Below are 72,089 nucleotides of genomic sequence, written 5' to 3' on the forward strand. Positions count from 1 at the left end.
GAGCACTTTCTCCAAGTCGTTTTTACTGGACGGATGCCTTTTTCTGACTTGTGCGTCAAGATGAGCCCACAGATTCTCAATGGGGTTCTGAGGTGGTGTTAGAACCCTTCTGGGGGCATTGTACAGTAACTACTCCCGCGTTTTCGTGGCGCTATGTTTTGGGTCGTTGTCTTACTGGAAATGAAACACCCCAGTAAGGCCGCCAAACTTACTTTCTTGCATCAAATCCGAACACATTGAACTTTGATTTGTTGCTAAATATCACAGTGTTCCAAAACTCCATCGACTTGCTGATGTAGTCCTTGGCAAACTGCAGGCGTGTCTGCCTGTTAATTTCCGATATGTATGTCTTTTTCCTGCGAGAATGTCCGTGCATGTCAGCCTCATTCAACACATTTCGTATGGTTCGAACACAAACCGTCTTGTCAGACGTCATCTGAACAACCTCAGAAATAGTTGCTGCACTTGTAGCAGGTTCCTTCCGAGCAAGTGCGACGATATGGAGACGCTCTCAGGTTGTAAGCACTTTTGCACAAAACTTATTCACTGTTGTTCCAGTCTCTTTATATTTATGTATGATAGCTCGTACCATGGTGTAGCTAGCAGACACCTCTGCTCCGATTTGTCGATAGCTTCTCCCTTGTGAATGGAGCAATACCACTCTCTCACACAACACCACTGAATGTTCCTTCTTCTTCGGCCCCACGCTGACCACTATCGTGAAATACAGCAACATACTACTGACTGGGCTGTCAACAACACGCAGTGTCTATTGTGTCAGCAGATGATGTTGCGGTACCTGAAAACCCAGAGAAGCCATGCTCTGTGCCAATACTTTTTGCGTGCAGAGGGGATACATGTTTGACCTTAACACTGCATTTCTTTGTTAATGGTAGGCACTGTGGGCAGAATTGTAATGTCTGGTATGTGACGTAGCACGTACATGTGCTGTGTACCGGAAGGTGCAGTGTTTGTAACCAGGAACGATAAATATGCGCGTGTGCCAATACTTTTTGGTGCGATTGTATATGATGATATCTTCTTCATCAAGGAGCAGAGTGGTACATTGGAAATCTTGGAATCTACCTTTTAATCTGAAAAGAAGCTATTATTTCATATGATTGGCGTTTCTTGAAGAGAAGCTTCATTTCCTGTAACAATGTTATGTTCAAGTTCAAAACATGCTCCTACATACCATAATATGCAGTCATTGGGAATATCGGTCTGTACATATGTTGATTTACTCTTCTCATAAATGCACCCCGTTTCATTCGTGTAAGGCTGTTCATGGTCTAGGAAAGGAGCTAATCCCACACTGCATCATAAATAGAATCTAACAGAAATTTCATTGGACCACACCACAGTATTTGTTTTGAGTAGTGTGTTATTTTTCAACATCAATCATTTGGGACTTTGTTCAGTGCTCAAACAGTGCTATGTTATTCCAGTACTTATGTATAGATGTATTTTAAATGCAGAATTTAACACGTCTTAAACATTGTTTCGTATCTCATGAGGCACAATAGATGCACATTTCAGTCAATTCAATGAGTGTTAGATAAATGACTTCACCCAACAATACCCTATGACAACATGTTCTACTACTACACTCTATGGCAGTGTTTACTATGAATGTACAGAAATGTCAAGTCGTTTAAAAATTATACATGGGGAAGTATTTAAAAAATTAATTAATTTACAAGGCCTTCAATTCACGAATAACCTATACTCACATTTTAACTGTATTAGAGCTTAAGTTTCCTCCCTTCTGAAGCTAACTTGAAATACTTGATAATTTGCCCATTCACATTATCTCCATCTTTTCAATTTTGCCTCACGTTATAAGAAAATATAATTGTGTGCATAGGGAAAGTGGGAGGGAGAGCGTATCATCAGAAAATTTGATAGGCATTGAATGTCTGCCCAGTTCAAACTGCTACTGAATTGTTATTGTGACAAAATAATTCTTGGTCAGTGGCAAGCACATTTGACACACTCGTGTTCCCCAGTGTACTTCAAGATCATCAAATCTGGAAATCGTAATTAAACTTTATGGTAACATCTATTACCTAAGTAACAAAATTGTAAATAAAACCATCACAATAGCTCATTCAAAGATGAGACTGACATTTGGAAATGTTAGCAATTACAATATATGAGAAATACAACATACAAAAAATAAAAGCTTTAATGAACTCTAAATGGTATAATCAGACTTCATATGACTAAGCTAATACAAAGATGTTTGGTATAAAGAAGTTGCAACAAATGCAGATTAATATAGAGGTGAACTGTCACAGGTCTCATATTATTTGCTCTATTTCTAGTTTTAATAATGAGACATGAGTGTATTACAATATTCATTGCCCTGGTGGCAACATGTTAAAAATTTAAAGCTATCGGAGAAATGAATATCTGAAGATGCTCTCTCCTGATGAGGAAATGTAATAATAAAGCAAAAGTAAAATACAGCCTGTGACAGTTTACCTGCACATTAATTCCTAACGGTCAATGTGACCCCTTTCATGTGATGCCTATGTTTACTAAGCATTCAAATTAACTAAAGTTCATCTTTTTCTGATTTCTCAGTCTCATCTAATTCATTATTTTCTTCTTTCTTTTGTGGTTTCAGTGTTTGATTTAGGCATGAATCATCATTGCCTTTCAAAGCACGTTGTGAGCACAGAAATGTTTTTAGAGAGATATCTCCCTGGCGCCGCCAGTACCAATCTTCAATATCGGACTCATAATCTTCCAATAATGTCTCACACTGAAAGAAAGAATCATAAAATAATCACTGTAATATATTGTTAATTATCTGTATGCAAAATACTTCACATAACAACTGGATCAATGAAATCACTCAAAAGTCATACACTAACCAGAAGTGGCAAATCCAAACCATCTAACTTTATATGTAATTTATGATCAGATTTCAGTTCTCTTAAACAGGAAAGTAATAAGTGTAATGGAAAACCAGCCAAAGTTGCAAATTTTACTGTTTTATTTGCTTGGTGACTAGTGCCAGGCCAGGACCCATTTTCAAATCATCCAGATATATATACTATCTTGACATGGCTTTTATATATTTGGAACTGCCATTTCGACTATCTAGATGATTTGAAAATGGGTCCCAGCCCGAAACTAGTCATCAAATAAACAAAATACGTGAATTTGCAACTTTGCCTGGTTACCATAGTACTGATTAACAGAAGTTGCTGCCCTGCAATTACACACACAAAATATCAGAGTAAAATAGTAATTTAAAATGATACATAAAATTTGTCTCTGCTAGCAGCATTCTTATTGTTTGTTTCTCGACTTTCGTAGCTCTTAATATGCCATCTTTGCTTAATTCAGTTCATAGAAATGATATTTTCCATAAATATGAATGAAAATTCAACATGTGATCACTGAGAGGTATTTACATTTATACTAATGTTCACCCCCCCCCCCCCCCCCATGAACCATGGACCTTGCCATTGGTGGGAAGGCTTGCGTGCATCAACGATACAGATAGCCGTATCGTAGGTGCAACCACAATGGAGGGTTATCTGTTGAGAGGCCAGACAAACATGTGGTTCCTGAAGAGGGGCAGCAGCCTTTTCAGTAGTTGCAGGGGCAACAGTCTGGATGATTGACTGACCTGTCCTTGTAACACTAACCAAAACGGCCTTGCTGTTGTGGTACTGCGAACGGCTGAAAGCAAGGGGAAACTACGGCCGTAATTTTTCACGAGGGCATGCAGCTTTACTGTATGATTAAATGATGATGGTGTCCTCTTGGGTAAAATATTCCGGAGGTAAAATAGTCCCCCATTCAGATCTACGGGTGGGGACTCAAGACGACGACGTTATCAAGAGAAAGAAAACTGGCGTTCTACGGATCGGAGCGTGGAATGTCAGATCCCTTAATTGGGCAGGTAGGTTAGAAAATTTAAAAAGGGAAATGGATAGGTTAAAGTTAGATATAGTGGGAATTAGCGAAGTTCGGTGGCAGGAGGAACAAGACTTTTGGTCAGGCGAATACAGGATCATAAATACAAAATCAAATAGGGGTAATGGAGGAGTAGGTTTAATAATGAATTAAAAAATAGGAGTGCAGGTAAGCTACTACAATCAACATAGTGAACGCATTATTGTGGCCAAGATAGATACGAAGCCCACGCCTACCACAGTAGTACAAGTTTACATGCCAACAAGCTATGCAGATGACAAAGAAATTGAAGAAATGTATGATGAAATAAAAGAAATTATTCAGATAGTGAAGGGAGATGAAAATTTAACAGTCATGGGTGACCGGAATTCGTCAGTAGGAAAAGGAAGAGAAGGAAATGTAGTAGGTGAATATGGATTGGGGGTAAGAAATGAAAGAGGAAGCCACCTGGTAGAATTTTGCACACAGCACAACTTAATCATAGCTAACACTTGGTTCAAGAATCATAAAAGAAGGTTGTATACATGGAAGACGCTTTGAGATACTGACAGGTTTCAGATAGATTATATAATGGTAATACAGAGATTTAGGAACCAGGTTTTAAATTGTAATACATTTCCAGGGGCAGATGTGGACTCTGATCACAATCTATTGGTTATGAACAGTAGATTAAAACTGAAGAAACTGCAAAAAGGTGGGAATTTTAAGGAGATGGTACCTGGATAAACTGAAAGAACCAGAGATTGTACAGATTTTCAGTGAGAACATAAGGGAACAATTGACAGGAATGAGGGAAAGAAATACAGTAGAAGAAGAATGGGTAGCTTTGAGGGATGAAGTAGTGAAGGCAGCAGAGGATCAAGAAGGTAAAGAGACGAGGGCTAGTAGAAATCCTTGGGTAACAGAAGAGATACTGAATTTAATTGATGAAAGCGGAAAATACAAAAATGCAGTAAGTGAAGCAGCCAAAAAGGAATACAAACGTCTCAAAAAATGAGATCAACAGGAAGTGCAAAATTACTAAGCAGGAATGGCTAGAGGACATATGTAAGGATGTAGAGGCTTATATCACTAGGGGTAAGATAGGTACTGCCTATAGGAAAATTAAAAAGACCTTTGGAGAAAAGAGAACCACTTGTATGAATATCAAGAGCTCAGATGGAAACCCAGTTATAAGCAAAGAAGGGAAAGCAGAAAGGAGGAAGGAGTATATAGAGGGTCTATACAGGGGCGATGTACTTGAGGACAATATTATGGAAGTGGAAGAGGATGTAGATGAAGATGAAATGGGAGATATGATACTGCATGAAGAGTTTGACAGAGCACTGAAAGACCTGAGTCGAAACAAGGCCCCGGGAGTAGACAACATTCCATTAGATCTACTGACAGCCTTGGGAGAGCCAGGCCTAACAAAACTCTACCATCTGGTGGGCAAGATGTATGAGACAGGCGAAATACCCTCAGACTTCAAGAAGAATATAATAATTCCAATCCCAAAGAAAGCAGGTGTTGACAGATGTGAAAATTACCGAAATATCAGTTTAATAAGTCACGGCTGCAAAATACTAACGCAAATTCTTTACAGACGAATGGAAATACTAGTAGAAGCCGACCTCGGGGAAGATCAGTTTGGATTCCGTAGAAATATCGGAACACATGAGGCAATACTGACCCTACGACTTATCTTAGAAGAAAGATTAAGGAAAGGCAAACCTACGTTTCTAGCATTTGTAGACGTAGAGAAAGCTTTTGACAATGTTGACTGGAATACTCTCTTTCAAATTCTGAAGGTGGCAGGGGTAAAATACAGGGAGCAAAAAGCTATTTACAATTTGTACAGAAAGCAGACGGCAGTTATAAGAGTCGAGGGACATGAAAGGGAAGCAGTGGTTGGGAAAGGAGTGAGACAGGGTTGTAGCCTCTCCCTGGTGTCATTCAATCTATATTGAGCAAGCAGTGAAGGAAACAAAAGAAAAATTTGGAGTAGGTATTAAAATCCATGGAGAAGAAATAAAAACTTTGAGGTTCACCAATGACATTGTAATTCTGTCAGAGACAGCAAAGGACTTGGAAGAGCAGTTGAACGGAATGGACAGTGTCTTGAGGAGGGTATAAGATGAACAACACCAAAAGCAAAACGAGGATAATGGAATGTAGTCGAATTAAATTGGGTGATGCTGAGGGAATTAGATTAGGAAATGAGACACTTAAAGTAGTAAAGGAGTTTTGCTATTTGGGGAGCAAAATCACTGATGATGGTCGAAGTAGAGAGGATATAAAATGCAGACTGGCAATGGCAAGGAAAGCATTTATGAAGAAGAGAAATTTGTTAACATCGAGTACATATTTAAGTGTCAGGAAATCGTTTCTGAAAGTATTTGTATGGAGTGTAGCCATGTATGGAAGTGAAACGTGGACGATAAATAGTTTGGACAGGAAGAGAATAGAAGCTTTCGAAATGTGGTGCTACAGAAGAATGCTGAAGATTAGATGGGCAGATCAAATAACTAATGAGGAGGTGCTGAATAGAATTGGGGAGAAGAGGAATTTATGGTACAACCTGACTAAAAGAAGGGACCGGTTAGTAGGAAATATTCTGAGGCATCAACGGATCACCAATTTGGTACTGGAGGGCAGCGTGGAGGGTAAAAATCGTAGAGGGAGGCCAAGAGATGAACACACTAAGCAGATTCAGAAGGATGTAGGCTGCAGTAGGTACTGGGAGATGAAGAAGCTTGCACAGGGTAGAGTAGCATGGAGAGCTGCATCAAACCAGTCTCAGGACTGAAGACCACAACAACAACAACTAATGTTCACCAATGCAACCACACAACGTCGAGATCTGTATTAAAATAGGTTTGTTTTCCCTTTGTCTACCAGATAATGCAAGTTGTCCACATATGGTTGCATCTATGGATCATCTCTACCTTACCGTCTGAAATACATTTTCCTGATTATGGAGGTATAATCCCCCAAAACGCATAGTGGAAAGAACAAAATATGTGACATGCAGCAGTAATATTTTTTGTCAATTGATATTCATAATGGTCAAGTATAACCTAAAATATTTATATTTAAGGGGTTTCCACAGTACACTCGCTTTTAAGAGGAGAAAAGGTAGCGAACAGTTTGTATAGGGTGGTCAAAAGTGTCAACTGGGAGTGTGTTCAATTACTGCTTTAAATCATCTCCTAGAGTTAAGAGATCTTTGAGATTTGCAAAAACTCTCTGACACATGGAAATAATGTGGTAGGACAACTCAGAAATACATGGCACACCAGCAAGAAACGCTGTGGGCAGGGGTCTTGAGTAGTTGTTTTGTTTTGGACAAATGCTGTGAGCAAACAAGTCACATGGATGCAAGATGGCATAGTCAATACATTTGGATAACAGTATGCTGTATGGTTCACTGACAGATTACAGTACTGCTACAGTAAGTCTGAAATGGATTGCGAATTGACTGTTGCCTGTAACATTTTATCAAAGGTGCCAAGAAGATTCTGAGAGATATTTATTTATTATTTATGGAACTATGCTAACCAAAGCAACTTGATAATGGAATGAGTAAGTACATAGTTCATAAAATGCCGATAAAGAAATTTTATAAATAAAATCTCTAATTACAAAGGGAAAAAAGCCCTGATGACTCACTGACAGACTGACTCACTCTCCATTGCCAGCCCAAACTGCTAAGGATAGAAACTTGAAAGTTGGGGAGGATGTTCATCTCATACTGTAGGCATCATTTAAGAAGGGATTTCTCAAAATTACACCCCAAGGAGGTGCAAGAGCGGATGAGAGGTTGTTTACAAATATGGTACTATTAAGAAAATTTTGAAGCTAGAACTGTGAAAAATGATATTTGGTTTCTCAGTCAGAATAAAGAAATACATGTTTCAACATTCTTGGAAATTTAACCAACAAAGAGGTGAAATTCGAGATGAACTGTTTTATGAAAATATTTCATTACGAAAGCATTTTTAAGGCTAAATCTATGGTACTTGCCTTCTTGGTTAGAAATAAAAACTACATGTTTCAGTGTTTTTAGAAATTCAAACTAGAAGTGGTTGAAATAAGGCATGAGTTTTTTGAGGAAATATTTCATTATGAAAACATTTTTGAAATTAAATCACTGGAAATTTGTATTTGGATTCTTGGTTAGAAATGAAAAAATAAGTATTTCCTGTAAATTCAACCCCTAAGCGGGTGAAGTAGGGGATGATATTTATGAAAATATATTGTCATATTAAACTGGTATCTGACTTCTAAAGAAATATGTATGAAAATAGTGCCTCAAGAACCCTAAAGGCAGGATTAAGTCCTCTGACTACAGCTGTAAGAATCACTTTTAGGTCGAAAGTACATTCAGAAAAGACCATGCTTCTATGACCTTATTTAGTGTGAAAAGTTTAGATGATGTTGCAATTCGTGAACAACATAAAAATTTGATTGAAGGACCACCAAAAGAATCTGTGCATACCTAACAGTTTACATGAACAAAGCAGTGTATGCTAAGCTAGTAATTAACCAAACAGAAAAAAGAGAGTATACAAATATATGACACACTCTGTGAAAAAAGTTTTTAACTACTGCAAGGACATCTTGCAGAGAATGATTGAGTGCACCTTTCAACTTTGATTTGAATACTTGTGGTTTATCACTCAATTTTTTCAGTTCTGCTGGAATCTATTGACTGAAACCAGCTGAATCTTGTACGCCTTTCTGTACAGTGCTTAAGGAAATGTTATCCAAGTGTGTATCATCATCTGTGTTCAGTTCACTAAATGAATAGTGTAGTTTCCTCTGAATGAGTCAATAATGTTAACAACAAATCTCATAATGGAATGTGTGTGTGAAACGGCACAGCTAGATTCCGAGATGCCTGAACAATAGCCTGCAAGAAATTCACAAAAATTATGAATTAGTATAGACAATGTTCATCACAAGACTACAACCTGGCACCATGTTATTATCTTGCCTTAAATGCCCAAAATTTTAATGGCACCTACCCTCAACTGACATCTAGCAAGAGCCTCTGGATCACACATTTCCCATGAGACATTGTATCACTGACATTGAGAGGTGGTGCTACTACTGCTATGTTGGGGCTCATAGCCTTCCAGTATATAAAAAAAGCTGCACCACAAGTGGCCTATGGCAAAATTCACAGGGGCTCTAATGGTGAACAACACCACTGCAGTTCCCATCGCATGCCTCGCCAGCAGGCGGCATTGCATGCCTCGCCAGCAGGCGGCATTGCTCCATGAAGGTGCAGTCAGCATGGGCCTACCTGCTTCCATAGGATCACGTGCTCAAAAACATGTCTCATGGTATACTGGTGCTTAAAGATGATATTCAGCTATACCTAGCCAGATTTCCACAGATGAGCTCTCTGGGCTTTACACAGCTGCTGCCGGAGTTCCTCAATTAGAATCTCTCCCTGAATCATCCCACAACCTGCCACCTGACACCAGTCTACCAGCCTGGGATATTTGCCTCCGACTCTACATTGAGCCGCCAGCAATCATCTTTGAGCTATACCAAGACCTGACCGCTACAGTGCAGAACTCCGGGATATTCGTAGTTTTGAACGACAAAGTGTTTGTGTGTAATTAGAGACAGACAGTTCCTCTTGAACCAGTACTTTGCCTCTAGTAACTATGGCTCAGTTTTCTGCATCTGACAGTTCACCAAACCTATCACTCACATCAAAGACAGAGACTTAACTGAACTATTTGTGTTGTGTAATTATGCTCCAAAGGAGGAGAGTTGAAGATTTATGTTTGTCTCATTCCTTTACACTGTCTACCTTTGCTTTAGTTTCACTCTGTCAGGCCAGCACAGGCCACTTCAGCTATTAAGCTCAGTGAACCACCAGACATATGCCCTTTACTCGAAACCAACATGGGTCTTGACAAACAATGTCTTACTCAGTGCCTGTGGACTTGGGAACAATGGAGTTGCAGTTTAACTTGTTGAGTTAATCTCATCATCAAATTATTTGCTGTGTCCATAGGAAAGGTTATAACCCATCCAATACTGTAGGAAGAGCAATATGACAGCCCTAGTGTTCTCTGCGGTGGCATAATTTTAGGAGTATGTATGACTTTACAAGCATTTTCTGATACTAGATTCATGTGGTAGATAATAATGCCTGCCTACACAGATCTGGCCTGGTGGATACTTGAACATCGGTATTGTAATTGTAAACTGCAGATTTCTCGACTTGCGCCATAGGGTGGTGGGGTTTCGGGTTCCGCCACATAGGTCAGGAGTCCACTACACCCAGCAGGTGGCTACATGGGTAGCAGGGGTTGTGTGGCGTGGACTGGGCGGTTTTTTAGGTTACATGGCCTCGGGCAAGTACAGTAAGGGCAACAGCCTCAAAGGGTGCGGGGCAAAGTCAGGACATGCCGGGACCAAGCAGCAATCGGTATTGTAATTGTAAACTGTCGAAGCTGCGTTGGTAAAGTACCAGAACTTCAAGCGCTGATAGAAAGCACTGAAGCTGAAATTGTTACAGGTACGGAAAGCTGGCTGAAGCCAGAGATAAATTCTGCCGAAATTTTTACAAAGGCACAGATGGTGTTTAGAAAGGATATATTGCATGCAACCAGTGGTGGCGTGTTTGTCGCTGTTAGTAGAAGTTTATCCTGTAGTGAAATAGAAGTGGATAGTTCCTGTGAATTATTATGGGTGGAGGTTATACTCAACAACCGAGCTAGGTTAATAATTGGCTCCTTTTACCGACCTCCCGACTCAGCAGCATTAGTGGCAGAACAACTGAGAGAAAATCTGGAACACATTTCACATAAATTTCCTCAGCATGTTATAGTCTTAGGTGGAGATTTCAATTTACCAGATATAGACTGGGACACTCAGATGTTTAGGGCAAGTGGTAGGGACAGAGCATCAAGTGACATTATACTGAGTGCACTATCCAAAAATTACCTTGAGCAATTAAAGAGAGAACTGACTCGTGGAGATAACATCTTGGACCTACTGATAACAAACAGACCTGAACTTTTCGACTCTGTAAGCGCAGAACAGGGAATCAGTGATCATAAGGCCGTTGCAACAAACCTGAATATGTAAGTAAATAGGAATATAAAAAAAGGGAGGAAGGTTTAACAAGAGTAATAGGAGGCAGATTTCAGACTACCTAACAGATTAAAACGAAAATTTCTGTTCTGACACTGACAATGTTGAGTGTTTATGGAAAAAGTTCAAGGCAATCGTAAAATGCGTTTTAGACAGGTACGTGCCGAGTAAAACTGTGAGGGACGGGAAAAACCCACTGTGGTTCAACAACAAAGTTAGGGAACTGCTGCGAAAGCAAAGAGAGCTTTACTGCATGTTTAAATGCAGCCAAAATCTCTCAACAAACAGAAGCTAAACAATGTCAAAGTTAGCATAAGGAGGGCTATGCATGAAGTGTTCACTGAATTCGAAAGTAAAATTCTATGTACCGAATTGACAGAAAATCCTAGGAAGTTCTGGTCTTACGTTAAATCAGTAAGTGGATCGAAACAGCATATCCAGACACTCTGGGATGATGATGGAATTAAAACAGAGGATGACACGCGTAAATCTGAAATAACAAACACCTTTTTCCAAAGCTGTTTCACAGAGGAAGACCGCACTGCAGTCCTTCTCTAAATCCTCACATGAACGAAACAATGGCTGACATCGAAATAAGCATCCAAGGAATAGAAAAGCAACTGAAATCACTCAACAGAGGTAAGTCCACTGGACCTGATGGTATACCAATTCGATTCTACACAGAGTACACGAAAGAAATTGCCCCCCCCCCCCCCCCCCTGCCCCGCTTCTAACAGCCATGTACCGCAAGTCTCTAGAGGAAAAGAAGGTTCCAAATGATTGGAAAAGAACACAGGTAGTCCCAGTTTTCAAGAAGGGTCGTTGAGCAGATGTGCAAAACTATAGGCCTATATCTCTGGCATCAATCTGTTGTAGAATTTTAGAACATGTTTTTTGCTCGCGTATCATGTCATTTCTGGAAACCCAGTATCTACTCTATAGGAATCAACATGGATTCCAGAAACAGCGATCGTGTGAGACCCAACTCGCTTTATTTGTTCATGAGACCCAGAAAATATTAGATACAGGCTCCCAGGTAGATGCCATTTTCCTTGACTTCCGGAAGGCGTTCGATACAGTTCCGCACTGTCGCCTGATAAACAAAGTAAGAGCCTACGGAATATCAGACCAGCTGTGTGGCTGGATTAAAGAGTTTTTAGCAAACAGGACACACAGCATGTTGTTCTCAATGGAGAGACGTCTACAGACGTTAAACTAACCTCTGGCGTGCCACCGGGGAGTGTTATGGGACCATTGCTTTTCACAATATATATAAATGACCTAGTAGATAGTGTCGGAAGTTCCATGCGGCTTTTCGCGGATGATGCTGTAGTATACAGAGAAGTTGCAGCATTAGAAAATTGTAGTGAAATGCAGGAAGATCTGCAGCAGATAGGCACTTGGTGCAGGGAGTGGCAACTGACCCTTAACACAGACAAATGTAATGTACTGCGAATACATAGAAGGAACGATCCTTTATTGTATGATTATATGATAGCGGAACAAACACTGGTAGCAGTTACTTCTGTAAAATATCTGAGAGTATGTGTACGGACCGATTTGAAGTGGAACGATCAAATAAAATTAATTGTTGGTAAGGTGGGTGCCAGGTTGAGATTCATTGGGAGAGTCCTTAGAAAATGTAGTCCATCAACAAAGGAGGTGGCTTACAAAACACTCGTTCGACCTATACTTGAGTATTGCTCATCAGTGTGGGATCCGTACCATCCCAGATTGACAGAGGAGATAGAGAAGATCCAAAGAAGAGCGGCGTGTTTCGTCACAGGGTTATTTGGTAAGCGTGATAGCGTTACAGAGATGTTTAGCAAATTCAAGTGGCAGACTCTGCAAGAGAGGCGCTCTGCATTGCGGTGTGGCTTGCTGTGCAGGTTTCGAGAGGGTGCGTTTCTGGATGAGGTTTCGAATATATTGCTTCCCCCTACTTACACCTCCCGAGGAGATCACGAATGTAAAATTAGAGAGATTCGAGCGCGCACGGAGACTTCTGGCAATCTTTCTTCCCACGAACCATACGCGACTGGAACAGGAAAAGGAGGTAATGACAGTGGCACGTAAAGTGCCCTCTGCCACACACTATTGGGTGGCTTGCGGAGTATAAATGTAGATGTAGAATGTAGATGTAAATCATATATTTAGCTTGTTTTCAAAACTTAAATTCAACAGAAATACACTGAATATCTGAGACTGAAAGATTGCAATTTTAACATAACCAACTCAAGACAACTGCTGACGTCCATAGCCTTTTATGCAATAATGCGAGGAATTACAAGCCACACTGAATAGGCCTGATCCACAGCAGGAAGAGATGCGCAACCACTACTGCCCCCATGAGAATGTACCCCGTATTGACTTATGTTGTCAGCAGTGTCACCACACAGCCTTATACATAATTATCTTCTATCAGTGTAGTAAGGAAATTTCTAGCAGAATGTAAATAATTCAGAAGTAAAGAAGCACCCCCCTCCCCACCCCCCAACACACACCTGTACAATCGCGCAATGCCGGCTGGGCACACAATGCCAAGATTGCAAACTGGAAGGTGGACAGGAGTGGTGTGGGGTCTTCATCAGATGTGGTGGGTAGAGGGAGAAAGAGGCAGGAACAGAAGGAGGGTTGGGATCAGGTAGCTGAGGCTCAGAAGGAGACAGGAGCGCAGGATAGGAATTTGAAATAGAGAGGCAGATAGATGCATAGGCTAGGAAATTATGAGACAGCAAAAGTTACTTGTCCCCAACCCTCCTCCTGCTTCCTGCCTATTTCTCTCTCTACCTGCCCCACCCTTTTGACTCCAGCAATAAAGCAAGTAATGTGTACCATAAACTTATGACTAGTGACAGGAAAAAGTCATTTTATTTTATTGCCATTTTTGGTGCTATTTTCTCAATGTGTGTTAATAAATTTGTAATTTTTTTGTCTTACTTAATTGTTTTCAGAGCTATGTAATCAATAAAAATATACCTTTCGAGTAGATCATATTTGTTCGACATTAAATACCAAATTTATTTCAATTTTTGAACAGAAAAAGAAATTTTCCCATGGATATTTACAGTCATTTTTGTGTTATTTCACTGTAACTCAGTACTTTGTTAAGAATGAAGATGTACCTGTCAATTATATTGTTATTTATTACACACTAGACATCAAATTTATTTACATTATTGTACAGGAAGGTACATGCTTATAGTAAACCAATAGAGTTCCTCAAAGAAAAATTAACACTTAACTGTACATCAAGGAAACTTTTTCACATGAAATTATTGTCATTAGTTCTAAGTTCTCTTCTGAGACATTTTACCGCCAGTCTGTTTGTATCTCATTATATTGTGAAAATAACCACTCCGAGTCTGTTTTTGAACACTGAACCCAGTGCACCTGCAGCAAATTTTGGCTGTCAAGTTTAGTCACCTGCAGGCATTTGGCAATGTCCACAGTTCCTGCTGAAAGCTGCTGTTCAACTACATTCTGCACATATTTGTATCCCTTCAGAATATCTAGCTTGCTAAGAGATGCTGTGGCAGGTAGACATGGAAGACTCTTTGCCCTGTCAGCATTAACAAGTTTGTGATTACTGTCCTAGGGTTGAAAAAACAGAATCCTACAACTGAGAACCTAGACTTACATGGATTTGTAGCCAAGAACATCATCAACTTTGTTTGATGATGCAATCAGGAACATTTAAGCGTTTCTCTCATCTCCACCTGAAAGGATATGCCTCTTCACTTTAGTCAGAAGCTTGCCGATTTTCTCACCAAAAATTCCATCTGCCACAATAGCAATGCCATTTTCCAGCTGTTTAACTGAGTATAATTCATTCGAGATAGGATGATTTGAAGACTAAGTGCACCTTGATGTTTATCAAATAATTTGCATGTCCTTAATGAACACAGCCTCCAGAATAATTGAACTTGCATTATCATTATACAATAAATTAACATAATCAATTTTTGCTTATCATCAATGCAGAAGAATTCCACCATGTCTTCAAAATATTCTGCTACATAAGTGGCTGTGGAAAGCCAAGATTTCCAACACCAGAAGAGGAAATGCCTTTGTGTCACTTTTCTTCTCTGTTAAAAACTGTAGATATAAATGTTTTCTATTTCTGGTATGCAGGAAAGCATTCTTTAACTTAGTTATAGTTGAGTTCAATTACAAAAGTTTCTCCAAACATTTGTGACCAGATTCAGCTTGTGCGCCCAACACTGAACATGGCATAAATGGTCTCCTAAAATTGTTTCCAATGAATTAACACATTTATTCATATAACTAGCACTGTCAGTTACAACAGCTTTAACATTCTCATATTGAATATTACATTCTTGCAAAACACTCAATATTGAACAATCACAATGAGTAGATTTTACTGTCAAGAACTTGCACAGTCACAACAAAAAGTTTCTGTTAGTTCCATGCCTCAACAGTCTTTACTATCACAGCAAAAACACAACAAACTCTTGTCAGTAGTCTTGTCTGACAACACTACAACATCCTTCCTAGCTAGCTGCTGCATCATGTTATCCTTTCATTGGTTTTGTGTTGAAGGTACAACAGTTTCCCCTCATCATCTTGATGCATGGAATGTCACCAGCATCTTAAACAAAATTAACCTCACTGTTAGCATTAGATTTAAAAATAATTTAATTTAATTCCTTGCTAACATTTGTTACTTTAATAAATATACAGTGGCAAGCTGAAAACTACAATTTGATCATCATACTGCTTCATATCAGTGGCCACATCTTACCTCCTATGAATTCTTTCATCCACTGCCGAAAATCTTCATCTTCCAATTTGTGAAGTGGAACTTCACTTTGAAAAACTTTTGACAGTTCTTTGAGTCAGATATTAATAGTTGTTTTTCTTTTTCTTAGGTACTTCAAAGCTGCCACTAATCGAAGCTTGCCACTTTATCTGCACACTGGAATTCTTGAATCTATTCCCTTTGTGATTCTCAAGCTGCATATGTTTCAATACAATACCTTTTCTGTACCACGATATCTTGCTGTTGCACAATATTGTAGATTTATCGGAAGCATACAGACCATCAGCTACAAACTCTTTTGTTGGCAGTAACTGCAGGCTTTGGCATTTTTTACAGTTACAAAAACTGCTTCTGTGAATGAGATCAAAGTAAACAGCAAGGAAGCACAAGAAAACGTGGACACTGATGTGATGTCCAGCTAAAGATGTGGAACACAGCAACCACTCTGCAAAACCAAAGATCTTGCAGTAAGATGGAATTTTGACTCACTCAATTCAGTTGTAAATAATTCACTTTCAACACAGAAACTCTTTCAACTATGTCAGATGGCAATGTACACACAGTCCAGTCGTTATTAAGTAACATTTTCGTTGGTTAATATATGCAATACAACCTGAGTTTACAACATGATAGGAATGGAGTATTTCATGCTCCAGGTAATGTCAAAGAGGTATACTCTATCTCTTTGGTCTTGCATCACACACTTTCAGTGCATTGTAGGAATCAATTTTTTCACAAGAAATAATCATTTTGAAGGTGAAATGCAAATGTCTACCTTAAGATCCAATTTTAATGTTAAGTAACTATTAGTTATCAATATTAATAAACTGCTGCCCTAAGATTTATGACATTTTTAATACACGAATTGGAAAAACGCCAAATTTTGCCACAGTTTGTTAAAAATAGCCAATTTCATGATATGTTGCTAAGAACTGCCAATTTTGCATTAATGTAACCCAAAATTTTTCTATCCTTACTTATGTCAATATTAACAGTTTACAAGTGTAACATATGTGCATTAACACTTGTGACACAAAGAACATGTATTTTTACTCACCTGAATTTTCAAGTTCGTAATTTCAACAGAAGGCTTATCCCACAACTCATATGGTATACCTAATTCCACTTTCACTCCTTTGTTTCTGAAATGAAGATGAGAAGCATCTCAATATGATTCCACAAGACTACATAGGACATATATAAATACTATACTATAAATAGTGATGAAAATCAATTTTACATGGTGTCTGTAGTCTCTCCAGAACTGCTGCCTGCACCATTAACCAAATGATTATATTCTGCCCAAATATGTAAAAAGGGGCATTATGTCCAAAAATGATAACAACACATACTAACCACACAATATACCTGTTAACACACACACACACACACACACTGCGAGAGCGAGAGAGAGAGAGGGGGGGGGGGGGGTTAGAAGGGTTTCTTACTGTACAATATCAAGCATGTCTTACACTATCTGTTCAGTAATGACTGTTGATTGGTTGGTTTGTGGGATTGAAGGGACCAGACTACTAGGGCCATTGGTCCCTTTTTCCATGAACTTCAAACATCCACAAAGAATAAGAACAAACAATGGAGATGACAAGAGACAACACAGGACAAGAAAGACACAGACAGAGACCAGAAAAAAGGAATTAAAATCACAATGAGTGTGACGGTCGTTGGCTGACCATAGAAACAAAAAAGGAAAAGCCAAAACGCACTAAAAACCCCAGTCTAAAATCATAGGCCAAAGGCCAGGCTCAACACAAAAAAGGACAAACACTTAACTCAAGCGATAAAAACCCCCTGCATGAATAAAACTCAAAACTAAATCTGCCATCACAACATCATCTGATAAAAGTGCAGGAGTTAAAAACGGGCAGTCCAACAAGATGTGGACCACCATTAAAGCTGACCCGCAGCGACAAAGGTGGGTCCTCGCGGTGCAATAAATAGCTGTGTGTTATCCAGGTGTGGTCAATACACAGCTGGCAGAGGAAAACAGAGTCCTTGCGAGAGACCCGCAAGGAGGAATGCCACACACTGGTAGCCTCTTTGATGGCCCGAAGTTTGTTGGGTGAAGAAAGGGTGCGCCATTCTTCACCCCAGGTGCGAAGTACCTTCTGCCGCAAAACTGACCAGAGGTCACTCTCCAAAAGGCCAAACTCCAAGGCTGGTGCACCGACAGCCTGTTTGGCCAGCGTGTCAACACGTTCATTTCCTGGGATGTCAACATGACCCGGGGTCCACACAAAGACCACAGAGCGGCCGCAACGGACTAAAGTACAGAGGGACTCCTGGATAGCCATCACCAGACGAGAGCGAAGGAAGCACTGCTCGATAGCTCGTAAACTGCTCAGGGAGTCACTACAGATAATGAAGGACTCACCAGAGCAGGAGCGGATATACTCTAGGCCGCAAGAGATGGCAACCAGCTCGGCAGTGAAAACACTGCAGCCAGCCGGCAATGAGTGTTATTCATAATGATCCCCTAGAGTAAGACCATAACCAACACGACCAGCAACCACTGAACAGTCAGTATAGACAACGTCAGAGCCTTGAAACGTGGCAAGGATTGAAAGAAAGTGGCAACAGAGGGCCTCAGGAGGGACTGAGTCCTTTGGGCCCTGTGCCAAATCGAGCCGAAGGCATGGGTGGGGCACACATCACGGGGGTATATGCAGAGAGCCCGGAAAAGAGGTGGAAGAGGAAAAACCTCAAGCCCAAAGAGAACAGCTCTGACGCGAACCGCGATTGTACACCCTGACCGGGGCTGCTGTTCTGGAAGATGGACGACTGACTGAGGGAACAGGAGATGATAATTGGGATGCCCAGGCAAGCTACAAACATGTGTAGCATAAGCGGCCAGTAATCGTTGGCGCCGGAACCGCAATGGAGGGACACCTGCCTCCAAAAGTATGCTGTTGAGAAGGCTTGTCCAGAAAGCTCCAGTGGCGAGTCGGATCCCGCTGTGAAGCATGGGGTCAAGCAACTGCAACGCGGAAGGTGATGCCGAACCATAAGCCAGGCTTCCATAATCTAGATGGGACTGAATTAACGCCTAGTACAGCCATAGAAGGGTAGATTGATCAGCACCCCAGCTGGTGTGACTCAAGCAACGAAGAGCGTTAAGATGCCGCCAGCACATATGTTTAAGCTGCCGAATATGAGGGAGCCAAGTCAACCGGGTATCAAAACCCAATCCCAAAAACCAATGGGTCTCCACCACAGCAAGAGGTTCGCTGTGAAGATAAAGCCGTGGCTCACGTTGAACAGTGCATCGCCGGCAGAAATGCATAACACAGGTATTGGCAGCTGAAAACTGGAAGCCATGCGCCGCAGCCCAAGATTGCGCCTTGCGGATAGTCGCTTGTAGCTGCCGTTCAGCAGCTGCAATGCCAGTGGAGCTAAAGTACAGGCAGAAGTTGTCAGCATACAAGGATGCTGAGACAGAAATTCCCACTGCCGCAGCGAGCCCATTAATTGCAATTAAAAAGAGGCAGACACTTAAGACACATCCTTGCGGTACCCCATTCTCCTCAACTCTGGAGGAACTACGTGAGGTCGCAACTTGCACGCAAAAGGAACGAAGCGACAGAAAATTTTGTATGAAAATCGGGAATGGAACCCGAAGACCCCAACCATGAAGTGTTGAGGATGTGATGTCGCCATGTCATACCGTGTGCCTTCCGCATGTCAAAAAAGACTGCGACCAGATGCTGACGGCGGGCAAAGGTTATACAGATGACAGACTCCAGGCACACCACATTATCGGCGGCACAGTGGCCCTTAGGGAACCCACCCTGAGACGCGCCACAAGGCCCCGAGACCCAAGAAGCCAACTCAACATCCGGCTCACTATGCGTTCGAGCAACTTTCAAAAAACGTTGGTGAGGCTAATGGGGTGGTAGCTGTCCACCTCCAGTGGGTTCTTGCCAGGTTTCAACATTGGGATTGCGATGATTTCCCACCATTGCGCGGGTGGTGGTGGTGGTGGTGGTTGTTGGGATGTTTAAGGGGGACTAAACAGCTAAGGTCATCAGTCCCCCATTCAAAAAAAAAAAAAAAAAAAAAAAAAAAAACAGGCGAGACATAGTCACGAAGCAGGTAAAACCCCAAGGGGAAGGAGACTCCCCCCAGGCACTAAAAGAACACAAGTGCAGCAACGAACACTACAGACAAGAAGAGTACAGACAAACACCAGACAGAAAGAAACAGAAGAAAAGAAGATGGCCGGAAACTGGTTGACTGACCGCGAGACAAAAAAAGGGAAAGAGTCAACCAGCAGACTATACACCAAAACAGCAACAAATTTGGAGAGACGCGAGGACAAAAGACACAGAATGGGAAAGGTGCAGGAACCCCCTAAATAGAACCATAAAAAGGACTACCACGGATAAAATTTAAAACATTGTCAGCCATGGAGGCATCGTCGCATAAAATCAAAGGCAAAGTGCCCGGGAGATTAAAAGACTGCCGGAGGGTGCGCAGTCGGGGACACTCCAATAAAATGTGGGCGACCGTCAGCCGGGACCCACACCGACACCGGGGGAGATCCTCCTGACGCAAAAGATGGCCGTGCGTCAGGTAGGTATGGCCGATGCGCAGCCGACACAGGACTACAGAGTCCCTGCGAGGAGCCCGCAGGGAGGAAAGCCACACATCGGTCGTCTCCTTGACAGCCCGCAGTTTATTCGGGGCTGTCATGCCACGCCACTCAGCAGCTCACATCCCAAGCACCTTACGGCGCAACACCAGCTGCTGGTCGCGAGCCGTAAGGCCGATCTCCAAAGCTGGGGCGTCGATCGCCCCTTTGGCCAGCCTGTCAACACGTTCGTTCCCCGGGATGCCAACGTGACCTGGCGTCCAAACAAAAACCACCGAACGACCAGAACGGGTAATGGTGGAAACAGACTCCCGAATAGGACACCAGAGGAGAAGAGGGATAGCAGCGGTCGATGGCCTGGAGGCTGCTCAGGGAGTCACTGCAGATGACGATGGACGAACCTGAGCAGGAACGCATATGCTCAAGAGCGCGCAATATGGCCACCAGCTCTGCAGTAAAAACACTACAGCCAGCTGGCAAGGAGCGCTGTTCAACATGGGGATCGTGAACAAAAGCGTAGGCAGTGCGACCATCAACCAGGGAACCATCAGTGTAGACAGGCTCACAGCCCGGAAATGAGGCGAGGAGCGCAAGAAAACGGCGACGGAGGGCCACGGGCGGAACCGAGTCCTTGGGTCCCTGTGCCAAGTCCAGACGGACGGCCGGCCGGGGCAAACACCAGGGAGGCGTAGGTGCACGGACCCGAAAGGGAGGCAGAAGAGGGAATGACCCCTGTTCAGACAGCAGGGACTGGACGCGGACAGCTAGGGAAAGCCCAGACCGAGGTCGCCGTTCGGGCAGATGGAGGACCGTGACAGGGAAAAGCAGGTGACGATTGGGATGGCCCGGCGAGCAATGAACGTGGACAGCATAGTCGGCGAGCAGTCGATGGCGGCGAATCCGCAGCGGGGGAACCCCGGCCTCCACCAGTAGACTATCCACGGGGCTCGTACGAAATGCGCCAGTTACAAGCCGAACCCCACAGTGATGTATGGGGTCTAACAACTTCAACACTGAGGGTGATGCAGACCCATAGTCCAGGCTCCCATAATCAAGCCTGGACTGCACAAGGGCTCTGTACAATCGCAACAGCGTGCAGCGATCCGCACCCCAAGATGTGTGGCTGAGGCAGCGGAGGGCGTTGAGGTGCCGCCAGCACTTTTGCTTCAGCTGAGTAATATGAGGAACCCATGTGAGCCGGGCATCAAACACAAGTCCTAAGAAGCGGCCGTCGAGGGAAAGTTCAGGATGAGGGTGGTCCGTCCGACGCCTGCAGAAGTGCATAACTCGAGTCTTGGCTGCAGAGAACTGAAAACCGTGAGTCAGAGCCCATGATTCTGCCTTGCGAACGGCTACTTGCAGCCTGCGTTCGGCGACTCCCGTAGTCGTGGAGCTAAATGAGATGCAGAAGTCGTCGGCATACAAAGAAGGAGACACCGACGACCCCACGGCTGCAGCCAGACCATTAATGGCCACTAGAAATAAGGAGACGCTCAACACCGAGCCCTGCGGGACCCCATTCTCCTGTGTATAAGATGAACTAGAGGAGGCACCGACTTGCACCCGGAAAGAGCGGCGCAATAAAAAGGTTTGAAGAAAAGCCGGGAGCTGACCACGAAGACCCCACTCATGCAACGTAGCAAGGATGTGATGCCTCCATGTGGTGTCATACGCCTTCCGCAGATCGAAAAATACAGCAACGAGATGCTGACGTCGGGCAAAGGCCGTACGGATAGCCGATTCCAGCCGCACCAAATTGTCCGTGGCAGACCGGCCCCGACGGAAGCCACCCTGGGATGGAGCGAGGAGACCGCGCGACTCAAGGACCCAACACAAACGCCGCCCCACCATACGTTCGAGCAATTTGCACAAAACGTTGGTGAGGGTAATGGGACGATAGCTGTCCACCGCCAGTGGGTCCGCACCGGGCTTCAAGACGCCATTGCGACGGGAACACGCCCTCGCCCCAAATGCGGTTAAAGATGGTGAGGATGTGTCGCTGGCAGTCCCTGGAAAGATGCTTCAGCATCTGCGCGTGTATACAGTCTGGTCCTGGTGCTGTATCATGGCAATCGGCGAGGGCAGCGAGGAATTCCCGCTCGCTGAAAGGAGCATTGTATTTCTCAGAACGACGCGTGTGGAACGATAACGGCGTCCGCTCGGCCCGCTCCTTGAGAGAGCGAAAGGCGGGGGGATAAGTTGCAGTCGCAGAGCTCCAAGCAAAGTGCGCAGCAAGGTGTTCAGCAATGGCGGCAGCGTCCGTGCAGACAGCGCCGTCCAAGGAGATCCCAGGGACACCCATAGGGGTCTGGTGTCCATAAATCCGCCGTATCTGGGGCCACACCAGCGAGGGGGAGACACGGGAGCCCAAGGAGGAGACATACCGCTCCCAGCACTCCTGCTTACGCCGTGTAATAAGATGACGGGCGAAGGCACGGAGCCTCTTAAAGGCGATGAGGGTCTCGAGAGACGGGTGCCGCCTATGACGCTGGAGGGCCTGCCTACGGTCGCGAATAGCCTCAGCAATCTCCGGCGACCACCAGGGTACAGCCTTCCTCCGAGGCAGTCCAGAAGAGCGGGGTATGGCAGCCTCGGCCGCCAAAATGATGGACGTGGTTAAGACATGGACCACCTCATCAATGTCACCCTGCGGGGGAGACTCAACGGTTGCCGCGGAAGTAAAAGCCGGCCAGTCAGCCCTGTGGAGAGCCCAGCAGGGCAGGCACCCAGAAGAATGACACTGGGGCAGTGACAAATAGATGGCAAAATGATCACTACCACACAGGTCAGGATGCACTCTCCAGTGGAGGGATGGGACAAGCCCAGGGCTGCAAAGAGAGAGATCGATGGCCGAGAACGATCCATGGGCCACACTGAAATGCGTGGGAGCACCGGTGTTCAAGAGGCTAAGGTCGAGCTGAGCCAACACATGCTCCACGGCCCGACCGCGGTCATCGGAGACAGTCCCACCCCAGAGAGGGTTGTGGGCATTGAAATCGCCCAGAAGCAGCAAAGGTGGCGGAAGTTGAGCCAGCAGCGCAGCCAAGACATGGCGGGGGAGCTCCCCATCTGGAGGAATGTAAACAGAGCAAACAGTAATAGCCGGCGAGAGCTCAACCCTGGCAGCGACTGCCTCTAAAGGCGTCAGAAGGGGGACTGGCGAGCTACAGACTGAGTGGTGAACAAAAAGGCAAACCCCACCCGACGCTCGTTGACAGGCAGCGCGGTTCTTATAGTATCCCCGATAACCGCGAAGGGCGGGGGTCCGCATTGCCGGAAACCAAGTTTCCTGCAGAGCAATGCAGAGAACAGGGGAAACACCCAGAAGCATCCGGAGCTCAGGCAGGTGGCGGAAATAACCGCCGCAGTTCCACTGGAGAACGGAAGCAGGAAGGGACTGGGAGGGCGTGAATGCGACTAAGAGGCAGACGGCGCCTCAGAGCCTACTGCCGCCACAGGGGGAGAGTCAGCTGAGTCCATAGGAAAGGCCCCCAAGGGTTCCGTGAGGGCGAGATCCGCGGCAGAGGCGAGGATCTCCACCTCATCCCCGGAGCCAGGACTATGTACAGCAGGCGGTACTGAAACCGCCGGAACATCCTTCTTCTTGGACACATTCCGTTCCTTCTTCTCACGACAGCCCTTAGGGTGAGAGGGCTGGGAGAGCTTCTCTGAAGGTGCATCGGAGGCAGACGACGACGCAGAAGCCCTACGACCAGCAGGTGGCGGAACCTTCAGCCACTGGCTGACATCCGGCGGGGTAGGAGAAGAAACGGAGGAAGGGAGAACCCCGAGGGACCCCTTCCGCGAGAGAGGAACCGGCAGAGGCAACGCCGGTGGAGAAGGAGGGGGAGGGATCGAGCCCCCCGGTTGTGGAGGAGATGTCACTCCCGAAGTAAGCGTGGGGGGAGCGACAGAAGAGGGTTTACCCCCAACAGCTAAGGGGGCAACAGAGGAAGGCCTGCCCCGATATGAGGGGGGCAGACAGAGATGCACGGCCCCGAGGGCCCACTGAAGGCGGCACAGAGGAGGCGACAACCGTCGCTCGCGTGGGCGAGATAACGTGGCTGCAGCATAAGATGTTCGAATGGAAGCAGGATACAACCTTTCATATTTCAGTTTAGCCTCTCGATAAGTAAGCCGGTCCAGGGTCTTAAATTCCATGATCTTCCGCTCCTTATGAAGAACGGGGCAATCCGGCGAGCATGGAGAGTGGTGCTCCCCACAGTTGACACATACAGGCGGAGGCGCACATGGAGAATCGGGATGAGAGGGGCGTCCGCAATCGCGACATGTAGCGCTGGACGGGCAACGGGAGGACATATGCCCAAACTTCCAGCACTGGAAGCACCGCATCGGGGGAGGGACGTATGGCTTGACGTCGCAACGGTAAACCATCACCTTGACCTTCTCAGGCAAGACATCACCCTCGAAGGCCAAGATAAAGGCACCAGTGGCCACCCTGTTAGTCTTGGGTCCTCGATGGACACGACGGACAAAATGCACTCCACGTCGTTCTAAGTCGGCTCTCAGCTCGTCATCGGATTGTAACAATAGGTCACGATGGTAAATAATCCCCTGGACCATATTTAAGCTACTGTGGGGAGTGACGGTTACAGGGACGTCACCCAGCTTATCACACAAGAGCAACGCTCGTGACTGGGCTGGGGAGGACGTCTTGAGGAGGATGGACCCATTCCTCATTTTAGACAACCCCGCCACTTCCCCAAACTTATCCTCCAGGTGTTCCACAAAAAACAGAGGCTTCGTCATAAGAAAGGAGTCACCATCAGTCCTGCTGCAGACAAGGTATTGCGGTACGTAAGGCTCCCGCTTGGCACTAGATCTACGTCCCTCCCATGGCGCAGCCAACGAGGGGAACGACTGAGGGTCATATTGCGCAGCATCAAAGTCTACTCTACCTCACTTAGAGACGCTGGTGGACGTGCGACGACCAGCTTGGTGTGATTTATTGCGCTTCATTGCGCCACATCCGCCCAGATGCCACCTACTCCGAACGAGGGCTCTCCCCAAGGGCGCCACTCAGCCAAAGCAACGGGTACCTGGCCGATATCCCGTTGCCCGGAGTCCCCGTGCCCCAGACAAGATGGGCACATACTCTTTGGCATTCATGGGGAGGAAACAGCTCTGGCATCTGTAGTGCGATCCCTGCGTGGTCAGGGGGCTACCACCAAGAGGGTACATGACGACCCCACCACAACGGACCGGCTACCGTGCTGGATTTTAGGTGTCTAAAGGGTCCATAGGTGTCGTGGGCGCTAAGAAGAAGATTGCGCACAAGACGAGAAGGAGACAACCCAGATGATGTTGGGTGTAGTCCCCCACACACGACAATAGGTAACATGCAAGATGGTGGTGCATGATGGACCAATAGAAAAACACCACGTAAGGTGTCCTTCCCCAAATGGCACGCACTAACAACGGAAATTTGGAAAAAAGGAGGTCAAACCCAAGAGGGGACCATCACAGAAGGCCGAAACGTTTGAGACTCCTTTTAGTCACCTCGTACGACAGGCAGGAATACCGCGGGCCTATTCTTACCCCCGAACCCGCAGGGGGTCATTGCGCGGGAACACACCCTCAACCCAGATATGGGTGAAAAGGTCTAGGAGGCGTTGCTGGCAGTCCACTGAGAGGTGTTTGAGCATCTAATAGTGGATGCGATCTGGCCCGGGAGCCATATCAGGGCAAGTGGCTAGGGCACCTTGGAATTCCCACTCACTGAACGGAGCATTGTACAATTCAGGGTGGTGTGTGCGAAATGAAAGGCTCCGACGTTCCAACCGCTCTTTTAGGGAGCGGAAGGCCAGAGGGTAATTCACAGAAGTGGAACTCTGCTAAGTGGTTTGCAATTGTGTCAGAGTCAGTATAGACTGCTCCATTCAATGCAGGTACGCTGACGGGGGTCCGATAGCCATAGAGTCGCCTAATCTTGTCCCAAACCTGCGATGGAGAGGTACGGAGGCCAATGGTGGAGACATACCTTTCCCAGCAGTCCTGCTTGTGTTGGCGAATGAGGCGGTGGGCTCGCGCATGGAGCCGTTTAAAGGCGAAGAGGTGTGCCAATGAGGGATGCCGCTTGTGACGTTGGAGTGCCCGCCCGCGATCTTTAATCGCCTCAGCGATCTCGGGCGACCACCAAGGCACAGTCCTCCACTGAGGGGACCCAGAAGAACAGGGAATGGCAGATTCTGTGGCAGTAACAATGCCGGTGGTGACCAAGTGAACCACCACATCGATGGCGTCATTGGAAAGAGGCTCAATAATAGTGGCAATGGAGGTGAACAAGTCCCAGTCAGCCTTATTCACAGCCCATCTGCAGGGGCGCCCATAAGAGTGACGGTGTGGCAGTGACAGAAAGATCGGAAAGTGGTCACTACCGCACAAGTTGTCATGCACATTCCATTGGACCGATGGTAATAGGCTAGGGCTGCAGATCAAAAGGTCGATGGCTGAGTACGTGCCATGCGCCACACTGAAATGTGTGAAGGCACCAGTATTTAAAAGAGAAAAGTGGAGCTGTGTCAATACTTGCTCAATGATGCTGCCTCTGCCTGTTGCCACTGATCCACCCCACAGAGAGTTATGGGCATTGAAGTCGCCCAGCAACAGAAAAGGCGGCAGCAATTGGGCTATCAGCACAGCCAGGACATGCTGCGGGACATCACCATCCGGTGGAAAATAGAGACTGCAGACAGTAACAGCCTGAGGTGTTCACACCCGAACAGTGACAGCCTCTAAAGGTGTTTGTAGAGGGACACACTCACTGTGAAGAGAGTGAAGGACGTATATGCAGATGCCACCAGATACCCTCGCATAAGCTGCCCAGTTCTTATAATAAACCTAATAGTCATGGAGGGCGGGGGTTTGCATTACCGGAAACCAAGTTTCCTGAAGAGCAATGCAGAGGAAAAGGAGAAGGCTGAGAAGTTGTCGGAGCTCAGCAAGATGGTGGAAAAAACAGCTGCAGTTCCACTGGAGGATGAAACTGTCCATGATCGAGAAAGGCACGAACGGACCGAGGAGGCAGATTACGGCGCTGGGTCACCTGCTGCCACAGATTGAGTACCGATGCGAGCAACATCCATCATGTCTGAGGGACAGGCAAGCTCTAGGTCCACAGCGGACGCCAGAATCTCAATCACATCCTCAGACACAGAGCTTGTAGGTAGCGTTGGAGTGGGTGCCACCGCAATTTCCTTGGTCTTAGGGGTCTTCCATTTCGATTTCTCACATTGTTTTTTTTATTGCCCTTGCTGGGAGGACTTCTTTGATTCAGTCTCCGGAACTGAAGAGGACCGCGAAGCCCTATGACCAGCTACCTGGGGCTTCTTCAGCCCCTGGTAGGTGTCTGGTTTGCCACTGGTGGGAACCTGGGAAGGGAGTGACCCAAGGGATCCCTTCCTAGTGAGAGAAGCCAAAGAAGACTTACTCTTCTCTGGCTTAGAAGGGGACTGGTGTCCCCGAGGGGGAGGGGGGGCTGCTCCCAAGGTAGGTGGTGTGGGAGCAACAGGGAGGGAAGTGCCCCCCGCCATCAAGGGGGCAGGTACGGTTCTTCGGCTCTGAGAGCTGACTGTATGTGGTCTTGAGCTATAACAGGAGTGACAGTAGCAGCATAAGATGACGTCATACGCACGAGATGAAGCGTTCTAATTTCCGTTTAGCCTCAGTGTAGGTTATTCGGTGCAGGGTCTTGTATTCCATTATTTTCTGTTCCTTCTGTAGAATCTTACAATCTGGCAGGCAAGGGGGATGGTGCTCTCCGCAGTTGACACACATGGGAGGCGGGGCACATGGAGTATCAGGATGGGATGGAGCACCACAATCGTGACATATGAGGCTGAAAGCACAACGGGAAGACGAATGGCTGAACTTCCAACACTTGAAGCACCGCATAGGGGGAGGGATATATGGATTGAACTTACCCCCCATGAACCATGGACCTTGCCATTGGTGGGGAGGCTTGCATGCCTCAGTGATACAGATAGCCATATTGTAGGTGCTACCACAATGGAGGGGTATCTGTTGAGAGGCCAGACAAACATGTGGTTCCTGAAGAGGGGCAGCAGCCTTTTCAGTAGTTGCATGGGCAACAGTCTGGATGATTGACTGATCTGTGCTTTTAACACTAACGAAAACGGCCTTGCTGTGCTGGTACTGTGAACGGCTGAAAGCAAGGGAAAACTATGGCCGTAATTTTTCACGAGGGCATGCAGCTTTACTGTATGGTTAAATGATGATGGCGTCTTCTTGGGTAAAATATTCCGGAGGTAAAATAGTCCCCCATTCAGATCTACGGGTGGGGACTCAAGACGACGTCGTTATCAGGAGAAAGAAAACTGGCGTTCTACGGATTGGAGTGTGGAATGTCAGATCCCTTAATTGGGCAGGTAGGTTAGAAAATTTAAAAATGGAAATGGATAGGTTAAAGTTAGATATAGTGGGAATTAGTGAAGTTCGGTGGCAGGAGGAACAAGACTTCTGGTCAGGTGACTATAGGGTTATAAACACAAAATCAAATAGGGGTAATGCAGGAGTAGCTTTAATAATGAATAGGAAAATAGAAATGTGGTAAGCTACTACAAACAGCATAGTGAACGCATTATTGTGGCCAAGATAGATACGAAGCCCACGCCTACCACAGTAGTACAAGTTTACATGCCAACAGGCTATGCAGATGACGAAGAAATTGAAGAAATGTATGATGAAATAAAAGAAATTATTCAGATAGTGAAGGGAGATGAAAATTTAACAGTCATGGGTGACCGGAATTCGTCAGTAGGAAAAGGAAGAGAAGGAAACGTAGTAGGTAAATATGGATTCGAGGTAAGAAATGAAAGAGGAAGCCACCAGGTAGAATTTTGCACACAGCACAACTTAATCATAGCTAACACTTGGTTCAAGAATCATAAAAGAAGGTTGTATACCTGGAAGAATCCTGGAGATACTAAAAGGTATCAGATAGATTATATAATGATAAGACAGAGATTTAGGAACCAGGTTTTAAACTGTAATACATTTCCAGGGGCAGATGTGGACTCTGATCACAATCTATTGGTTATGAACTGTAGATTAAAACTGAAGAAACTGCAAAAAGGTGGGAATTTTAAGGAGATGGTACCTGGATGAACTGAAAGAACCAGATGTTGTAGAGAGTTTCAGGGAGAGCATAAGGGAACAATTGACAGGAATGGGGGAAAGAAATACAGTAGAAGAAGAATGGGTAGCTTTGAGAGATGAAGTAGTGAAGGCAGCAGAGGATCAAGTAGGTAGAAAGACGAGGGCTAGTAGTAATCCTTGGGTAACAGAAGAAATATTGAATTTGATGGATGAAAGGAGAAAATATAAAAATGCAGTAAATGAAGCAGGCAAAAAGGAACACAAACGTCTCAAAAATGAGATCGACAGGAAGTGTAAAATGGCTAAGCAGGGATGGCTAGAGGACAAATGTAAGGATGTAGAGGCTTATCTCACTAGGGGTAAGATACAGGGTGTTTCAAAAATGACCGGTATATTTGAAACGGCAATAAAAACTAAACGAGCAGCAATAGAAATACACCGTTTGTTGCAATATGCTTGGGACAACAGTACATTTTCAGGCAGACAAACTTTCGAAATTACAGTAGTTACGATTTTCAACAACAGATGGCGCTGCGGTCTGGGAAACTCTATAGTACGATATTTTCACATATCCACCATGCGTAGCAATAATATGGCGTAGTCTCTGAATGAAATTACCCGAAACCTTTGACAACGTGTCTGCCGGAATGGCTTCACATGCAGATGAGATGTACTGCTTCAGCTGTTCAATTGTTTCTGGATTCTGGCGGTACACCTGGTCTTTCAAGTGTCCCCACAGAAAGAAGTCACAGGGGTTCATGTCTGGCGAATAGGGAGGCCAATCCACGCCGCCTCCTGTATGTTTCGGATAGCCCAAAGCAATCACACGATCATCGAAATATTCATTCAGGAAATTAAAGACATCGGCCGTGCGATGTGTGCGATGCGACCGGGCACCATCTTGCATAAACCACGAGGTGTTCGCAGTGTCGTCTAAGGCAGTTTGTACCGCCACAAATTCACGAAGAATGTCCAGATAGCGTGATGCAGTAATCGTTTCGGATCTGAAAAATGGGCCAATGATTCCTTTGGAAGACATGGCGGCCCAGACCAGTACTTTTTGAGGATGCAGGGACGATGGGACTGCAACATGGGGCTTTTCGGTTCCCCATATGCGCCAGTTCTGTTTATTGACGAAGCCGTCCAGGTAAAAATAAGCTTCGTCAGTAAACCAAATGCTGCCCACATGCATATCGCCGTCATCAATCCTGTGCACTATATCGTTAGCGAATGTCTCTCGTGCAGCAATGGTAGCGGTGCTGAGGGGTTGCCGCGTTTGAATTTTGTATGGATAGAGGTGTAAACTCTGGCGCATGAGACGATACGTGGACGTTGGCGTCATTTGGACCACAGCTGCAACACGGCGAACGGAAACCCGAGGCCGCTGTTGGATCACCTGCTGCACTAGCTGCGCGTTGCCCTCTGTGGTTGCCGTACGCGGTCGCCCTACCTTTCCAGCACGTTCATCCGTCACATTCCCAGTCCGTTGAAATTTTTCAAACAGATCCTTTATTGTATCGCTTTTCGGTCCTTTGGTTACATTAAACCTCCGTTGAAAACTTCGTCTTGTTGCAACAACACTGTGTTCTAGGCGGTGGAATTCCAACACCAGAAAAATCCTCTGTTCTAAGGAATAAACCATGTTGTCTACAGCACACTTGCACATTGTGAACAGCACACGCTTACAGCAGAAAGACGACGTACAGAATGGCGCACCCACAGACTGCGTTGCCTTCTATATCTTTCACATCACTTGCAGCGCCATCTGTTGTTGAAAATTGTAACTACTGTAATTTCGAAAGTTTGTCCGCCTGAAAATGTACTGTTGTCCCAAGCATATTGCAACAAACGGTGTATTTCTATCGCTGCTCGTTTAGTTTTTATTGCCGTTTCAAATATACCGGTCATTTTTGAAACACCCTGTAGATGCTGCCTACACGAAAATTAAAAAGACCTTTGGAGAAAAGAGAACCACTTGTATGAATATCAAGAGCTCAGATGGAAACCCAGTTATAAGCAAAGAAGGGAAAGCAGAAAGGAGGAAGGAGTATATAGAGGGTCTATACAGGGGCGATGTACTTGAGGACAATATTATGGAAGTGGAAGAGGATGTAGATGAAGATGAAATGGGAGATATGATACTGCATGAAGAGTTTGACAGAGCACTGAAAGACCTGAGTCGAAACAAGGCCCCGGGAGTAGACAACATTCCATTAGATCTACTGACAGCCTTGGGAGAGCCAGGCCTAACAAAACTCTACCATCTGGTGGGCAAGATGTATGAGACAGGCGAAATACCCTCAGACTTCAAGAAGAATATAATAATTCCAATCCCAAAGAAAGCAGGTGTTGACAGATGTGAAAATTACCGAAATATCAGTTTAATAAGTCACGGCTGCAAAATACTAACGCAAATTCTTTACAGACGAATGGAAATACTAGTAGAAGCCGACCTCGGGGAAGATCAGTTTGGATTCCGTAGAAATATCGGAACACGTGAGGCAATACTGACCCTACGACTTATCTTAGAAGAAAGATTAAGGAAAGGCAAACCTACGTTTCTAGCATTTGTAGACTTAGAGAAAGCTTTTGACAATGTTGACTGGAATACTCTCTTTCAAATTCTGAAGGTGGCAGGGGTAAAATACAGGGAGCGAAAAGCTATTTACAATTTGTACAGAAAGCAGACGGCAGTTATAAGAGTCGAGGGACATGAAAGGGAAGCAGTGGTTGCGAAGGGAGTGAGACGGGGTTGTAGCCTCTCCCTGGTGTCATTCAATCTATATTGAGCAAGCAGTGAAGGAAACAAAAGAAAAATTTGGAGTAGGTATTAAAATCCATGGAGAAGAAATAAAAACTTTGAGGTTCACCGATGACAGTGTAATTATGTCAGAGACAGCAAAGGACTTGGAAGAGCAGTTGAACGGAATGGACAGTGTCTTGAAAGGAGGATATGAGACGAACATTAACAAAAGCAAAATGAGGATAATGGAATGTAGTCGAATTAAATTGGGTGATGCTGAGGGAATTAGATTGGGAAATGAGACACTTAACGTACTAAAGGAGTTTTGCTATTTGGGGAGCAAAATAACTGATGATGATGGTCGAAGTAGAGAGGATATAAAATGTAGACTGGCAATGGCAAGGAAAGCATTTCTGAAGAAGAGAAATTTGTTAACATTGAGTATAGATTTATGTGTCAGGAAGTCGATTCTGAAAGTATTTGTATGGAGTGTAGCCATGTATGGAAGTGAAACATGGACGATAAATAGTTTGGACAAGAAGAGAATAGAAGCTTTCGAAATGTGGTGCTACAGAAGAATGCTGAGGATTAGATGGGTAGATCAAATAACTAATGAGGAAGTATTGAATAGGATTGGGGAGAAGAGATGTTTGTGCACAACTTGACTAGAAGAAGGGATCGGTTGGTAGGACATGTTCTGAGGCATCAAGGGATCACCAATTTAGTATTGGAGGGCAGTGTGGAGGGTAAAAATCATAGAGGGAGGCCAAGAGATGAATACACTAAGCAGATTCAGAAGGATGTAGGTTGCAGTAGGTACTGGGAGAAGAAGAAGCTCGCACAGGATAGAGTAGCATGGAGAGCTGCATCAAACCAGTCTCAGGACTGAAGACCACAACAACATCACCTTCTAGAGTAATGTGTCACCCTCGAAGGCCAAGATGAAGGCACCGGTGGCAACCTGATTATCCCTCGGAGCCCGGTGGACGTGCCAGACGAAATGGACACCTCGTCACTCTAAGTTGGTGCGCAGCTCGTCATCGGACTGTGAAAGAAAGTCCCTGCGGAAGATAATGCCCTGGACCATATTTAAGCTTTTATGATGTGTGATAGTAACAGAAACATCCCCCAGCTTCTTACAAGCGAGTAATGCCCGTGACTGGGCAGAGGATGCTGTTTTTATCAAGACTGACCCAGACCGCATTTTTGACAAGCCCTCCACCACCCCAAACTTGTCCTCTAAATACTCTACGAAGAACTGAGGCTTCATGGACACAAATGATTCCCCATCAGCTCTCGTACAGACTAGATACCAGTGCGAATACGTCTTGCTGCCATTCATAGCCTTTCGTTCCTCCCATGGTGTGGCCAGGGAGGGGAACGATTTGGGGTCATAGATGTTTGCATTAAAGTGAGCCCTCGAACGCTTGGAGACTGCTGGTGGTTGGCCACCATCAAGAGAAGATGTGCCATGCTTCACTGTGTGTCATCGACCCTGATGCCACCTACTCTGACCAAGGGCCCTCCTCACGGGTGCCACAGCAAGGGCCATCCTGGCAGGATGGCCCAGGGAGATAGGCATCTACTCCTTGGCATATGTGGGGAGTTAACGGCGCAGGCATCAGTAGAGCGATCCCTGTATTGTTAGGGGGCTACAACCAACAGGGTACATGGCGGCCCCACCACAACGGACTGGCTACCGTGCTGGATATTAGGTGGCAAGTGGTCCATGGTCGTCGTCAGGGCAGAAAGCGACACTGCAGAGTGCATGGCAGAAATCACACCCAGGAATGTATCCTCAGCCAAGAGATGGAGAGTGAGCGGGACTGCAATGCAACGATGAATAAGCTGGCTAAAGGTCTCAATGCACTATGGATACAATGCACCAAGTAAGGCGCCCTTCCCCATTTGGCTCGCTCTTCGGAATAATTTTGAAATATGGTAGTCAAACCCAAGAGGGACCATCACATAAGGGCCGAAACGTCTGAGACTCCTTTTAGTCACCTCTTACGACAGGCAGGAATACCGTGGGCCTAATCTTACCCCCGAACCCGCAGGGGGTGAGTAATGATTGTAATCACAACCGAAAGTACCAGCAAATATTGAAGAATATTAATGCTCCTCTTGTCAATGAACCATGTGAATACTGAAATCTCAGGAAACATCGCCTACAATACTAAACCACTATTCAAGTTATGTATCTAAAAGCTTCCAAGGGCAAAAAAAATTGGACTTTTTGTATTTCATATACTTACTGACCAAATTTAAAAATTTAAAAGGCTATCATATACCATTCATTACGAGTTATAATCTTATATTAAAGGTTTAACGTAGCAAGACAAGTATTACAGTTTAAAACTGTATTTAAGTTTTGAGGCAGCGTAAATCATGGGGCACAAATTACCCATATTATATTCGCCCAGGATTTGAGAATGGGAGCAATGAACTTTGCATATAATTTCAACCCTTTCTGAAACTGTTTCTCCTCAACATCCCCAGTAAAATTATGCAAGGAAAAAAGTTTATTGCTTACTATATTTCAGTTGTTCATGCAGTGCAACCTCAGCAACAGGTCTGACATTTTAATTTATTATTTTTTTACTACTAACTATATTCACAATACATTTTGCAGACAGTATCTAAATATACCATTGGATGTGCCTGCAAAATTGTATCACTGTATGAAATATAGTTGAGAAGATATAACATCATAAACATTGAGATCCTTCAATTGGAGCACAAATTACCCCCACTATACTCACCCAGTGCTTGGTAACAAGAGCGCTTAGTGCCTTCCAAGAAACTTTATACATTATTTGAAACTTTTTCTCACTTACATGCTTAACGTCTAATATTTAACACATCAATTCATTTGTAAAATAATCAGAAGTATGATGCTGTTTTACACATGGGAGTTTGAATCTCTAAAAAATCAGGGTTTACTGGCAGATAGTAACAGGATAGTTTATGAAGAACAAATGAAAGTTAATGAATTTTTAATGAAAATGAAATATACGAAAATTCAGTGTTTTCAATCAATCTTTCTTTTGTACTGTTTCACTTGTTTTTACTAACCATGATATGTTATTTTGGGTGTTTCAAATAGTCTTTTTACAATATGATCAGTTAAAGGTACAGCAATGTGTCTTGTCTTGTAGATTTCATTTGATTCTAATGATGTTGGAAGGCTGCTTTAAATGTGAGCTCATATCTGTGCACTGGATTTTGCGACTTCATATTCCAACTTATATAAAAACTCATATATATACATATACAACATAATATTATGAGAAGGACAAGATACTGAGTCATAGATAGGCGCAATGAAAAGATTGCTTTACATTCAAGCTTTCAGCATTCACATAAGGAGAATTCACGCAATCATGATCACTGTCTTGGCTGCTGTTGCCAGACGCGGAGCCATTCGTCATCGTCTTGAGTGTGTGTGTGTGTGTGTGTGTGTGTGTGTGTGTGTGTGTGTGTGTGTGTTTCTATCTCAAAAGAAGACCTTTTGGCTGTAAGCTTAAATGTATGGCTGTCTTTTTGTTGTGCCTGTCTGCGAGTCAATGTCTCCTCTATATGGTGAGAAGCACTCCATCATTTTCATAATATTGTTGTTATTCCATACTGTTTAATATACAGGCATAACCCATATCACTTCAGGCAGGGAGGTTACCTTCATAATCTAGGATGTTATTGAATTTACCATATGTTAAAATGCAGGAGTAAGTAAGAAACACAAATTTTTTTGTATTCTCCAAAAAAACTTCCTGCCCCGAGATACAGGCCGCCACAGATGACACTGCGAACACCATTCTGACGGTGCAAATTTCGGAAATTTTTTTAAAATGCTGCATCTCTGTAACAGTTCATTTTTCAAACATGCCTATCCAGAAAAGTTAGATATTTTTTCTGTGTATTAGTACCATGTAGTACTATATTCTCTGTAAGGGAGAGCTTCCACTTTTAAGTTGGACAGGTTTTGTTTTAAATTTTAACTTTCAATGGGAATGTATGTCTTCACTTAAGTTGTTTCTCACTTATTTCTTGGTTACAGTGTGTACTTCTATTGTCTTTGTTGCAGTTACTTCTTTTCACTTTCTTTGTTGCAGTTAATTCTTAAACACTGTTGTAGTTCTCTGTCATGGTTGTTCATTGCAAGTTTCTGTATTGTAATTGTTCAGTGCTTCTAAGAAATCTGAGACCATCCAGTGAGTTCTGTGTTTTCAAGAGGAATTTGACAATTGACACAGTTGCAGTGTGTTTTGTGAAAAGGACTGTCTGAAATGTCTTCTGACTGGGGCCACAGAAGAGAGAAGTGTGCTGACTATTTGCATATCCGTAAAAGAGTGATATAGAAGACAAACAAAAAACAGACTTCGTTCAGGTTGGGACTAAGTGTTCTCATTTAAAGACTGTTTCAAAGTGACGACTTTTTGTGTTCTAAATGTTTTGACAGAATAACAACAATGATAGTATCTGAACAAGTGAAGCTTCTCATGGTGCAGATCTTCCATCAATAGAGGAAGAATTAAATACTCTCAATCGGTCAACTACAAAGGTAAACCTAGATGTTACTACTATTAAGATGGTCAGTGAAATCGAGCCATAAGTTCTATGCATCAAGAAAGGGCAGAGAAATTACTAAAGCTATGGATGAACACACTACAGAAAAATTGACCACACTCTTCAAAACAGAAATTCCATCTTCAGAAGACAATGAACCAAAGCACTCCTGCACTTCTAGCCAGGAATTTTTCACAAATATCAATTCAGGCATTGAATATTGTGCATCCTACATTGAAAAGATGCAAGTTTTAACTATTATACCAGTGAGATAAGAAAACAGAGACATTTTCAAAGAAAACAATTTTGAACTACATTCCATCAGTACCAAAGTACATGGTAGACAAATCAAGAAATGTGAGGTCTGTAAAAGGAGTCTTTGGAAGATCAGATCCCTATTATGGTCATCCTGTAGAAGCAGCTCAAGTTCAAATAGTGCAGTCATTTTATCTGGAAGATAAATGGGACTGTTCTCACCAGAGTGCCGGCAAAAAAGTCACTATAACCATAACGGTTGAAGGTCAAAAAGTTGTGAAAGTGAAGAGGTACACGACTCGCAGTATTAAAGACACTTTTGCAATTTATAAGAACAACTTTACATAATGGAAGATCAAGATTTTATGCACTACAACCTAAGTGGGTAGTTCCTCACCCACCTAGAAATGTCTGTTTACATGTGTACTAAACAAATTTTGAACTTCGTGTGGTAACTTTGAAGAACTTACTGGAGCACATAACACCTTGGTTGGACATGTGAAGTCATTAGTAGTCTGTGACGTAAAGCGAGAGACTTGTTTGTTTCAAGAATGAGGTGACTACCCTGGAAAGGGAGGGCTGTCTTCACAGATACTTTGTCTGGAAGACGTAGCAGATAACTCTGCAGAAATTGCATATGCAACATGGGAGGAAAGGAAAGAAACTAATAAAGAAAACTGTTGCCTTTGATAGTTTCATTGATGAACTTGATAAATGGTCTGTGAAAGCAGTAACACACCAGCATCTGACGAAATTGCAACAACAAGACATTGCAGAAGTGAAATGGTGTGTACAGGCTGAAGAATTATGTTTAGTGCTTCACTGTGATTTTGCTGAGAACTGGTCTGTATTTCTCCCACAAGAAGTACAAGGTTATTATTGGAGCAATGACCAGGTTTCAATTTTTACAGGAGTGACATATTTTCAAAACAAGACCACAAGTGTTGCAGTTATAAGTGATGACACAGGACATCACTTAGCATATGCTTTGCTAGCAATGGGCAAAATTCTTCAACTGCAAACAGGGGCAGAGCAGATCATCTTTATTTCTGATTGTGCTCCTAGTCATTTTAAAAATCGTTACCAGCTGAGTAAGTCGCTTGTGCCAACTGACTGGGTATACAGTGCTACTGGTCATGTGAAGGGGCCTTGTGATGGTGTAGGAGGCCTGCTGAAGCCCCATGCTACAAATCATAATCTTTCCAGACCAGATACAGCCGACATTCAGAATGCTGAGGATTTTACAAGAGTCGTGAAATCTTGCACATCCACAGCCCTCATTTTTTTTAGAGAAAAGAAAATCCAAGAATTCCATGAGCAGAAAAAAGAAGAATGATCCAAACAAACTACTTCTGTGAAAGGAATTCAGAAGACACATTTTTGGAGTCAAAGTGATGGGCGAACTCAGATTGCACGCACTTTAAAGAGCAAGAAAGAAGAAATTTTGTTCTTTCAGCCAACACCTCAAAAACAGCAGGATAACATTCAGATTCACAACCTGAGAAGAGGGATGTTCGTGGAGTGTGTGTATGACCGTGAATGGTGGATTGCAGAGTTTATAGACACCAGTTAAGAGTTAAACAAAATTATAGTGAACTTTATGATACCACATGGACCAGCTGCTAGATATAGGTTTCCAGCTGAAGGACAGCAACAACACCATCAGTGCTCACTTCCTGTTCGCAATGTTTTGAAGATGTTGTTGTTGTTGTTGTTGTTGTGGTCTTCAGTTCTGAGACTGGTTTGATGCAGCTCTCCATGCTACTCTATCCTGTGCAAGCTTCTTCATCTCCCAGTACCTACTGCAACCTACATCCTTCTGAATCTGCTTAGTGTATTGATCTCTTGGTCTCCCTCTACGAATTTTACCCTCCACGCTGCCCTCCAATGCTAAATTTGTGATCCCTCGATGCCTTAAAACATGTCCTACCAACCGATCCCTTCTTCTAGTCAAGTTGTGCCACAAACATCTCTTCTCCCCAATCCTATTCAATACCTCCTCATTAGTTACATGATCTACCCACCTTATCTTCAGCATTCTTCTGTAGCACCACATTTCGAAAGCTTCTGTTCTCTTCTTGTCCAAACTGGTTATCGTCCATGTTTCACTTCCATACATGGCTACACTCCATACAAATACTTTCAGAAACGACTTCCTGACACATAAATCTATACTCGATGTTAACAAATTTCTCTTCTTCAGAAACGATTTCCTTGCCATTGCCAGTCTACATTTTATATCCTCTCTACTTCGACCATCATCAGTTATTTTGCTCCCTAAATAGCAAAACTCCTTTACTACTTTAAGTGTCTCATTTCCTAATCTAATCCCCTCAGCATCACCCGATTTAATTTGACTACATTCCATTACCCTCGTTTTGCTTTTGTTGATGTTCATCTTATATCCTCCTTTCAAGACACTGTCCATTCCGTTTAACTGCTCTTCCAAGTCCTTTGCTGTCTCTGACAGAATTAAAATGTCATTGGTGAACCTCAAAGTTTTTATTTCTTCTCCATGAATTTTAATACCTACTCCGAATTTTTCTTTTGTTTCCTTTACTGCTTGCTCAATATACAGATTGAATAACATCGGGGAGAGGCTACAACCCTGTCTCACTCCTTTCCCAACCACTGCTTCCCTTTCATGCCCCTCGACTCTTATAACTGCCATCTGGTTTCTGTACAAATTGTAAATAGCCCTTCGCTCCCTGTATTTTACCCCTGCCACCTTCAGAATTTCAAAGAGAGTATTCCAGTTAACGTTGTCAAAAGCCAAAAGCTTTCTCTAAGTCTACAAATGCTATAAACGTAGGTTTGCCTTTTCTTAATCTTTCTTCTAAGATAAGTCGTAAGGTTAGTATTGCCTCACGTGTTCCAACATTTCTACGGAATCCAAACTGATCTTCCCAGAGGTCCGCTTCTACCAGTTTTTCCATTCGTCTGTAAAATATTCGCGTTAGTATTTTGCAGCTGTGACTTATTAAACTGATAGTTCGGTAATTTTCACATCTGTCAACACCTGCTTTCTTTGGGATTGGAATTATTATATTCTTCTTGAAGTCTGAGGGTATTTCGCCTGTCTCATACATCTTGCTCACCAGATGGTAGAGTTTTGTCATGACTGGCTCTCCCAAGGCCATCAGTAGTTCTAATGGAATGTTGTCTACTCCCGGGGCCTTGTTTCGACTCAGGTCTTTCAGTGCTCTGTCAAACTCTTCACGCAGTATCTTATCTCCCATTTCATCTTCATCTACATCCTCTTCCATTTCCATAATATTGTCCTCAAGTACATCGCCCTTGTATAAACCCTCTATATACTCCTTCCACCTTTCTGCCTTCCCTTCTTTGCTTAGAACTGGGTTGCCATCTGAGCTCTTGATATTCATACAAGTGGTTCTCTTCTCTCCAAAGGTGTCTTTAATTTTCCTGTAGGCAGTATCTATCTTACCCCTAGTGAGACAAGCCTCTACATCCTTACATTTGTCCTCTAGCCATCCCTGCTTAGCCTTTTTGCACTTCCTGTCGATCTCATTTTTGAGACGTTTGTATTCCTTTTTGCCTGCTTCATTTACTGCATTTTTATATTTTCTCCTTTCATCCATCAAATTCAATATTTCTTCTGTTACCCAAGGATTACTACTAGCCCTCGTCTTTCTACCTACTTGATCCTCTGCTGCCTTCACTACTTCATCTCTCAAAGCTACCCATTCTTCTTCTACTGTATTTCTTTCCCCCATTCCTGTCAATTGTTCCCTTATGCTCTCCCTGAAACTCTCTACAACCTCTGGTTCTTTCAGTTTATCCAGGTCCCATCTCCTTAAATTCCCACCTTTTTGCAGTTTCTTCAGTTTCAATCTGCATTTCATAGTCCGCAGCTCGTGGTCTTGCGGTAGCGTTCTCGCTTCCTGCGCAAGGGGTCCCGGGTTCGATTCCCGGCGGGGTCAGAGATTTTCTCTACCTCGTGATGACTGGGTGTAGTGTGTTCTCCATCATCATTTCATCATCATTAACTTGCAAGTTGCCGAAGTGGCGTCAACTAAAAAGGACTTGCAATACGGCGGCCGAACTTCCCCGCATGGGGCCTCCCGGCCAACAGTGCCATACAATCATTTCATTTTTTTTGCAGTTCATAACCAATAGATTGTGGTCAGAATCCACATCTGCCCCTGGAAATGTCTTACAATTTAAAACCTGGTTCCTAAATCTCTGTCTTACCATTATATAATCTATCTGATACCTTTTAGTATCTCCAGGATTCTTCCAGGTATACAACCTTCTTTTATGATTCTTGAACCAAGTGTTAGCTATGATTAAGTTATGCTCTGTGCAAAATTCTACAAGGCGGCTTCCTCTTTCATTTCTTCCCCCCAATCCATATTCACCTACTATGTTTCCTTCTCTCCCTTTTCCTACTGACGAATTCCAGTCACCCATGACTATTAAATTTTCGTCTCCCTTCACTACCTGAATAATTTCTTTTATCTCGTCATACATTTCATCAATTTCTTCATCATCTGCAGAGGTAGTTGGCATATAAACTTGTACTACTATAGTAGGCGTAGGCTTCATGTCTATCTTGGCCACAATAATGCGTTCACTATGCTGTTTGTAGTAGCTAACCCGCACTCCTATTTTTTTATTCATTATTAAACCTACTCCTGCATTACCCCTATTTGATTTTGTATTTATAACCCTGTAATCACCTGACCGAAAGTCTTGTTCCTCCTGCCACCGAACTTCACTAATTCCCACTATATCTAACTTTAACCTATCCATTTCCCTTTTTAAATTTTCTAACCTACCTGTCCGATTAAGGGATCTGACATTCCACGCTCCGATCCATAGAATGCCAGTTTTCTTTCTCCTGATAAGATTGTAAGTGCATAACAGAGTGCATAACAAAGTGCACAGAAGGTGAATGAATTGAAACATTTAACTCTTTGGACCTTTCATATACATTTTGGAACCATTTAAAATGCTTGAAAAAATGAGTCTCTTACTCATCTTTCAAAACTAAAATATTGTTGAATAAGGCTAGGTTTTGATTTTTATGAGCCTGTTATGTGATAATTTGGTAACAAAACAGGTGCTATGCATGGCAAAAATTTCAATTGTTTATAAAACCTGTTCAACCTGAAAGTGGAAGCTCTCCTTTTCAGATACTAATGAACAGGAAAAAAAATTCAAAATTTTATGGATTAGCAGTTTTTAAAAAGTTTTTCCATAAATTATAAAAAAATTTCAGAATGCTATAGTAAAAGAACTTTGACAAATAAGTCCAAATGGAGGATTTATTTGTAATCATAAAACCATTATCTTTCAAATTATATATATTTTTCAGAGACAAAGCATTTTAAATTTTTTTCCAAAATTCGCATCTTCAAAATGGTATGCGCAGTGCCTTTTATGGAGGGCTGTATCTCTGAGCAGAAATTTGTTTTGAAGAAAACAAAAACATATGTGTTCCTTCATTTCAACATATGCTACATTCAATAACATCTGAGACTACGAAGGTAAGATTTTTTCCTAGCCTGCCTGAATTGATATGGACTATGCCTACAACTTAATTATTTTAACATGTAATGGATAAAGTTACAATTGATAAATTTTGGTAGTACTTACACCAGACCATGAAGTGTCTGAAATGTCTGGCTCATTCCTTTTGCAAATCTTGTACTGTCACTCCTCTCCTTGTGGATGTTATATTCAAGAATTTTGTCACATATGCCTTCCAGAGACTCTATCAGGCGAAGTTCCCTGAAGAAATGATTAATTTTGTCAGAAGTGTGCCTTAATAAAATAACTTCTGCAACAATGGTGAAAACTTCCTTCAATTTTATGCCTAGTACATGCTGCCCAAGAACAGGTGACTTCACAATTAAAAATGGCTGAAGAATATACTATCAAAGACAATCCAGGCAATCGTCATAGAAAGGTGACAACACACAAGTTACAAACTGGATTTTAATGGACACAGTTTATACAGTTGCCATCTTTTGTTATCTACAGGTCTCTCACCTTCTGACTGGGTGTGGGTCAATACGATGACAGCTGTCCATCAAAGAGCTCATCTTAGCAGTATATCACCTAAGCAAATAAATAAATCTGAGCGTCTTGCAGCTATGCAAAGATCAGAGTCATCTTATGAAGCAGTACGCACTGTTGTTAACCTGTCGGACAAGAACAAGAAAAAGAAGGAGCCATCTCGGCCCTTAATAAAGGTTTGAATTTTGCTCCTACACCAGGTACTATACCCATTGTGGATCTTATCAGTGGAGTAGAACAGGCGGTACAGCATCTTGCGCAGGATGACACCGACAAAGTGAGGCTTATTACCAGTTGCTTTTTAGCCTCAGCTAAGGCTCCCAAATCTAATATCAGTAGAGAGGGGAGAGAGGGGTTACGTTTACTTAGGAGAGATGATGATCTTCTCGTATTACCAGCTGACAAAGTAAATGCCACCGCCATTCTTAATAAAATCAAATATCATAGCAAAATGTGGTCACTATTGCAGGGTAGTTAGTACAAATGTCTTCAATGGAACCCAACTTTAACATACAGCAGATAAACTACAGAGCTACTGGAGAATTCCGATCTACCAGATGATGGTACAAAAAATCTGAGAGTCCGAGATTTTAGACCTCCCAGGTTGTACGAACTACCGAAGATGCACAAGGATAATGTTCCCTTGAGACCTACCGTCAGTGCAATTGGTTCTCCTACCTACAAACTGCCTAAATATCTAACAAAGTTGATGACTCCTAAAGTCGGCTGTTGTGAACATCACATCAAAAACTCCCAGATGTTCATTGACAAAATCAAACAGCTTAGAGCTGGTCCAAATGACATTTTAGTCAGCCTGTTCATAAAAGTTCCTGCAGAGGACACTGAAAATGCTGGCGGAACATTTTCCTCCTGAAACTATAAAGTTGCTCTGTCCTGTGATGATGACCACCTATATTTTATGAAATGGCAGATGATATGGCAATGGGCTCTCTGTTGTCTCTACCACTGGCTACCTTTTTCATGGAGAAATGTGAAGAAAGTGCATTAAATTCGGCTCCCCTCCATCCGGCCATGTTTTATCGTTTTGCTGACGATACTTTATGGTCTGACCACACGGCACGGAAGCTATCTAACAATTTATGAAAAACATGAACAGCACACATCTGAACATCCAGACGGACGGGCGTCTCTGCCACTCTGTGTAATGCAAGCCAAAGCGTACCGATTTATATCTTAATGCACAGAGTTTCCATCATACTGTTCAAAAGAGAGCCGTATTCAACACGTTGGTATATAGAGCTAAAACTGTTTCTGAGGAGAGACACTTGAAGTCCGAAATTAACCATCTGAAGTACATGTTCCAAAAGGATGGCTACGGTGCATGTGATATAAAGGCAGAGTTCTCCATAAAAAGGAAATGTCAAAATGCTGCACACTCACAGAATTAACCACAGATCGCGATTCTTCCTTTTTGTGGCACTATATCCAGTAAAATAGGAAGAGTCCTGGATAAACAGGGTATAAGAGCGATTTTTCGTCGTCCTTAGAAAATTAAGACAATGCACTCTGTTAAGGACAGTCTCAGCCTCAGGGTCCCTGGAATTTATCACATCCCCTGTGAGTATGGAAGCAGTTATATACGTCAGACCATGCGTACCGTTTCTGACCACTGTGCAGAACACCAATGGCACATTAAAAACAGAACTACAGAAATCAGTGATTGTGGAGCACAGCCTCAATAACAAACATAAAATACTGTTTGATGAAACAAAAATTTTGTCCCATGCCTCCACATATTGCGATTCTATTTGTAAGGAAGCTGCTGAAAAAAGAATGAGCAAGAAGAACTACCGTGGTGGCTGATATTATCCAAGCAGTGTATGGGAACAAGTGTTTGATGGAGAGAAGCACCAGAGATTTTCCTTGAAATGTTTACAATCCCACAGAAGCAGTGGCACCATCAGCACAGATATTCACACTGTCTGTGACAGCAGTATGTAACAGGCGACCAATTACAAGCCAACCAATCAGAGGCCATCCATGGGCTATGTAAGGCCACCACAGCAGCAGTGAAGACAGTCAGCTGCGCCTGACAATGATAATGGAGGCTATCATCAAAAGCTCGAGATTTTATCCTGAATTGATGCAGCAAGAAAATCGACAATGTTTTACATATCAGTGCCATCGGAAAAGACTTCGTTCTCATATTCTATAATATTCAAACTTGATTCTTAGATTCCAGTGTAGCTGCAACCTCAGAAATTGGGACACTTCAAAAATAATCCACGAAGTTTCTGAAATGATCATTGGGCTATGGTAAATGATTAGTCCACCATCACAGAAAGTTTTCCTCTAGTCATCAGTATGTTACCAGAGCCAGTTTTCCTCCAGTGACAATCAGTAACTAACTTTATGAACCACAACAGCCAGATTAATAATAATCAATATCATACTATCCATGGTGTAAACAAAAGTAATCAATTTGTATCTTCAGCGGAAACACGCCATTAGATTCAGAGATTCTTACTGGCTACTGTATACTATCACCTGATTCGCCACAACCAACATAAAGAAACTGAAAAGAGCAGCACACAGCAGAAGAACTGCTGACACCAAAAGTGCATTTTAACCAGCAAAGAAAATGTTATCAGAATGCTACTGTCTTGACATCTTTGTCATCAGTGTTTAACGCACAATGCCTTATGGTCAGAGACTATTCCCATGTGTGTTCCATCTTTAGCTATGGAATCATTTTTTGTGTTCCCATACATGAAACATGTACGGTCTTCAGACTACACAAAAAAACTACTAGAATAATAGCTATAAATAGCAATCAGGCTTCCTGTAAAGATCTGTTTTAGCTGCTGGGGATTCTAACTGCACCAAATGAGTATGTCTACCAACCTGCTGTACATATGAAGAACATCAGTAATTATGTCACAGACAGCAGCGTTCACAATCATGGAACAATAAGAGCCAGCATTAACTTACATTTACCACTGATGGTAAGTAACGAAAAATCACAAAACAGCATTTTCAACTAGGAAATAAATTTTTGTAATGAACTGTCCAAGAAGATTGAAGAGACAACTAAAACCCAAATGTTTAAAAAGTCTGTTAAAACACAAATTTTGACTAATTCATGCTACAAAGACAAGGATTATTTAGACACCAGAGATACAAACAGTAACACTTTATCATTCCTTAACATAAAACAACTGTAATTCTACAGTAAACTGTCAGTTTAATGATCCTTAGTGTAAAATCTTATTCCCCGGACAAGTGAAGGACAATCCTAACCTTTTTCAATTCTGTTGAGCTCAATCTCTCATTCATAGTGGTAAGGTGCTGACAGATTTTTCCGATGGGCCACAGGGACGATATGAATAATTCAACAGCATGCAAGGTTCAGCCATAGTGTACCCATCTGTGCGTGTGTTTGGGGGGGTGGGGCATAGTGACCAGTGGACTGGTATGATACATATGAACAATGTTAAACTTTTTCTGAGATTTGAATCTTACTGTATGCATAAATTAGTATTTTTAATAACTGTTTCCTTTATCAATTACAATGACATGTCTGATACCACTTTACAAAAGAATTATGGATGAATGCTAACAGATCAGAATTCACAAGACTTCCAATGAAATAAAATTCTAATGAGGAAGAGGTATATTGCTTGACATAACAATATGGCTAAACATTTACTGTGGGTGTGTGTTTATGTGTTTTCTTTTTGCAAGTAAGCTGTACTACGTAACCATTATTGAAACCATGTAGGCTACCGAAAAATAATGTACAGTATCGAACAGTCAAATCTGCATTAGATTTTGAACATCACTAGTATGTAAGGGGGAAAACTTCACTTACGATTTTTCATATTTGTACTTCTTCTTTGGTTTCACATCATCTAGAGAATATCCTATCTCCAGGACATCACGCTTTTTTCCCGTTTCTTCAAGTCGAGATTCTAGTTCTACTGCAAGAACTTTGCATACTGAAACATTTCCAGACAGTTAAACATCAGAAAGAGAGAAATATATTTATAACATATTTTAATAAAATCCCACCTAGTTTCTGGTATAATTATATGCTTTCATCTTAGAGGCCCTCCATTGCATTGCACCTGCTCAGTAACATTTTTAAAAATGTTTAAATGTTTTGATTGGAAGCCAGGTGATCGCACATTTTTACTTGGCCCATGAGTGAAGGACACTGGCAGCAGGAGCTACCAATCGATACGTAGTAGATTGGCTGCTGAGACAAGCCTTGCCTCTTTTTCCCATAGCAGCCAACTTACAGCATATAAAAGAAACAAACATGTAAAGGATTACATCACAGCAAAAGTGGCAAGAAAGTTTATGGCGAGTCACGAGAAGGGCCAGTTACAGCCTATTTGCTTATTTTTGGAAATAACATTAACAATCACTATGCACAACGCCACACACTGATCATCACTATATTCACAACATTAGTTTATTGTTAGGGTACAAATATTGTTACATACCTAAGGATGGTGCAAGTATAAACAATCTGGAGACGCATGAATTCAGCTCACAAAACAATCACAGAAGGGCCAAGTAAAATTGTGCAAACAGTACACACAAATGTGTAAACAAAAAAGTTCCCAAAATTTGTTGCTTAACCATCAGGTGACAACCATTGTTTCGTTTCATTTTGCTTTGAAGCAGGTATCTCTCGCTCTACCTAGCCATATAATGGTTCAACGGAAGCGTCCGATCCCACCAGTCTGCTTTTACCCATGACATTAGGGTGTTTTGGCGTGTGGACGACATTATGACGCAGAGTAATTATTTGGTTTTGTTTGATGGTGCCCCTGTGCGTGTATGTGTGTGTGATTTAACTGGTTTTGTAGCTAATGTCAATTACTTTCTATTCAGTGCAAATCTGGGTATCTGTGCATGTTTCCTTCACGTATTATAATCGAAAATTAAGTTAATCTCTTTATCTAACTTCCACGTTCTTTTTTTCCTCTTAATCGTTACTTCACTCTAATTTGAGTAATCTATGATCATAGCAAGTTTCTCCAAAATATCACTTGTTCTGATAAAAGGTTTACCCATAATAATTTCGGTTCGTTGTGTACACCAGTAAGTTAAATTTTTAGCATCCATCAGCAGGATATGTATCAGGCGCTTGTTGTTTTACCTGCTATGTAACTGCTGTATAATTGTGTTCCTGTGGCAGTAGCATTACTCCCACAGTACTACTTCCACAAGTACTGGCTCGCACTCTGACGAGACAGGCGACACTTCAATTTGACAAAACAATTCCTTAACGCGCGGAGACTTCACACCAATTAAGCTGATCAGTATATACCAACTTCGAAATTCATAAACTTATTAATAAAGCCTGATGATTATATGCAAGGTGATATTGGACTTAAAACGTAGCGTTTACAAATGAAAGAGAAATACTTATACACCGTACAAGATATATAATATAAAACTTAGTAATTAAAAAACTGATGTTAATTTATTCAATTACTAGTAGCAGCAGTGGTAATGTTGACATTCTGTAAATAAATATTGCATGAATTTATCTCTAGAATTAATTTAAATCATGTGGAAACTTGTTGACCAGTTTTATTCCCGTATCGCCTATTCCTACTAACCTTCACATTTGTTTGCATACTTCACGCCTTCATCTTCTTCAGTAACTCCCGCACACAAGTTCGTCACCATAAGAACGGAGAACAGAATTGCGACCGCAATATCCATAGCTAACATTTACCCAGCCTCCAGTATCACGTTCCCATAAACATACTTCCGACTTCATATACCTTTCTCCAAGTATTGTTTTATCGCCAGCACCCAACAGAATTTGTCATCAAACACAACCTGGGATAATCGACGAACATAAATAGTATATACCCACAATTGTCTTCCCCTAGACGGCAACGGTACACGTGTTTCTGATTCGAACTATTTTTACTGACGCATTGATTGAAAATGTCATATAGTGCTAACTGTCGTTACTTTTCCCTTAATTATTAGAATAATAGTTTTCTTTGTGCACAACAAATACACTTCAAATATCAGAAATCGCACTCGCAGTGACAAGTTAATTGTCCTATGAGAACACGTGCGCTTATTTCCTCGACTAAAGATAAGTCACAACAGTGCACTCAACCAATCAGAACAAGTTACCATCACCCAATGAAAACGTTCGGCGCGAATCGTCTGGAAATTAAATGGTGACGTTTACAAAACATTCGTGCGTCAGTAAATAATTGGAAAAACGAAAGAAAGAAATATCTGCAACCAAACAGCTAGCAGTTGCAAAAGCCACAATTCGACCCGATTCGGCAAACCGTGAGACTCTGTGTTGCCTCCTTTTATCCCCACGAAGTCATGATTCACCTTGTCATATAATATTTCGTGTTCATTAATGTTGCACTGTGGAGTTCTTTGGATGTGGATCTGAAGTCTATGGTAGCGTAAACATTGAGCACCATCGAGATGCGACAAAACAAAGATTAATCTAGTGGCCAGCTTTGCTGCCTCTGGATCACGGGGTCCCGCGTTCGATTCCCGGCCGGCTTGGGGATTTTCTTCGCCCGGGGATTGGGTGTTTGCCGGCCGAAGTGGCCGTGCGGTTAAAGGCGCTGCAGTCTGGAACCGCAAGACCGCTACGGTCGCAGGTTCGAATCCTGCCTCGGGCATGGATGTTTGTGATGTCCTTAGGTTAGTTAGGTTTAACTAGTTCTAGGGGACTAATGACCTCAGCAGTTGAGTCCCATAGTGCTCAGAGCCATTTGAACCATTTGAACCATTTGAGCCATTTGATTGGGTGTTTGGTTGTCCTCATCATATCATAATCATTCGGGACGTACCGATACGGGAAATGGAAAGATTTTGAACATGTACGGGCGCTGATGACCACGGTGTTGAGCGCCCCACAAACCATCATCATCAAAACAAAGATTAGCCATGAATTTTTATGTTTAGTGTGTGTAGGCCTAATATGGATTTGTATTGTGGAAGTCATTAAAATCTTGTTGGCTATAGAGTTGTTGCAGTGTAGCGTCTTTTTTTTTTCCCCCTACTTACTCATAGCGGAACTTTTGAATTTGTGCCCTCTGTGGCCTTGGTGAATATTCTAAAAAGCTAATGATAAAAAAATCGTAGAGTGATAGTTAGTTACAAATGGTCGTGAAATGTGTGCAATGCTAGAAATTACAAGGTATTTAGATAAGTAATACCAATTTATTACTTAAAACGATTTCAACTGCAGTACAACCATGTTTTTATTTTATTTATTAATCCATCTTTAAGCATTTTCCATGCAACTGATGTCATTTTACACAGCTACAGAAGAACTCGTACATTTTAGCATGTTCAAGGAATATACAGGGTGTTGCAAAAATTACCGGTATATTTGAAACGGCAATAAAAACTAAACGAGCAGCGATAGAAATACACCGTTTGTTGCAATATGCTTGGGACAACAGTACATTTTCAGGCAGACAAACTTTCGAAATTACAGTAGTTACAATTTTCAACAACAGATGGCGCTGCGGTCTGGGAAACACTATAGTACGATATTTTCCACATATCCACCATGCGTAGCAATAAAATGGCGTAGTCTCTGAATGAAATTACCCGAAACCTTTGACAACGTGTCTGGCGGAATGGCTTCACATGCAGATGAGATGTACTGCTTCAGCTGTTCAATTGTTTCTGGATTCTGGCGGTACACCTGGTCTTTCAAGTGTCCCCACAGAAAGAAGTCACAGGGGTTCATGTCTGGCGAATAGGGAGGCCAATCCACGCCGCCTCCTGTATGTTTCGGATAGCCCAAAGCAATCACACGATCATCGAAATATTCATTCAGGAAATTAAAGACGTCGGCCGTGCGATGTGGCCGGGCACCATCTTGCATAAACCACGAGGTGTTCGCAGTGTCGTCTAAGGCAGTTTGTACCGCCACAAATTCACGAAGAATGTCCGGATAGCGTGATGCAATAATCGTTTCGGATCTGAAAAATGGGCCAATGATTCCTTTGGAAGACATGGCGGCCCAGACCAGTACTTTTTGAGGATGCAGGGACGATGGGACTGCAACATGGGGCTTTTCGGTTCCCCATATGCGCCAGTTCTGTTTATTGACGAAGCCGTCCAGGTAAAAATAAGCTTCGTCAGTAAACCAAATGCTGCCCACATGCATATCGCCATCATCAATCCTGTGCACTATATCATTAGCGAATGTCTCTCGTGCAGCAATGGTAGCGGCGCTGAGGCGTTGCTGCGTTTGAATTTTGTATGGATAGAGGTGCAAACTCTGGCGCATGAGACGATACGTGGACGTTGGCGTCATTTGGACCGCAACTGCAACACGGCGAACGGAAACCCGAGGCCGCTGTTGGATCACCTGCTGCACTAGCTGCGCGTTGCCCTCTGTGGTTGCCGTACGCGGTCGCCCTACCTTTCCAGCACGTTCATCCGTCACATTCCCAGTCCGTTGAAATTTTTCAAACAGATCCTTTATTGTATCGCTTTTCGGTCCTTTGGTTACATTAAACCTCCGTTGAAAACTTCGTCTTGTTGCAACAACACTGTGTTCTAGGCGGTGGAATTCCAACACCAGAAAAATCCTCTGTTCTAAGGAATAAACCATGTTGTCTACAGCACACTTGCACATTGTGAACAGCACACGCTTACAGCAGAAAGATGACCTACAGAATGGCGCACCCACAGACTGCGTTGTCTTCTACATCTTTCACATCACTTGCAGCGCCATCTGTTGTTGAAAATTGTAACTACTGTAATTTCGAAAGTTTGGCCGCCTGAAAATGTACTGTTGTCCCAAGCATATTGCAACAAACGGTGTATTTCTATCGCTGCTCGTTTAGTTTTTATTGCCGTTTCAAATATACCGGTCACTTTTGAAACACCCTGTATATGTGTTATACTGGACGCATTCAGTAATTATTAAATCAAAATGTGTCGTCCAGAATGACAAAAGGAAAACGCATACTGATAAAAACAGTTTAACAAATATAACTGAGACTTGTTTGATAAATGTTAATCATTAAGTGTAAATGCATTATGAAAATAAAACGCAACAGTCTGATACAATAACACTTTTGGAATAGCTCAAGTGATGTAGTGGTCTTATCATACAGAAGCTTTAGTAGATCAGATCATTTTTATTATACATTTTAGATTCTTCTATTTCATAGAAGGTGTTTTGTTCACACCAGCTATTTTTAACATTTCTGAAGACATTCAGTGATACACTGTGTGCTTTAGGTGGTAACATATTAAATAATGGCATTACAGAAGCATCCGATCCCACGCGCCTGCTTTGACACATGACGTCATCAATAGGGTGGAAATGAATACTTCTAGCGTACACAAAATGACAATGACGAAACTACAAATAAACGTGAACAAAAATAAAAATGACACAATAAAGTCTCACTCCAAAAATAAAATGAAACTAACAGGACACCCCCAGAAAGTTGGGGTTTTAGGGTTGGGACAAGCTAATTATACAACAATAAAAAAAACACCACATCATCCCAAAACAAATATTGTCCAAAAAATTTAAATTCCAACATTTCGCTAGACCAACAAAACTGCAGCTATCGATACCTAAGACCAACACCTACAACCCCAAAAAGTGGAACTGGATATTTCCCTTATCTTATATGGCTCGACCGAGATATCAATACCAAAAAACTAATACCTACAACTGCAAAAAGTAGAATTGCATATCCCTTGAACCATATTGCTCAAATGCAGCTATTGGAAGAAGAAGAAGAAGAAAAAAAAAAAAAAAAAAAAAACAGCACCTAGAACTCCAAAAAGTGGACCCAAAACTCTAACAACTCAAAAACTCCACAATCACTACAGCAATTAAAACACAATCGACCTACCATAAATAAACAACACACAAAACATCACAATGTGAAACCCAACTCACACTTTTCTCATGTGACATATTGAATGCTTTGGATCAAGGCAACCAGGTAGATGCAGTGTTTATTGGTTACTGAAAAATATTTGACTCAATACTAAACCTATGCTTATTCTCAAAAGTATGATCATATGGCGTATCAAGTGAAATTTGTGCCTGGATTGAGAACATTTTGGTTGGGGCGGACATCGAATGTTATCTTGTATGGAGAGTCATTGTCAGATGTAGAAGTAACTTCGAGTGTGCCCCTGGGAAGTGTGTTGTGACTCTTGCAGTTCACGTTGTATATTAATGACCTTGCAGACAATATTAATAGTAAAATCAGGCTTTTTGCAGGTGACGCAGTTATCTGTAATGAAGTACTATCTGAGAAAAGCAGCATAAATATTCAGTTGGATCTTGATAGGATTTCAATGTGGTACAGAGATTGGCAACTGCTCTAAATGTCTACAAATGTAAAATTTTGCACTTCACAAAACGAAAAAAAAAAAAAACATAATAACTTTGACTATAAAATCAATGAGTCTCTACTGGAATCAGCCAACTCATACAAATGCCTGGTTGTAACACTTTGTAGAGATATGAAATGGACTGATCACAAAGGTTCAGTCAAAGGTAAAGCAGGTGGTGTGGCCAGTTCTACAATATTGCTCAAGTGTGTGAGTCCCGTACCAGATAGGAATAAAAGGGAATATTGAATGTATACACAGAAGGGCAGCACAAGTGGTCACAGATTTATTTAATCCATGGGAGAGTGTCACAAAGACACTGAAGGAAATGAACTGGCAGACCCTTGAAGATAGATGCAAACTCGAGAAAGTCTATTAACAAAGTTTCAAGAACCGGCTTTAAATGATTACTCTAGGGATGTACTACAATCCCCTACACATCGCTCACATAGGGATTGTGAGGATAAGATTAGAATAATTACTGCACACACAGAAGCATTCAAATAACCATTCTTCCCGCACTCCATAGGCAAATGGAACAGGATAAAACCCTAATAACTGATACAATGGGATGTACCCTCTGCCATGCACCTCATGGTGGTTTGCAGAGTATAAATGTAAATAAAGATAGTCCTGTCTCTGGTCCGAGCTGCTGGAACTCTCATCAATCTCATGTTGTTGCCACAAACGTGACACCTAACATATTCAGCAATAAGACCAAACATCTGCAGAAACTGTGTCAGACATAATATCATCACCCATTTCAGAACATAATGATGCACAGTTTCCATTCAGCACTGCTGTTTAAGAAAGTGAAGTGTAAATAATGTGGCGCAAGAAATACTGCAAAAAGCCAAAAAACTGCCAAGTGAAAATGTGAAATCCAGCCTTTTGACACCAACCGCTGCTAGCAAAGGGGAAAGAGCAGAATATGTAAAGAAACACCAATAACCACAGGAGATGTTTTATAAATAAAAGTGAAATGCATCTGGTGTAATTGTTTTTTATTAGATTGCAGTCAGCTCAAGACGGATAACCTATAGTAACAGAAAAAAAGAACTTAATAACTCACTGAACACTTCCACAACCCACATTACCACACCAAATAAAGACAAAAGCACGTTAGTACGATGACAACCAAAACTCAAAAGAATCAGACACCACACGTTAAACTCAGCACACCCACACAGAGGGCATGATCATACAACAACATGACAACTACAAACACAACCAATTCAAATATGCCGCACCATAGTGAAGTCATACAACACAACATCGTTGCATCATAGATCAAAGCAGGTGGGTGGAATCGAACACTTCCGCTGATCCTAAATAATTGTATCTCTCTCTATGTGTAACTGTTTTGGGTTTCTTTAAATATAGTAACTGGGATGTCATCATCTGCCTTTGACGTGTGTCATGGTTATGTATTGATTCTCATCATTTATGGCTGTCTTGGTTATCCCTGATATTCACCAAGCAGCTGACAATAAATGGTGACACGATTGGTGATATTGTGAACTCTTTAAAGTATTCTCTGCATGGTACATGGTTTCTTACTCCAACAATGCACATAATGGCCCTTTTCTGCCAAATAAAAATTCTTTTTGCTCCTGAGTAGTTGCCCCCTAACATCATTGCAAATGTGAGGTGGCTGTGGAAAAAGGCACACAAGTTCTGAGTTTAGTTAGTAGATAAGTGACTCGAGATAAATTTTACGTATATAGTTAGTGTGTCTTTTCTAACTTAATTTTTGATCAAAATGAATGCCAAGAAGCTTAACTGAGGCACTAGGGTTGTCATTGCAACAAAGACTAAAAAGAATGTTTGCAGTTTTAGAATGATTAATTTTTAATTCATTTGCTCTAAACCATATACTGGGTATTCCCAGTTGTTCTGCAGTTTTCTGCTTGAGTGTGTCAAAGGCACTATGAACTGTAACAAAGGTGGTGTCATCTGCATATAGTATGCAGGTAAGTGGTATCTTACTGGACAAATCACTTATATTAATTATGAAAAGCAAGAGTCCAAGCATGGAATCTTACGGGACACCTCGTCTTACACCCAGAGTGTCTGATTTGTTTTTATTAATTTGTACAATTTGTCTTCTCTCACTCAGATAAGATATATTCAGAGATTTTACCTTTAAAACCATAAGAATAGAGAATTCTGTGTGCAGGCAGTCGAAAGCTTTACTCAGGTCTACAAGTGTGGCACTGACAGAAAGTTAGGATTCGAATGCAGACAAAGTGAATGAAATAATATTTTTCTCTGCTTTCTCAGTTGATAAGCCGGGTCTGAATCCATACTGAGAATCACTAAGAATGTCTTTGACAGATAGGTGTATATGGATTTGGAGATGCATGCAGTGCTCTACTACACCCAATAGACTGGGTATTAGATAAATTGGTCGATGATTACTTGGACATGACTTACCTCTTTTTTGTGTAGTGATGTGACCACTAATTTTTAAACATGCTGGAAAAGAGCCAATTTTTGTAAATATCGAATTTACAAGTAAACAGAGTTGGTATGCTATTATGTCTCCCTTTTTTTTAAATTACAGAATCAGATAAATCATTTAAATGTTGTTTCTGCTTTTGAGCTGCTTAATTTTGAAATTGAGTTAATGATATCTCTTAAATGAACCTCTTTCCATTCACATGTAGAAGAAATGCGTTCAGAATGACACAGGAAAGAGATGCATCCTTTAGGTCATGTTCATATTTATTATTTGACTCAATTGTAATACAGGAACGTATGTACCGGCTTTCACAAAACAGGCATTGAATTCATCTGGTGTGGTGTTAACAATACAGTCATCACTTTTATGATTCTTGCTTCTCCCCAGTTCAGTCTTTACAGCATTCCAAGCAGCTTTATACTTGTTGTGACTAATATAATAATCATTTGCTTTACACTTTGCAAACCTCATTTCTTATCTGTATTTACTCTGTAACTCAATGCAACTAGCTTTGTCTGCACCATAATTTTTATACTCAACATAGTAAATCATAATGAATGTTATAAACCTCTGCAGAGTGGGTGTGAACCACTTGGATGTAGAGTCATGTTTTCAGGCAGTTGCAGTCTCTCTTGACAAAAACTACAAATACATTGTCAATATTCTCACTTTCAAGCAGGTTATCATGCCATCTATTCATCTGTGCTACACTGTTAGATTTAACAAAGGCTTTCGACTCAGTCACACATGAAATAATGATAAAAAAACTAGAACGTTATGGTATTGTAGATAAACCATTACAATTTTTTCAATCATACTTAAGCAATAGGGTACAATTAGTAAAAACAAAATATCGAAAGTCAGCACCCATGAACATAAAGAGAGGAATTCCACAAGGCTCTGTGCTTGGCTCTTTCCTGTTCATTGTTTACATCAATGACTTCTCAAATTATGTGCCATGCAACAATGTACTGTATGCTGATGATATGACACTAATAACAGATGGAGAATATATGCAGGATGTCACAGAATACAACAAAGTAGTGACTGGTGCAGAGCCAACCTTTTATCAATAAACAAATTGAAAACTAAAGAAATTTGCTTCACCCTGAAACCAACTGAACAGAACACAAAAAATGTCAAGTTACTAGGTTTACATATAATCAAAAACTTACATGGGACAGACACACAAATTATCTATGTGGCAAACTTGCTCGAACTCTCTTTCTATTACACAAGCTGAGACACGTTATCAGTAAAAATCTGGTAATCTCCACGTACTTTGCTTTTTTCCATTCACAACTGCAATATGGGGTACTTCTTTGGGGCAACTCAGTGGGTTCAAGTACCATCTTCAAGTGGCAGAAGAAATCAGTCAGGTGCATTTTAGGACTAGCACCAAGACAAAGTTTCATAAATCATTTTAAAGAACTAAAGACAATGACACTACCTAGTATATACATTTATAATTGTTTAATATATGCTACAGAGAACATAAAGAACTTTAATTTAAGATCTGAAGTGCATGTTCATAATACTCGAAATAATAGTAACATAGACCTACCATACACAAGGCTGACATTAACACAAAGAGCCATAAACACCTTAGCTTGAAATTTTATAACAAACTCCCAAAGGCTGTGAGTGAACTACCGATGAATAAGTTTAAGCAAACAATAGAAGTGTGGCTCAAATGTACGCCATATTACTCACTTGATGAGTTTTAAAACAGTGACACAAAAGAGATATGCTACATGAAACAAAAAACTGCCATATGAATTATACCTATATGTTTGTGACAGTAATGTACCAACAAAGACTTTTTACATGGATACGTAAGATGTACCATAAATACATCTTGATACTATTGTATATTTAACTGTTATGATTTATTATTATTATTATTTATTATTATTATTACCATTGTGAATGAATAATTGTTGTATTATAAATATTACTTTAGCATGCATATCTGCTTGCCCTGCACAGGCACAATTATGTACAATAATAATTATTGTAATTTAAATTTTAAAAAAAGTATTGAACACACTGACGATGCCAATTGTATGGAAAACATACTGAAAGGCAAATAAAGATTCTATTCTATTCTATTCTGCATCTGTATCTTGTAGCTGTCAATATTTTGATCATACAGCGGCCTAATATGCTTTGCTTTGAGGCAGTTAGATACAGGTTTATTAATTTTTAATTTTAACTATATACTTTCATTGTCTGAAAGAAAGTAAGTATTGAACAATTTTTTCAATGTTGGTGATGACATCAAGACAGAATGACTACCTTGTTGGATTATTATTAATGCAATATAAATTATGTGATCTTAACATGGTAATTGGCTGAATAGACCCACCATGCTTGTAGAGGCGGAGAATACAAGTCTGCTTCACCTGTAGAGGAAGAAAATGAAACATAAAATCACTCACATGATGGTGCGCTGTACTACCACATCAATAATGGAAACTTCACATCCACAGAATCGATAATACTGTATATTCTCCTTCACTATTTACTACAGTCTGCCAACACTGGGGTATCTTTTCAATTCCAAACTGTAGAAATCACATGGTTTAGAGGTGAAGAAATCATTGAGCCATGTTCAGAGCCGACATGGATTTAGTTCCATCAGGAATTTATGTTCATATAAATGAACAATATACTGTGTACACAATTTGTTTATCAGCAAAGACGTATATTACGTGTGGAACCCTGGCATGTCAATGAAGTTAACATGTTGTTGTGCAATTCTTTCTATCTCAGAGGTTAAGTATGTGTTACAGTGATGCAAAAAATGATTGCTGCTGAATTATGTCCTGCAAATGAGTTTTCCAGTTTGCAATATACATTAGACAAAAAAAAATAGTTACACAAACTACTGAGGATTAGGGCCACCTAAATAATTTTCTCTGACCTTAATTGGTGGTGTTCTGGTTGCAGTCAGTGAATCTGCAAGTTATTCATAACTACACTTTAGTTCTGACCCCTAGTTACAGAAATGTAAATGAAGTTCATTGGCATAGTCATTTAGTGAACTCAGCGGCTGCCTATTTCGTGTTTACAAATGCAAGTAGGACACACATCACAATCAGCTCAGCTGTGGAAACTTTTTTTCCTGGTGTCCTAGAGACATAACAACAACCCAGAATATGTTTGGCAACACTGTGACCTTTGACTTACTTCCTAGGGGAGGCTGAGAATCATCCTGCTATATTCAACTGACATTTTCTTGTCATTTGTATTAAACGTTCTGAATGATTCTCATTGAATGGTGACGTAGAGTTAGCAGATTTATATTCTTGAATTCAGGGAGCTCATTCCAAACTGAAACTACAACCACTCTCATCTTTCACATTGCAAATTATCCATCTGAGACACTAGGGGAACAAACAGGAAGTTGTCTGTTTTAGTCATTGGGAGTTCACTGGTAAACTGTTTGTCGTTTGAAGTAAGAAATGTGGAAGTTGTCAGTTATAATCTCACTGGAGACAAGATTTTTACCTCATCTCTAACAAAGCTACACTCATGCAGATTGACAACCAGTAAAGAAATCTTAACAAAACCTCTCCCGTATAAGTTTTCTTGCTACCTCGATTCAGTACCCTGTAAGTCTAATGGCGAAAAACTTACAGATCTGCACACACATTAATGATTGCCTTTTCTAGTCCTACCAAAATAATGTTTAGCTTTTTATGAAGAAACACTTGCACTGACTTAATTGTGGCACTGAATAACTCGTTATCTGGATTTTGTTATGTGTCTGCCACCATTCCTACATTTCCATACTTTTATGGTAATCCCGTAAAGCCACATCAGTACGACTGTGAGGAGGAAGGTCGCGTCGTTTACACCAAAGGACACTCCCATTTTGCAGTAGTTCATTTATTCACCTCTTTACACAAGCAAGGCTTACAAAGAACTGGATGGCGGAACTACACATGGATAATGTTTAGCTTAGTTCAAAGACAATACTCAGATTGATACTGGTGTCGACCTCATCGGCACCACATAGCCCCCCCCCCTCCCCCCTCCACCCCATACGGAGTACTCTTGAGAGGCTGGGGGGGGGGGGGGGAGTGACTATGGCATCAGCAGGGGTGGTCAGCGGGAGCCGGACAACGGTCAGCTCGACAGCGTCATCGGGGAGCTGTATCAATAGATGTCGTGAAGGAAGGTTCGGCCACTGAACCTGGAAATCGCTGAAGCGCACCAGGTGTCGTGCTGGTCGTGCGGCGACAGGTAGGCCGACGGTTTGTGGGAGGAACGGAGCGTCTATGACGATGTCTCCGGTGGGCATGGCGAACACACTAAGCATGTCCAGGTCGACGTCGGGCAAGAAGGGAACACATTTCACCAGGTGGCAGGGAATGGCGAAGGTTGTGTCATGAGCACCGGATGAAGGGAAACACATGACAAACAGTGTATCATCGCATAGTATTATAGAGATGTCATGGATTATGTCCGGTGGAACAGGCACATACACCTCGAACGAGGGCACGTTCAAGATGGGGGCATGAGAAACCTCGACAGGGCAAGGCAGGCGAAGGGGGAGAGGTCAAAGGGACCGGTGAAGGGCCCGGCTGCAAGGGCTGGTCGGAGGTAAGCTCGACGTGGGGAGCTTGGGGTCACTTGACAGAGTGCGTGAGACCAGAGTAGGGAGCGAGGTCAGAGGAGAGCCTTATGAATGGAACTGGAGGTCACTCGATTGAGTGTGTAAGTCCGACCTGGAGGGAGTGGTTGGAGCATCGTGAGTCATGACAGTGAGTGGCGTGGTCGTGGCATGAAGGGGGGGGGGGGGATAGAAGAAGGCTCGAAATGAGCAGGCTTAAGTCTGTTGATAGAGACTGTGACAGCTGAATCCTTTATTTTTATGTCATAGGTGTTGGGTGAGCGCCGGGGAACTCGGTACGGGCTGGTATATGGAGGTTGGAGGGGAGCGCGGACAGTGTCATCTCGGAGCATGACGTATTCGCAATTTTCTAGAGATTTCGGGATATGAACCTGAGGGTGGGAATGGCTGGCAGGTGGAGGGATGTGGAGGTTGATGAAGTGGCATCTGAAGTGGTCCACGAAGGAAGATAAGTCAGACTGAGTGAGAGAAGCAGAAGGGCTCATGAGTTCGCCAGGGAGAACAATGTTCTGGCTATATACGAACTCGGCTATTGTGCCTTTGAGGTCTTCGTTATAGATTGCACGAATGCCGAGTAGCAAGGGGAGGGGCCTCCATCCATACAGAGTCGTGACATCGAAGAGCCACTTTGAAAGTGCGGTGCCAGCACTCTACTAGCCCGATACTTTGCGGGCGATATGTTGTGGTATGGATGCGCCGGATGCTGCAAATGTTACAAATCTCGTTGAACAGAGCTGACTCAAATTGTCTGCCCTGGTCAGTCGTGATGATAGCTGGACATCCAAAACGCGATACCCATGACTCGACAAAAGCTCGGGCAACAGTTTCTGCCGTAATATTGGGGAGGGGTACAGCCTCGACCCACCGAGTTGTTCGGTCGATAGACGAGAGAACATAATGAAAGCCGTTAGAGGGGGGGGAGAGGGCCGACAATGTCAATATGAATGTGCTGGAAACGCCCAGGAGGGATCGAAAGGTGCTGGGGGGGGGGGGGGGTGAAGTGTGCTTGTGTACTTTGCATCATTGGCACGCGACACAGGAGCGTGCCCATTGCTGGCAATCCTTGTTGATATTTCTCCACACAAAGTGCTCCGCTACGAGGCGGGCGGACGCACGAACACGGAGATGGGCTAAATTGTGCAATGCATTGAAGACAGCTCAACGGAGCGTGGTTGGGATGAGGGGGCATAACGTGCCCGTACTGTCATCACACCAGATCTCACCAGAAATGCCGGGGAAGGTGGGGCAGACGAAGTGTAGTGAAGAGGTAGAGTCTGAAATCAGGTTTTGTGTGTCCTCGTCGGCGGGTTGGAAGTTAGGCAGTTCAGAGAGGTCTAACAGCGAATGGACAGCATCGACTCGTGAAAGGAAATCAGCAACTATGTTGTCAGCACCCATTATGTGTCTGACATTGGTGGTGAACTGAGATATGAAGTCCATGTATCTGAAGTGGCGAGGATGCGGGTCAGCTGGTGGGTTTGTAATGGCTGCAGCCAGGGGTTTGTGGTTCGTTAAAACATAGAAAGGGCGTCCCTCAACGTCAGTCTTAAAATGCTTGATCGCTTCGTAGACCGCGAGCAACTCCCTGTCAAACATGGAATATTTCTGTTGTGCATTGGTGAGCTTTCGCGAGCAGAACTGCAGAGGCGAAGTCTGGCCGTCGATTGTCTGGCTAATGACAGCGCCGGTGGCAGTATTACTCGTGTCTGTGGTGATGAAAAGCTGCACATTGGGATGAGCATGCGCGATGGTGCAGGCCTCGCCAAGAAGATTTTTGATGGCGGTGAGTCAGTCAGTCATAGCAGGGGTCCATGGAACGGGCCAAGATCCAGAAGTGTGGGTGCCTGCCAAGGTGTCCGTCAGTGGAGCCTGAATCTCTGCAGCCCGAGATAGATGTTGGCGATAATAATTAACTGATCCCAGAAAGCGCCGGAGCTCTTTGAATGACGCAGGTCTGTGTAGGTTTAGTATTGTTTGTACTTTCTCAGGGGCGGTGAAATGCAGTCGGCAGAGACCCGAAAACCAAGAAAAGTGACAGCGGGTTGATGTAGCTGCAATTTGTCATGGTTGGACTCGATGCCTGCTGCGGCGAGAGTGTTCATCACAGTTTGCACATGTCGAATGTTGTCCTCGATGGAGGAGCTGAACACAAGAATGTCATCAAGATATGCAAAGCAGAATTTTACGTCAAATAGCACTTCGTTGATGAAGCGTTGCCAGGTCTGGGTTGCGTTTTTCAGACCGAAGAGCATGAATCGAACCTGAAATAACCCGATTGGGGTGGTGATTGCTGTCTTCTCGATGTCTTCAGGTGGCATGGGGATCTGGTGGTAGCCGCGTTTGCAATCAATGACAGAGAACGTGGTCGCACCTGTGAGGGAACTGGTAAAGTCGGCAATGTTGGGTATGGGGTAGCTGTCCATAATTGTTTGTGCGTTTAGTTGACGGTAGTCATCGCACATGCGCCAGAACCTGGCTTTCTTGGGTGTCATATGTATGGGCATAGGCCACCTACTGGCAGAGCGTTCAATGACGCCGGAGCTTAGAAGTTCAGAAATCCGCTTTTTAAGGTCAGAGAGGCGCTTGGGACAAAGTCGACATGGTTTACTGGAGATCGGTGGACCTGGCGTGAGGCGAAGTTTGTGAACCGTGCCATTGGTGACAACGGAAATGTTGCTGTCGGCGCGGGAGGCAGTTTGTTTATAATGTGTGGTGGGCAGGGCGGGCAAGGTGTGGTCGTGGTGTTCGGAGCCACTAGGCGGACCCGACGGGAGCCAAGGTGGCAATGTGTCCCAGGAGTCAACGCGAAAAGATGGCCGCCGGCTTCAAGCAGTGGCACCAAGGTCAGGTGAGCTCGGTAGAGCTCGTGAGCCGTTAGTGAGTCCATTGTCCGAGGGCACGGCCTGTGGCAGCACGGTCGTGGGTGAAACGCTTGGCGCGAGTGCACTGTTTGTGTTGTCAGTGGCGGTCGCACGGCGGTGCGCAGGAGCCGATGTTGCATAGTTTGAGATGCTGTCCACAAGTGGAGGGGTAGGAGCTGTCAGTTCGGGAACACGTGATACTTGTCGCGCATGCGCACTCGTGTCTGGCCGAGTGTCAAATGCTGCCATGTTAGGGGGGTGTGGCCCTGTGGAACTGTCAGTACACGTTATGGCAGACTCGATAGCACAGTTGTGAGGGGTAGCGGGAGGTAAGCACAGAGGGGCTCGATTACTGGGACTATAAGCAGATTCGGCGCACTTACTGATCTTGCTTTGTCCTTGCTGCAGTGTCTGTAATTCCTTTACTGCGTCGGAGACATAGAGCTGAGTTTCGTGGAGCCAGAGGGAGAGCTTGAAGTTTTCCTTGCGTAGGTGAGCGACGTTTTCAAGCTCGACAAGGCACTTGTGCGTTGTTTCTTGTAACGTCATCGACTGAGACGAGCATGTACGGATGAGATGAGCCCAGACCGATGTGTCCCGGCGGGGGTTTGCTCGACGGAGCACAGGGGAAGTGAGTCTTGGACGGGTGATGAAACACAGTGTTTTGCACTAGGTCCGGTGAAAGTTTGTGGTGTTGCAAGAAGTCAATGCCTAGTATAGGTTCGTCAATTTTGCACATTAAAAAAGTCCACTCGAGTTTTCAGTTTTCGGAGAGTGAGATGACGTGGGAAGTTGAACCCCAGCATTGTAGTTTAGTTGAATTCACGGCCTGCAGTGAGGTATGATGAGGGCAGATGTTCGACGACGCTAAGGACGTAGGCAGCAGCGAAACATCGGGGCCTGTGTCCACTAGGAAAAGGTATCTCGACGAAATGTCTTTAATGTAAAGTCATCCGCAATTATCCGGTCGTTCCTGGACAGAATGTAGCACTGGGGGGTGCCTGTCATGTCGTGCGCAGGAGGCGGCACCCAGACTTACCTGCGATTGGCGTTTGGGTAGTAGCAGGGTGGTCTGCAGTTCCGTGCTGCCTCACCAAACCATGTGTGGAAGTAACAGTATGAGTGTTGCGGTTGCATTTCCTGCAGAATGTTCGTTGGCAGTGGCGGTGGCCGCAGCAGGCTCAGGTGCCTGAGGGGGCGTGACCGTGGGCAGACCTGCTGACGTGCCAGTAGCTTGTTTACTGCTTTCCGGAGCGGAACGGTCGGCACAGTACAGCCCCGGCCGCTTCCAGCCGCAGGGCGATGAGCCTGAACCTGAGACTTGCCAGGTAGGCAGTGGCTGGCGAAATAGAGCAGTGATGCATCGTGTAGCTTGTCAGCAATTGTCACTGTTTGCTCGAGAGGTTCGGGAGACCCCTGAGCCAGAGCAAAGTGGGTGTGAGGAGATAGTTTATCTGACCAGATGGCGAGAAGAGCTGTGTCAGAGAGTAGATCGGCGCTGACCAGGGCACGTAGCCGTCTCCAGAGCTGGGAAGGTTTGTCGTTGTCTAGTTGCTCGACGTGGAGCACTTGCCGTATTGCTGTTTCAGTTGAGCACGCAAACCGACGTAGAACTGTCTTTTTGGCTCGAGAGTAACGGGTAGCTGAGTCCGGGGTGTCGAACAGGTCAGCAATCATGTCCTCCTGGTCGTGCATGTGGGTGATGAGCCACAGAAATCTGGTTGACTCGTCGAGTTTGTAATGGTCGAACACTTCGTCCACAATTTTGAACCAGGTTGTTGCCCTGTCTGGATTAAATGGCGGCAGCATTGGTAAGCGTTGTAGAATGTGTGAAAGAACAGGTTGAGTTGAATTCGTCGGAACACTGCCTAAAACGAGCTGTTGTTGCTCTAGTATTCCAGGAGAATGTGCCTCCGGGGATGTGGCAATGATGGCTGGTCAGGTAGCAGCGTGAAGCTGACGCATTGTGGTTGAGCGCGATCCATTGTGACGCGGGTGAGACACCATAATGTGTCAATTGCGGTTGCGGAAACTTAAAACGTTCTGGGTGTGTTCGAATCGATGCATTGCGGAAGACCGACATGGATGAGGCACCGACATGTGCCGAGAATGGTAGCGGATGTTCGACTGGAGCCAGCAAGTGGGCGACAGGTGAGAAAAAGTTCAAAGTTTGAGAACGCGTGTTAGTCCGCGGAAAGCTCGACGTAGGAACAGAGCCGGAGCCACCTGTGTTGCAGGGAGGGTGCGGAGGTGCGGGCTGTCCAGAAGCACAGTGTGGAAAATGATGTCGAACGTTGGACGGAATGTGTGAATGTTCACTGTTCATAAGCACTCCACTCAAAACGGTGCGCGGGTAAGCTGAATGTTGTGGCACAAAACACTGGGGCATAGCACTGGGACGGAGATGGAGGTCAGGCACAGATAACAAGCAATTGTTCCTGTTGCAGGCCGAGGTATCAAAGCAGGAAGGCATGTGCTGATGCTGAACCAAGGCAGGCACGGGGGTGGTCGGATGCTGAGGAAGTTGACCTGTGAACAAAGCGGTTCCAGCCATGTGGCTGGAATCCGCGTGGTACTGCACAGATTGCGGCATGGCAAATCATTGTCCTGGCGGTGGTAGGTTGTCCAATGAAGCATTTTCAGAAATTGGCATTGGACGCACACTGCACGGAGAACCATAAGAGGTAACTGCACCATCGATGAGGGAGGGCACATGTGGTGGGAACAAAGGCATCTGATAACCAGAGTCATGCACACTCCTAAGCTCACTTATTGTTGCAGGCTCAAAAACGTCCGGCGAAATTGGCGTAATTGTCAAGTGAGAGGGATTGTGTTGCAGTCCTGGCGGGTGTACGTCACCCGCAACACGATGCATGTCGATCACAAAATCCGGCGTTTGGTGTTGGGCTGTAGCCATTGTTCGAATGTTGTGTTGATATAATACACGCAAAAATAACTGACACAGAGGCCGCAGACACAATAAAACGGCAGAAACGGAAGACATTACAACTCAGGGTCACCAGTGAGGAGGAAGTTCGGGTCGGTTACACCAAACGACACTCCCATTTTGCAGTAGTTCATTTATTCACCTCTTTACACGAGCAAGGCTTACAAAGAACTGGATGGTGGAACTACACAAGGATAATGTTTAGCTTAGTTCAAAGATGATACTCAGATCGATACTTGTGTCGACCTCATCAGCGCCACAACTGTAGACTGCATGTGGCATGGTGGCAGCCAGCACTGTCATGTCTTCAAAGTGTGAGTTTGCCAAATGTTAGCTAGCTCAAAGTATTGCCTGAGCAAACATGTTCTCCCTGTTGTTAGTCTAATAGGGAATTGGCAACATTAGAGATTATGTTTGGCAACTATATGACCCTTGATTTACTTCCTGGAGTGGTTCAGAATTGTTTGGGTAAATTCACTTGATATTTCGTCATCATTTCCAATAAATAATCTGAATTATTCTCACTTAAGATGTAACACTGGGTTGTCAAATTTATTATTTGATTTGACTAAGGTTGTTTCACACAGAATTTTACATTGCAGATTACCTCTGTTATCCATCAATATGGCAATGAGAGCGTACAGCAGGTAATACCGGCTCCCTAGTTAAGTGGTGATTCAACCACTTTCTGAAGGTGATGACACAGTGGCTCTATGTTAAAATCTTGCTGGGAACCTAGACAATTTGTTTGTTTTACATCTTCTCTTATCAACCTACAAGCTTCTAGACTGAAAACCAGTAATTCATTCCTAATTTCTCCATATTAAGTCTTATCACTGACTCATACCTTTCAGCTTTTGTGAATATACAATTCAACTGAATGTGAGTGGGATTAAATAGCTTGTTAATGGGGATTTTTTTGCATCTGATAGGTTTACATATTTTTGTGGTAATCTCAAAATACACAGGAGTCCATGTAGACACAGACAGTTTTAGAGTGAACAGAGTGTAATACACTGAGATGACAAAGTCATGGGATAGCCATATACCCATATACAGATAGTGGTAGTATTGCATACACAAGGTGTAAAAGGGCAATTCATTGGTGGAGCTGTCATTTGTATTCACATGACTCATGTGAAAAGGTTTCCAATGTGATTAACAGACTTGGAATGCAGAATAGTAATTGGAGCTAGATGCATGAGACATTCAGTTTTGGAAACCATTAGGGAATTCAGTATACTGAGATCCACAGCATCAAAAGTGTGCCGACAGCACCAAATTTCTGGCATTGCCTCTCACCGTGGGCAATGTAGTGGCTGAAGACGTTCACTCAATGACCAAGAGCAGTGGCGTTTGCGTACATTTGTCCTTGCTAACAGAGAAGCAATACTGCATTAAATAACCACAGAAATCAACGCAAGACATATGACAAACATTTCCATTAGGACAGTGTGGTGAAATTTGTCTTAACAGGCTGTATCAGCAGAATACTGATGTGAGTGGCTTTACTAACAGCATGACATCGCCTCTCCTGGGCTTGTGGCCATATTGGTTGGACCATAGATGACTGGAAAACCTTGGCCTGGTCAAATGAAACTCAATTTCAATCGGAAAGAGCTAATGGTAGGCTTCAGGTGTGGCACAGGTGCCAAAAATCTGTGGACCCAAGTTGTCAACAAGACACTGTGCAAGCTGGTGGTGACTCCATAATGGTGTGGGCTGTTTTTACATGGAATGGACTGGGCCCTTTCATCCAATTGAACCAATTGAGACCATTTGCTCCCATGTTTGATCTTCATGTTCCCAAACAACGATGGACTTTTTATGGATGACTGTGTGCCTTATCATTAGGCCACAATTGTTTGCAATTGGTGTGAAGAACGTTCTGGACATTTCAAGTGAGTGATTTTCCCACCAACATTATCTGAATTGAATCCTATCAAACATTTATGGGACATAATCAAGATGTCATTTCATGTAAAAAATCCTGCACTGGCAATACGTTCGCAATTATGGACAACAACAACAACAGGCAGCATGACTCAGTGTTTCTGCAAGGGATTTCAAATGACTTGTTGAGTCCATGGCACATTTGTTTTAAACTGAGTATTTAAAAATAGTGTGGATTGGGAAGTGTGATTGAAATGTTTGGCTTTGCAAGAACTTCAACAGTTTTTTTTTCTTGGAAATGACCTTTGTTTTCTTCATTTGGCTGTATTTAATCTTTCAACAAATGATTGTTCTTTTGAAAAGAGTAGCATTTTTCCACCAGTGAACTGAATGCACCTCTGATTTAAGATGATTCTTGACAATATTAGCCTTTTACCAGCCCAATTTCATGATTACAAAATCTACAGAACAGTAGGTTCTATCTCTCATGGGCATTTATAGCTGAGCAATCCATGCTTGACAATGACCCAGATAGAACTGGCAAGTCACTTAAGCGTGGACCTAGAATCGAAAGTAACACTATTTAAACATTAGGGGAAGAATTTTGGCACATTTGAAAAATGTGACAGATTTTGTTTTTAAATCTCTTAGGTGCAGAGTGCAGGCATTATACTCGTATAGTGGCAGACGACCGCATCCATAAACAAACAAAAATTTTGACGGCCAGAGGTGAGCAGAATGGTGTGCGGAAAGAAGTTCTGCCTCCCTCTCGCAGGGCACCACTCTTCATTCGTATTCTGCACAAGCAGAGCTGACATAGCGATTGTTGATTTTTTCTAGTGTTGTAAGGGTCATGCTACAAATCCATGATGGATCAGGATTAGTTTCTTCATTCATTTCAAAATAAGAAATGAAAACAACAACAAGAATTCACGAATGGCTATCACGCAACAATTGGCAGAGTATTGTTAATGATGTAGTTCAGGCCTGATCTCTAGTGGTGTTTCACACAGTCGCAGGTCAAAACATCTGACACTTAATTTGCCCCATTAAAGTGTCCATATTATAAAAACTTTTGAACTTCACCTTACAGACAGATGTACACTTTTCTTTGTTATAAAATGCTATGTCACATTGTGTTGTGTATCTTCAACAAATCATTCAACCTCCCACAAATGCCATGGCAGCACAAGGTAACTAGACAATGGCAGCAGACCATCAAGAGCACTGATACATCATTGCGTTCACACACTTTTTATTGTACAAACAGGTTCTTACGCACATTATCTTTCCAAATTGGGCTTCACCACATAATGTGCGATACCAGAAACAGAAAATTGGGTGCATTTTCAATATTTGTATGCAGCTATTTCGAACTATCACTGGTAAAGTAGTTCGTTTGGATACAGTTTACTATAAAATTATGTCTATGTGGTAATTTCATGTTTTGAGGCAGAATTCACATCTATTTCGAATTTATCTCAAAACATGAAATTTTCTGTCCCTAATCATCAATAATGGTCTGCTGATGCTCAGTCAGTTTTAGGATTCCATACCTGTGGAAAGTTACTGGTTCGGGGACAAATATTTCATAAAGCCTGGGTTAAAGTGCATTTTCATCCACAAAGAAATGTTCTTGATGGTTGTTTGAGAAGGAGTAAGAAACACAAGTGTATAAGGGTACCACGACAGTAGAATAAGTGCATTATGGATTCCTTTCCAATAAAGCTCCTGAATAGGTTTTTCTCTGAAATCAGCAGAGTGAAAATGGATGTTCTTGTACAGTAGCAACATTTGATGCTATTTTCTTAGTCATTATTCTTATTTTGCAAAATCAAGATGTCTTAGTTGTTGGCAACAGGGGACAATTGCAATGGACACAGCCTGGGTTGCACACTGCTTAACGCAAAACACGTTCATGGTGCCACCATATCCAAAATGTTACATTTTGAGGACTCACACTGGCCTTGTTAAGTAGTCACAGTTCATAACATTTACCAGTAATAAGTCATTCATCAAATTCTACTGGTCTTCTCAAATGTGACAAGTAATTCAGGTTGAAACGATCCTATCGAAAAAATTATTTTCTGTTGTGATTTATTTGATGCACTTAGCCCAAACATGGCGCAAATGTTTCTAGCTACCTTCCTTGGCTTCAGCCATCTGTTAAATACAGAGGGGGCAAAATGTCACAAATGTTACAGATTAGTCCTGTGTCAGGCTCTATTTTCTAATACTTAAACAACAATCCTCATAACCTTCAAATGAGTAACATTCAATAAGTCATCACAAAAACAATTTAGCTACCTTTGCTAGACACTGGAGGAGAGTTGGTGCATGTTGGATCATGACAGAATCAGAAGTTGTGGCAAGTTCAGACTCTGTCACTGAGCCCTTGCCTATGCAATTATGTGAGATGAAATACGATTTAAAAAGATAAAGAACAGACTGTGCTCGATATCTGAGCTGCAGCAGATTCACCACTAGATGTTAAAGATGTATAACACCACAGAAGCTCAAGTGGAAAGCAACACTTCCTGCAAAAATTTATGTATTCTACCAAATCGCCAGTCCCTGGAACTGGCAGTTATATTATTTTATTTCAGTGATTACAAATATGTATGAGGCAGCTAGTGAATATCGATGCGGATGAACAACTAAACTAATGTTTTGAACAGGCTGTACTCAGCCTCCAGGGAATTAGAATTCTCATTCAGTGTAGAACATCCTTCATTATGACAAAATTTTGAATTAGTGCTATTTGGAGTTTGGTGGTCTGCCAAGCTTCATATGCTAAAATATGAGGTCAATTTACACATCAAGCACTCATTTTTAATGAGCGCAAACAGATTGTTTTCAACTCTGGTGATGCCAGTTGAACAATGTATGGTTGTAACATGCTTCCAAACCCACATTAAATATGAAATCCCTTCATTATATACTGGAGGGGAATCACTGTAGGATAGACCATGACAGAGGTGGAAGTCTTGGCAAGATGAAATTCTGCCATAAGTCACAGAAGAAATTTTATTTTATTAATGAGCTAGTCATCATGTAAAGTGATAGGGCACATGTTTCTTCTTGTGTGGTTTTGAAAAGTTGGAAATATTGGTGCTGAGCAGGGATATGAACTCAGATCTCCCCTTTCATGAGATATGGCCTCTTTGGGATGATACAGTTTCGTTGTTTCCCCAAGATTCCAAATGCCCCTAGGTCTCTGTGAAATACATGTCTGTGTTCGAATCCTGGTTGGGCACAAAAATTTTCACTATGTAATTTTAAATTGTAGTATTCACACACCAAACTACAAGTGAGAAACAATTATGGTTTAACAAGTTTCTTGTGCTGGCCATTTTCACAGCAGCTGTATATAAATTACAGTGGTTCAAAAGAAAAATGCCTTTTGCATGCTGTGCACATTACGTTTTTTTTTTTTTTTCTTTATCTTGTGCACCCATACACGTTTTGCCTTTCTTACAAGGCATCTTTAGTGGGTGTCCTGAAATATCACATGATCTTTTTGTTGGCACATGCATATCATGGTTTTTACTTGTAGGTTATGGATTTAAAACAGTTCATTTTATTGCAAAACTCTTAATCAACTGTTTTAAATGCATAATCTACACGAGCAAACCATCATGATTATGTTCAAATGAAAAAAATCGTGTGATATTTCAGGTTGCTCTCTAAAGATGACTTGCAAATAAGGCAAATCGTATATGGGTGCACAAGATAAATAAAAAAGCCCTA

The 72,089-nt window shown here is 42.8% G+C and overlaps 1 protein-coding gene across 1 annotated transcript; it reads right to left on the minus strand.

The window, feature by feature from the left end:
• Window positions 1–2,169: 2,169 nt before the first annotated feature.
• On the minus strand, window positions 2,170–49,263 carry LOC126236692 (protein canopy 4). The gene is made up of 5 exons (XM_049946186.1): window positions 48,774–49,263; window positions 47,009–47,135; window positions 42,754–42,888; window positions 16,878–16,962; window positions 2,170–2,770 (listed from the first exon to the last, which is right to left on the minus strand). Exons 1-5 carry the CDS (start codon window positions 48,886–48,888, stop codon window positions 2,561–2,563), a joined length of 672 nt encoding a protein of 223 aa, XP_049802143.1. The 5' UTR covers window positions 48,889–49,263; the 3' UTR covers window positions 2,170–2,560.
• Between the last annotated feature and the right edge of the window lie 22,826 nt (window positions 49,264–72,089).

Source organism: Schistocerca nitens, chromosome 2, assembly GCF_023898315.1.
Source record: "Schistocerca nitens isolate TAMUIC-IGC-003100 chromosome 2, iqSchNite1.1, whole genome shotgun sequence".
NCBI lineage: Eukaryota > Metazoa > Arthropoda > Insecta > Orthoptera > Acrididae > Schistocerca > Schistocerca nitens.

Excerpts from the sequence above, each read along its gene's own strand:
- LOC126236692 (XM_049946186.1), bottom strand. The coding sequence starts at position 48,888 with ATGTTAGCTATGGATATTGCGGTCGCAATTCTGTTCTCCGTTCTTATG. Across the intron at positions 47,136-48,773 it reads GTATGCAAACAAATGTGAAG|TATGCAAAGTTCTTGCAGTA; the intron begins GTTAGTAGGAAT and ends GAAATGTTTCAG. Across the intron at positions 2,771-16,877 it reads TTACGAACTTGAAAATTCAG|TGTGAGACATTATTGGAAGA; the intron begins GTGAGTAAAAAT and ends TCTTTCTTTCAG.